This window comes from Piliocolobus tephrosceles, chromosome 13 (assembly GCF_002776525.5).
Source record: "Piliocolobus tephrosceles isolate RC106 chromosome 13, ASM277652v3, whole genome shotgun sequence".
NCBI lineage: Eukaryota > Metazoa > Chordata > Mammalia > Primates > Cercopithecidae > Piliocolobus > Piliocolobus tephrosceles.
Genome location: NC_045446.1, coordinates 107,498,447 through 107,568,241, shown reverse-complemented (window position 1 = coordinate 107,568,241; position 69,795 = coordinate 107,498,447). Strand labels below are relative to the sequence as shown.

The 69,795-nt window shown below is 49.4% G+C and overlaps 3 protein-coding genes and 1 long non-coding RNA gene across 5 annotated transcripts in view; 3 read left to right on the top strand and 1 right to left on the bottom strand.

Moving 5' to 3' along the window:
- The first annotated feature begins 10,888 nt into the window (after positions 1–10,888).
- FXYD6 (FXYD domain containing ion transport regulator 6) lies at positions 10,889–50,448 on the top strand. 2 transcript variants are annotated; one of them, XM_023208330.1, is made up of 9 exons: positions 10,889–11,330; positions 29,521–29,596; positions 44,595–44,657; positions 45,348–45,386; positions 45,511–45,585; positions 46,192–46,228; positions 47,024–47,073; positions 47,575–47,624; positions 49,143–50,448. In XM_023208330.1, exons 1-8 carry the CDS (start codon positions 10,902–10,904, stop codon positions 47,601–47,603), a joined length of 798 nt encoding a protein of 265 aa, XP_023064098.1. In that variant the 5' UTR covers positions 10,889–10,901; the 3' UTR covers positions 47,604–47,624; positions 49,143–50,448. The 2 variants fall into 2 exon arrangements, with proteins under 2 accessions (XP_023064098.1, XP_023064099.1); XM_023208331.2 differs by lacking the exon at positions 29,521–29,596 and having other exon boundaries at positions 10,945–11,330.
- LOC111540194 lies at positions 48,247–50,986 on the bottom strand. Its single transcript, XR_002730912.2, has 3 exons — positions 50,926–50,986; positions 48,697–48,814; positions 48,247–48,406 (listed from the first exon to the last, which is right to left on the bottom strand). It is a non-coding gene; the product is annotated as an uncharacterized LOC111540194 (long non-coding RNA).
- An 11,391-nt stretch (positions 50,987–62,377) lies between these two features.
- Positions 62,378–67,038, top strand: LOC111540193 (sodium/potassium-transporting ATPase subunit gamma). The gene is made up of 6 exons (XM_023208332.3): positions 62,378–62,664; positions 64,600–64,638; positions 64,799–64,873; positions 66,291–66,327; positions 66,490–66,520; positions 66,671–67,038. Exons 1-5 carry the CDS (start codon positions 62,640–62,642, stop codon positions 66,512–66,514), a joined length of 201 nt encoding a protein of 66 aa, XP_023064100.1. The 5' UTR covers positions 62,378–62,639; the 3' UTR covers positions 66,515–66,520; positions 66,671–67,038.
- Positions 67,039–69,658: 2,620 nt separating this feature from the next.
- The window catches only part of DSCAML1 (DS cell adhesion molecule like 1), a 374,167-nt gene continuing 374,030 nt past the window's right edge, over positions 69,659–69,795 (top strand). The window contains exon 1 of the mRNA XM_031936685.1: positions 69,659–69,793. The gene's annotated coding sequence lies outside the window, so the exon portion shown is untranslated. The remainder of the gene's footprint in view (positions 69,794–69,795) is intronic.

Below are 69,795 nucleotides of genomic sequence, written 5' to 3'. Positions count from 1 at the left end.
GAGAATCATGGGCTTGAGGTGAGGCCTTATCACCTTACTTTAGTCATCTGCTGCTGCATCAGAAAATGCCTTCCGACTTTGCATTTAAAAAACAACCAACGAACTTGCTCATTTCTGAGGATTAAGAATTAGGCAAGGCCCAGCTGTGTAGTTTCTGGTCAAGGTAGCTGGAGAGGCTGCCTTCAGCTGAGAGCTGGGATGGGAATGTCCCAGAAGACTTCAGGTCTCTCCCCATGTGGTCTCTCTGTAGACCCAGTAGGGTAATCTGACTTCTTGTTTGTTTGTTTGTTTGTTTGTTTGTTTGTTTTTTCTGGAGATGGAGTCTCATTCTGTTACCCAGGCTGGAGTACAGTGGCGCAATCTTGGCTCACTGCAACCTCCATCTCCCGGGTTCAAACAATTCTCCTACCTCAGCCTTCTGAGTAGCTGGGACAACGGGAGCATGCTGCCACACCCAGTTAATTTTTTTCTTTTTTTTTTTTTTTTTCATATTAAGAGATATTTAATGCTATTCTATTGAAGTAGTATACTTAATTTACATAGAAGTTTAATACATGACCTCAGATTTTAAGAAGCTTTTAATCTATTAATGATGCTCATGTTTTTATTCAAAAATAAATGATAGGAATATTTCCAGTTCTACTCATAATAGAGTTTTAGTTAATGAACGTACCCCAACACCACTAAAAAAAAACAAACAGTACAAAATATGTGAATCAGCTATTTCAGGCATCAGACAATAGGTATCACAACATTGAGATCCTTGAGAGAAAACAAAAAAAACACATGAGGTGAGTGTTAAACCCACACTGGCTTTCTGCCTGGGGGCACCTTCCATACTGCTGCAGCAATAAAAACTTTCAAATAAAGCACAGGAAGTAAAAACACTGAAAAATTGAGCAGAGCATTGGTGAGTTTTTGGAAACTTCAAGCACATTAATATATAGGTCATTAGAGTTTTGCAAAGAAAAGCAAAAACATTTAAAAAATAATGGTCATAAAATTAGCAAATTTGATGAAAATTCAAAGTCCAAATGTCTAGAAAGCTCAAAGAATTCCAAATATAGAAAACATGAAGAAAACTACACAAAGTTACATCATAATGAAATTGTGCAAAGCCACTAATAAAGCAGAAAAATATGAAATGCAGCATAAGAAAAAAATATATTCCCTACAGAAGAACCAAGATATGGGTTGAGGCAGATTTTTTAATAGAAAACAATGCAAACAAGAAGACAGTGAAACAATATATATACTTTTAAAGCTTACTGAATATGGCCTGAGAAGGATTCTACACTTTTACATTTGAGTCCTTGTAGATGAACTGTAACCTAGCTTAATAGGCAGAAAAAATTGAAAACCTATGTTAATAGTGTGCTCTTGTAAAACATCTTGGCCAGTCCCAGCGGCCGTACTTCAACACTGCTCAGTGTTCAAACTATGTTCAAATAATGTATATGCCGAGCCAGTCATTCTGTACGTCACTTCCAATTTCTGTATATCATCTCTATTTCTCTCTCTCTCTCTTGTCTATAAATCTTCTTCCACCATGTGACTGCTCTGGAGTTTCTGTGATTCTGCTGTGATTCTGGGGACTGCCCAATTCACAAATCGTTCATTTCTCAACTAAACTCCTGTAAATTTTATTTAACTAAAGTTTTTCTTTTATTAGTATCAAAAGGAAAAACAGTTTATAACCTAAAATATTATATTCTGGGAAAGTGTCATTCATAAACGACAATGAAAATGAGGACATTTCAGAAATACCAATGCTGCAAGAGACACCCATACTACAAGACATATTGAAAGAAGAAGCTCTTCAGACAGAAGGAAAGTGATACCATATGTAAATCTGAATCTACACAAAGGAATGAAAGTTACTGGAATAGTGTAACTATTTAGGTAAATATATAAAACTTTGTAAATATATAAAACTTTGAAGTATTATTTATTTATTTATTTTTTATTTTTTTTACTTTATTTATTTATTTATTTTTATTATACTTTAAGTTCTAGGGTACATGTGCATAACGTGCAGGTTTGTTACATATGTATACATGTGCCATGTTGGTGTGCTGCACCCATCAACTCGTCAGCACCCATCAATTCATCATTTATATCAGGTATAACTCCCCAATCCCTCCCCCCTCCCCCCTCCCCATGACAGGCCCCATTGTGTGATGTTCTCCTTCCCGAGTCCAAGTGAGCTCATTGTTCAGTTCCCACCTATGAGTGAGAACATGCGGTGTTTGGTTTTCTCTTTTTGTGATAGTTTGCTAAGAATGATGGTTTCCAGCTGCATCCATGTCCCTACGAAGGACGCAAACTCATCCTTTTTTATGGCTGCATAGTATTCCATGGTGTATATGTGCCACATTTTCTTAATCCAGTCTGTCACTGATGGACATTTGGGTTGATTCCAACTCTTTGCTATTGTGAATAGTGCCGCAATAAACATACGTGTGCATGTGTCTTTGTAGTAGAATAATTTATAATCCTTTGGGTATATACCCAGCAGTGGGATGGCTGGGTCATATGGAACATCTAGTTCTAGATCTTTGAGGAATTGCCATACTGTTTTCCATAATGGTTGAACTAGTTTACAATCCCACCAACAGTGTAAAAGTGTTCCTATTTATCCACATCCTCTCCAACACCTGTTGTTTCCTGATTTTTTAATGATTGCCATTCTAACTGGTGTGAGATGATATCTCATTGTGGTTTTGATTTGCATTTCTCTGATGGCGAGTGATGATGAGCATTTTTTCATGTGTCTGTTGGCTATTTAAGTAGAGATGGGGCTTCACCATGTTACCCAGGCTGGTCTCAAACTCCTAAGCTCAGACAATCCACCCACCTTGGCCTCCAAAAGTGCTAGGATTAGAAGCGTGAGCCACTGTGCCCGGTTAGTCTGACTTCTTAAGAGGCAGCATTCAAACAGTGAAGGCAGAAGTTGCAGATTTCTTAAGGCCCAGTTAAAAGTTATACAGTGATAAGCCTACCTCTTTCTGTTGCTCAGAACAAGTCACAGAGCCAGCCCAGTTTGAAAGAGAGAGGAAACAGACCCCTCTCTCAGTGGAAGCAGTGGCAAAGCTTCATTGCAGAAGAGCACAAGGGAGGAGGACCTATTGCTGAGGCCATCTTTGGAAATATAATTGACCACAACTTTAGAAACACTTTCCAGATTAGTCTGATGTGCTCAAGGTCTGCGAACCACTTCCCGGGAAGTCTGGTCCCACTTCCCCTTTCTCCTTCCTGACGGGTGATGAGCAGCACCAGGCTGCCCCCAAGGCTGATGGGGGACTAATTATTGATGCCACTTGGTTTTCTCTGTCTATATCATTCCTATCTTTTGCATTCAACAAATAAGCAACACACACCCTTTATATTGACACTGGGGGAGGGGAGGGAGAGGGTTAAAAACACCAACCAGACAGCTTTCCCATCCTCAGGTTACTTGCCATCTAAAAGTAAACAACTTAGCTAACTCTTGGGGCTGAGTCATTACATCCCTTCTGATTCCTAATTAGAAAGTTCCATGCTAAACTTAAGAAGATAACTGTGCATTCTCTTTTTAACAATGTGCCAGGAAGATGTGGAAGATGTGTTTCAGGGCTCTATAAATGTTTAATAATAAATTATAAGTGGCCAGAATAGTGAGTGCTTTACAGCCAGCACCTCCCACTGGCCATATCTAAGGTCCTTACAAGGTCTGAAAAGTAAAAATCAATAGAGATAACGTTATAAATGGTGGACATCAAACATGCATCTGGTCTGAGGAGCAATTACACTAACAGTATCATCAAAGAGATCATTAAATTACAGGAGGATTGGGAGTGTGGAGAAGTCAATGGATCCAGGAGTCCATTAGAAACAGACAAGAGAGGCAGTGCCTCTACGGCCACAGTGGTCTGCTGACCTGCCTAGCGCTCCACTTGGGCACCCAGTGTCATCAGAAATGAGCCGCTTCCCCAAGACAGGCCAGGCACAGCCCTGGGATGCCAGGCCTCTGGCCACTGTTATACCTTGCTTGGAAGAAATGTAAGTTTGTCTACAGACACCGAATTTTCCCTACAGGGAAAGTCCTTTCTACCTTCCCGGCAGTTAGACTGCAGGCTTCATGTGACTTCCTTATAAACAAGTTCAATGATCTACCAGCCCCAAATCATTTTTATTGTTTTCCTAAACTCCAGTTCAGGCTTTGGGGTGGAGGTGGGAGTGGGAGATGCCAAAGAGAATAAGTGGATTCAAATCAGTCTTATTTGCCCAGCAAACATGATTGGGCTAGTGGGTTATTGTCTAGTTGCGAAGCTGTTCTCCAGACTGAACGGAGGTGCCTACTGGGTCCCTACAATTCCTCCTTGCTTAAAACCTCAGCTACAGCCTCTGTTCTGAGCCTGGAGCCAGTGGGCTGGAAGAAAGTATATGATGATAAACAGGTGCCTCTCCCCACGAACGCTGGCTCAAAGCACTCAGGGAGGGGCGGGGAGTTCAGGCGCCTGCTTATGCTAACAGGCTGTCAGCTTCTCTGTGCACCAGGAAAGCAGAAATACGAAGCTATTCTGGTCTTGTCTCGGGAGCCATTATGTCTTGAATTTCCAAAGTCATTATCTCCAAAGGGCAACAATGCTCCGTTTTTCTCCCATTTGCATTCACCGGGAAAAGACAAATGGGTGCATATTTGCAGAGACGAGGGGCTTGGGGGAGGAGTGGTCATGTGCTCTGATTTGGATCACTAACAGCTTCTGAAAGAGGCGTGTTCATAATTAGAGATCGGCACCTCAAGGTGACATTTCACACTTACAAGAGAAGTTTAAGTTAATCAGGCAGCAATGGTTCTCTAGACTAATTGGATTGGGGTGGATTTTTCACTTAGAAACAAATCTCATCCGTGTCTTGGCATGCCTTGAATCATGCTTTTTCCTTACATATGCTATGGTTTTCCTGCGGGAAGACACAGTGAAATTTTATTTCAGACTTCCCTCACTCTGACTGCCTTTGCTTTCTCCCTTTCCCCAAAATCAAGATCCTGGTATAAAGGTATCTAAGTAAGGAAACGGACTGTGCAGGACCCATTCTGCGAAGAGAGATGCTGGTGTTTATGCTTCTGATGTGCAGGCACATGTCAGGTGTGTGTTACTAGGCTGCAAGTGGCAGGTCAAGGTCTTTTAGAGGAGAAGCACTTGTGCTGAATTTTTGCTTTCTCATGGTGAAAGCCTGTCCTCCCCAGCTGTTCCAACCCACGTACATCAGTTAGGCTTGTATTGGATGTATGGAACAGAAAACCAGCTACCGTCGCTTTATGTAATAGGAGTTGAATTTGCTCACATAACAAGAAATCTGGGGTGAAGGCATTCGGATATTGTTGATGGCTCTTACAGCTTCTCATCCTACCATCCTTACTCAAATACTTATTTTCTTCATGGTTACAAAATGGCTGCTTCACATCCAGGCATCACATCCATGTTTCTGACAAAGAAGAAGAATGAGGAGGAGGAAGACAGGAAAGAACAAAGGGCTGAGGGCAAAAGGAACATACCACTGTATTTTTCTTGGAGCAATTCTGTTCCAATCTCCTTGGCCAGAACTGGTCATATGGGCACCTAGAGTTGCAAAGGAATCTGGGAAAGTGAGTAGTTTAAACTGAGCACATTGCTGCTCAGTTAGAAAAACGTTCTGATAGAAAGGAAAAAGAAGAGAATTGAAGCTGGCTAGGGACCGAGCAGTGTCTGCCACCCTATCCCTACAGCTCCACGCATAGTCAGAGAACACCTGCTTTTCATCCCCCAGGTCAGTGTGAGGGTTGTCTGCTCTTCCTTTGGAGTCCTGGCCTGGGAGGTCCTCAGGACTCACCATTGAGGAGAAGACCTTCATTTGGAAATGATCACAGCCCTGTGAGGCTCACTATCCATCTCTCCTTTGACTATGGCCTTGAGCACCAACTACTTCCTCCCTTCATCTTGGCAAGAGAAAGCAAAGCTAATGAATTTCACAAGTGTGGTCTAGGCACAGGGTATCAGTGCTCAGGGAACCAATTCTGAAGACTCCCTGAAGACTTATGGCTAAGACCTTTGGTTAAGCCGATGGGTTGCTGGCTGGAGATCAAAATGAATGTGGAGAAGTTGGTTGGAGCAAGACCAGGCAGGATCCTTCAAGTCAACAACTACAATTGACTTAAATTCAACAAGTTATAAATGGGTCACCGCACACAATAGTGGGGTCTATAAGTGGAGTGAGAGGCCAGGTCTGACCTCAAGGAGTTCTCATTCTATTAGGGCAGCAGACACATGCAAGTAAACATAGCAAAGTTCAGGCTATGATAAGTGCAATTATAGACGTAGAGACACAATGCTGTTAATTACAGCATGGCTAAGACAGCTTTCATTTTTAATAAGGTAATAGTTGAACTTAGCTTTGCAGTGTAGGTAGAATTCTTGTAAGTAGAGAAAATAGGCAGAGGATGTAGAGGCAGAGGATGTTTCAAGCAGAGAAAACTATGTAAACAAAGATTTGGGGGTAGGAAGCAGGCAGCATATTTGGATAACTGCATGGCTCTTTTGGTCTGGGACACGGCATTTACAAAGATTGGAGTGATGAGGGTGATGGGGTGAAATAGGGCAGGGAGTGGGTCGGGAGATGAAGCAGGAGAGGCAGGTGGGTGTCAGGTTGTAAAGACTGAATGTCGTGTTAAGAATTTTGACTTTGGCCGGGCGTGGTGGCTCACGCCTGTAATCCTAGCACTTTGGGAGGCCGAGGCGGGCGGATCATGAGGTCAGGAGATCGAGACCATCCTGGCGAACACGGTGAAACTCCGTCTCTACTAAAAATACAAAAAAATTAGCCAGGCGTGGTGGCAGGTGCCTGTAGTCCCAGCTGCTCGGGAGGATGAGGCAGGAGAATGGTGTGAGCCCAGGAGGCGGAGGTTGCAGTGAGCCGAGATTGCACCACTGCACTCCAGCCTGGGTGACAGAGTGAGACTCCGTCTCAAAAAAAAAAAAGAATTTTGACTTTAACTTGTAGGAAATAGGGAGCCATTGAAGTTTGGAATCACATTTGTATTGTGGAAGATAACTCTACCTAGAGGTAGGGGGACTGTGGCAGAGTCACCAGTGGGAATCTGACCTAGAACAGGAGTGGTGGGCAGGAAAGGAGGCACTGGGGGAGAGGTCTGAGCTTGGCATGTGTTTTGCAGGGTAACTGGATTGGGGGCAGTGCCTTTCATAAATACAAGGACGACATGAGACGGAACAGCTTCAAGGTGTGAGAGGATGGATAGGGAGCGGATTGGGAGGATGGATTGGGAGTGGGTGGTGCTGACTCCCTGGGATTACTTGCTTGGGTCTCCCGGGGAGAGGACTGGGCTGGAGATTGTGGACTCATCAAGCCTAAGTGAGTGGTAAAACTCACTAAATGACTGTGGATTTAGATTGTTCAGAAACTGCATAAAATGACTGAGGACTCAATACAGCTGCTTGAGGGATAGGCTGGAGGAGTTTGACAAAGAAAGGTTGGGGAGAGAGGAAGGGACCCAGAATCAAGGAGTGGTTTGGAAGTGAGCAGAGCTGTTTCAGCTAAGGAGCTAGGAAACAGTTCTGTCCTAGGGGTTGGGGGCTTGGCATTTGGCTGAGTGGGGAGGACACACATTCACACCTGTGCAAAGCCAAGTGGGTATGCAAGGACACAAAGTAGCAGTCAGTAGGCAAGATCGGCTCCCTTCTACAGCCCCACCCCAGGATGAAGTGATGCCCCAATTGCCTTCTGTGTCTATCTAGAAGGGATACCTGCTAGGAGGGACGAGGTCTGTTCTAAGACTCCTGGTCTCTCCCCTTTAATTTCCCCTTCGGGCCCTCCGTGTCCTGTGTGACCAGGACACAGGTGGTCACTCTGTGACCTGTCTGTGGCTGTGTGATCAGGGCACTGACATGCGGAAGGGTTATTTTGCCGCAATGCAAGGGGACCGGGGCAAGTGCTCTCCAGATGGGATTTTAGCTGCACAGTTGTGAGTTACTCAGCCCAGAGCAAGCTTCAAAGCATAGAGCAGTCCCTGATGCTCCCAGCAGTTATACTGCTCTCTCCAACTCCAGGTCTTCCCATGGTTCCAGTTCCGGTGGATGGAGAGGGTTTCAGGAATGGTTTCCATCCTTTCGTATCCTACTTTCTCCATGGCTGCACAGCCCTGCCCTGGCTCTCTCTTTGCTCCTTGGGCTTGTAAAGAAGCAGGATTCTTTAGTGGGGATTAGTCTTATTTCTCAGTTTCATGTTAGTGCTGCTCCCACACAGCCCCCTGAACTCTGACTTGTAGGGTCCACCAGGAACATCCCAAACCAGCCTCTCACCAATTCTTGCTCAGAACAGTTTTCTTGATGCCCATCAGTGGCTTCCCCGGATAAAAGCTAGAATCACCAGGAATTGTTGGGCCAGTCCCACCCTGGCTCCTTCCATACCATACCCCTCCTGCCTCAGGGCTTTTGCACGTACCTTCTGTTCCAGAGGCAGAATCATCTTCCCACCCTGACATCCAAATTCTTGGCTCTTTACCTCATCTTCTTAACACCTCCTGACCTTTCTCAAGGGCTATATCTTCAGGGCTCTGAACTATGCTTTAATTACACTTTTATTCATGGGAACATTTGCTAAATCTCTATCTCACCCAGGGACCACATCTTTCCTCTCCTCAGTGTATCCCCAGATCTTGGCCCAGGTCTCAGTGAAGAATGGCTCCTCCCGTCCATAAATGGTTGAAAGAATGGAGCAGCTGGTGACCTCTTTTTATGAATGCCCACATTTTTCACAGGGGATAGATGTGTTTCTTTTCCTGCTAGAAGGGAGATGTGACTCACCCTAAAACAAGCTTGTGTGCTGCTTTGTAGCTGTAACACCCCAAATTCTTCCAGCAGTACCCCTGGATGGAACGTGAAGAAGCACTATTTGAGAGTCAAGCCATGGCAGTTGCTCATGCACATTTAACTCCTGTTATCCCTCTGCAGCCTGGGCTGGTCAGCATTAGGTAGGGGGAGCTGGGAAGTCACTGGGCCAAACACTTCGGAACTCTCTGGCTGGAAATGGGACTGAACCAAAAGGTGGCTTGGCTTTGGAGTTCTGAACTATCCTTTCCCAAACAGGCTTGCAAAGCCTGGGCTTGACGTGTCATCACTAGTAGGTGCTCTAAAAAGCAACACAGAGAGGTGGCCAAAAGGCAGGATTCAAAGTCATTTGGAGGGATGAATGTCTAAGGACATGGGCCTAGAAAGGGATGTGTTGTTTTTGTTTTTGTTTTTTCTTTTTTGAGATGGTGTCTTGCTCTGTCGCCCAGGCTGGAGTGCAGTGGCGTGATCTTGATCTAGGCTCACTGCCAGCTCTGCCTCCTGGGTTCACGCTATTCTCCCGCCTCAGCCTCCCGAGTAGCTGGGACTACAGGCGCCCGCTATCATGCCCGGCTAATTTTTTGTATTTTTAGTAGAGACGAGGTTTCACCGTGTTAGCCAGGATGGTCTCGATCTCCTGACCTCGTGATCCACCTGTCTTGGCCTCTCAAAGTGCTGGGATTACAGGCATGAGCCACGGTGCCCGGCCAGGATGTGGTTTTAAATCTGCCACCTAGAACACACGAAAAGGGAAAAGGACAATTGTAATGCTGTCCTCAGTTTATAGAGGAAAAGACAGGAACGGAAGGGTTAGGCATGCAAATGGGCAAGATTTGAGTCTGGCTTTGGAGAAGGAGCTTTAGCATTCACAGGAACCCCAGAGACTTCAGGACTGGGCCAGAGTGGCATCCATTCAGCCCAGTCCCATGATTAAGGGGTCAGAACTGTCCCCCCAGGAGTCTCCCTGAGGAGATGCTCTTTGGGTACTCTTTCTCATTAGCTATTTATGGTTCCTCTACTGGTTCCAAAACCTTCTTGAGTTCATGTATATTTCCTGCCTTGGGGTTTTGAGACCTGACTATTTATTAAAATAGTTCAATCATTCAGGGCAGAGCTGGAAGAGACTTCAGGATCATCTAGTCTGTCTCCCTAATTTCACAAATGAGGAAACAGACCTAGAACTGGGGGCAGCAAAGGCAGGGCTGGGTTTCTTCCTAGCAGTGCCCATCATCCCTGGCTTGGGGTTTGTAAGGAAGTTCTCCGTGGCCCTACCTAGGTTTGGACAATCACAGCCTTCCTCAGTAGCCGCCCCTCCACACCGCCCGGCCATACACACGCCCTGACTGAGGCTGGACAGCCTCCATCTCAGCATGGCTCCTGGCTACTGACACTTGGTTTCTTTGGTTTCCACCAGTGCCTGGCCACTGTCCCTTCGTACAAGCTCTGCCCCTAATAGTAAGAGCCAATTTCTTGAGCACTGGCTATGAGCTAAGCCTCCCGTGGGGTCAGTCTTCTAATCACCACGTTCCCACGTGAGGAAATAGACTCAGGAGCTGAGTGCAGAGATGTGCTCCAAGCCGCGTCACAGGCAGGGTTGCCAAGACAGGATTTACATCTTCACATTCAAAGTTCGTCATTGTGAATTTTGACTCTTGGGGACTGGGCTGAGGATGGGGTGGTACTGCTCCTGGCAGGGCCAGATTTGGATGGGGCTTGAAAAGGGGGTTCATGGCAGCAGATCTGTGGTTCAGGTGAGGGCCATCCCCCCAGCTCCCCACCTGACTCTAGCTGAAAATGACAACTACAACTGGAGCTGGCTCCTGCGCCCACGACACAGCCATTCATGCTTTTGGTGCACACTCCCCTTAATTACCAAGGTTCCCAATTAACGTGGGCTGCTGTGTCTGGGGCTGGGTTATTTTCTCCTATTTTTCCGTTCCTCGGAGTTTACTATTGCAGAGAGACACCAGGTCTATCATTGTGTCTGTCTTGCTCCCTTCCCACCCTAACCAGAGGGAAACCGAAAAGCAACAGCTGATGGCAAATCTGCTCCGGCGCTTGCACGCCCCCTCGGCGGCAATCTCCTGTTGCTTCTCGGAGCTTGACTGCCCTTTGGAAAAATCTCTCCGCCCCTCGAGAGGAGAGGGGAGCAGAGGACGCGCGCAAGCACGGAGCGGGAGGACGGGCAGGGAGAGGAGGAGAAGGGGTTTGCGCGCGGCCGCTACCCAGAAGCCTGAGGACGGCGGCACGGAGTGGGCTGTCCCCGCGCCCCGCCCCGAGCGAGCCCCCCGCCCCCGCCCCCGCCCCCGCAGGACGCGCCTCCCAGCACGCCCGACTCCTAGGAGGAGGGGAGGCGGGAAAGCAGCTCGAGCCTCACCCACCGCCCTGCCCCCAGCCCCGCCACTCCCAGGTTCCTCGGGACTCGGCGGGTCCTCCTGGGAGTCTCGGAGGGGACCGGCTGTGCAGGTAGGCGGCTGGGGAGGTGGGCAAAGTTGCCTCCTTTTTCCGAGGAGGAGCGAGGCTCCTTGGGGACCGATCTCTGGAGCGCCGGGAGCGCAAGGTTTCGTTTGTTCAGTGGGTGTGTGCGGACCTCCTCGGTCAGCAGCGCCGCGGTCCCCGCCTGGGCAGCGGGAAAACGGGCTGGGGATGTAAACAAGGAGATCGGCGTCGGAAGAGAGAGCAGCCTCTAGGAGAGGCAGGCTGTGGCGCTGGGGGTGACGCTGGTGGCTGGGAACTGCTCTCGATGCTGCCTTGAGCTTGGGGTCAGGGTTTTCAGGAGAAGGGGAAAGGGCTGCGCCCACCCTTTTATTCATGAGGAGTTTTCCCTTTGTTACTTGGAAGCTGTGGACACTTGGGGGAGCTTGGGGAATTACGGACGAGAGCGTATGGCTGGGTGTGAGTGTGGACACATGAGAGACACAAAATGGAACTTGCTGGTTTGGTGCTTGGGGAAGGTGGGGCTGGGCAGTGGGCACTGGATGGGGGCGCAGGGAAAGAAGGATTCTAGAGCTCGAGGATTCATGAGAGTGCACCGTTTTTTTTCCCCTCCTTGTCTAGGCATCCAATCCTGTTTCCTCTCCGGGGGGGCCCTGGGGTCCCCCACTGCCCCCTTTCCCCAGCAGGGCTGGCCCTGGCAAAGCCTCCGCTATTGTGTCTCCCGGGGCTTCCGTGGAGAGTTGGGTGTGCAGCCTGGGGCTTCCAGCGCTGGCTTCTGGCTCTTACAAGTGGTGGCTGGTAGAGGAGGCACCCGTGGGTGGGAGCTGGGAGCAGCCTCGCTGGAATCATGGGCCTGCCTCGTCACCTGCTGCAAGCCTGCACGCTCACGGGACCGTGGCTACTGGAGGCTTCTCCCCACCAGTGTGCCCTCTGCCTCCACTTCCTTTGTCTCCGTGGCTTCGTGCTCTCTGGCGGGGCTAGGATTTCCAGCTTTGAATATGGATCAGTGGGCATCTTAGGCCCTCTCTGAAAGGAGCCCCCACTGGGGATCCAGCCACCCTCATATTAGGGATGTGTATGTCTATGTCCGCAACTTAGCCTTTTGCACGTGACTTGCCTGGTGGTTGCTATGGAAACTCCTCCATTTCTCAGCCTCCCTCTTTCTCCTGCCCATTCCTCACCTCCATATCTCCTCCCCTCCCCCCAATATGGTTGCCTAGATACTGGTTATCCCTGGCTAGGAGACCTAGATATCTGGCTCCTACACCCAATTGCAGTGGCCCCTTACTCACACCACCCACTTCACACACACTGCACATCACCAACACCACAAACACATACAGACATATACCACACTACGCAATCAACACACCCTCACACTCACACCACACATACACATACATCATACCTATACACACATACACACCAAACACACCGCATATATACCGCACCGCCACACACCACCTACAATGCTACACTGACACCCGACACTCGCACTGTGCGTGCACACACGCACACACACGCACACACACGCACACACACAGTACGTCTACATAAGTCTCAGGCTGGGCTGCAGCAGAGGAGAGAGAGGGCAGTTTCCTTCCTTATCCAGCCACCTCCCTAGGGGTGCAGAGGGGAAAATGTGGAGTCTCAGGAAGCCCAGAAGGAAAACCCTAACATCCCCCCAGGAACCCTGCAGAAGAAGGTGGAGGAAAAGGCACTGCCAGATTCCCTCAAAAGAGGAGCCCCTTCCCTCAACCTGGAAGGGAAGGTTGGATAAAGATTGGGTGCAGCCCTTTTCCCTCCTCCTCAAAGCCCTAGTCTGGAGCTCCAGGTGTTAACGAGAGCCAGGCTGGGCACCAACCAGAATTTAAATCTCTTCACTGCCGCTGCTCTCTTCCCTGACCCAGAGAAGGCCTGAGGCTCTGGGAGTCATCCTCACCAGCAGAGGATCAGGCCAGCGCTGGGACCATCGGAGGCTCTGAGCCCCCACAAAGGAGAGAAGGAAAAGTGGTTACTGTTCCAGGAAAGCTGAGGAGGCCAGACCGGGGAGGTAGGAAGGGGAGGGAAACCAGAAAGAGGGAAGGAGAGGGGCCACAGGAGTCAATAAAGTGAAAGTTAGGGCTACCCACCGTTGCCTGGGGTTCAGGCCACCCTCTCTTCCTGGCACGTTTTCCTGCTTCCTGCTTGGCTCCTCCAACCAAATCTGTGCATCTAGGAGAGGAGGCGGGTGTGCAAAGGGCTCTAGGCTTGCCAGGGTTCTCCCAAGATGTGTGGCTTCTACAGTTGTTGCAAGGTAGGCTCCTGGGGGAGGAATTTCCTTCCTGGCTTCCACTGGATCTTCAGACTGACCTTACGACCCATTTCATTCAATCATTCAAGGAACTGTGTTAAGTGTCTACTATGTATTAATTGCTGGGGACATGAAGGTGAGGAGGGAGACACAGTCGCTGACGTTGGAATCATAGGTTTCTCAGAGCCGGAAGAGGCCTTGAGGGAGCATCCAGTCAGAACACAGTGGGGGAAGCTGAGGCTCAGCAGTCACATGGCCAGTAGCAGCTGAGGCCTTCTAACTCCTCAGCCAGGATTTTGGTCTTCACACTGCCTATCCTGCATCCCTTGCTTTCTTTTCTCAGTCACCATCAGAGATGGTGGGTCGATGGAGCCCTTTGGAGGGAGAGCCTTTGGTCAGCTGGTGACTGGGACGCCCTTCCAAAGTGAGGGTCCCCTAGTGGGCGGGGACAACTGGGGAGCCTGCTTCACTATGTTTTCTTGGAAGGCGAAGCTGGAAGGTGTGGCAAGGAGAGCGGGGAGAAGGGGCAGTTTCCTAGACCCTGGCAATTCCCCGACAGCCTTGGGGGAGTCAGCCCACCAAGATCTCCCCTAAATAAGAGCACCTCCTCTCTTCCTGCCAACCTTGTTGGACTTAGTCAGCTGCCATCTGGATGGCAGACTATGCCAGGCAGCCCCCCAAGACTCACCTTCGAACAAATCACCTTCTGAGCACCCTGGAGGAAGCAAACCAGTCATGAAAGGCACAGCTTCAAGGAGGCAGGGAGCCTGAAGTGGAAAGGCCGGGTTCTAGCCCCAGCTCTGCCCCTGAGCTTCCACGCTACTGAAAGGCAAATGCATTCATCGCACAAATACCCCTTTGGATGCAAACTGGGCTTCTAGTGAAATCCAGAAATGGCTTAGACTGCTCTGCAGCAACTGAAAGCCTTTCGGATTTTAGACCTTTGTTTCCGCTTCTGTCAATAGTGGGGTTTAGATTCATGATTTCCAAGGCATGTCTTCCTCTAAATTTGTGTGGATTATACAGTTTTGAAAGAGATCCGTTTTTCTCTCCAGGTACCAGATAGTACTCATTTCACAATACAGGGCTGCAGCTGAGCTGAGCAGGAAGGAGCTGGGCTCAGGTTACCCTGGAGAAAGCCCCCTTTTCACCCAGTGTGGCGGAAGGTGACCAAGAAGCTGAAACCAAATTTTTTTCTTTACGGCCAAGGGATCTGGCTCCTCCTGGACGCTGTGGTCTACCTGGCCTTTTCTAGCAGGCTGCACACTGGCTGGGGTCTTTAAAGAGTTGTTCTCTGGAGAGGACAACTGGAGAGGACAGGGCTGTCATTTTGGTGGCCCAAGAAATCTTCTCCAGGGAGAACCCCTGGCCAGCTGGAGAGTTGCAACGAGAGGGGCCGGTCGGGAACACAGTGCTCTGACACTGTCCCTGATGAGAGGCAGGACATCTCTGGCCGAAACAAAAGCATGGGACCAATTTGGCAACATCATCTCTGCTCCAGAATCGGGGGAGGGAGAGGCCCTGACCTGGGAAGGGATGAAGCCAGTTTGGAGGCTGCACAGGAGCGTGTTTGTTACAAAGATGTGGGAGGGACCACACAGCCTGGGAAGGGGCTGGGGCCCCACAGACCAGGCTGGGGCCATGAGAATAGGGCTGCTCCAGCTCAGAATATGTGATGTGGGCAGAGAGGGCCAAGGATGAAGGGATGTAGTTAGAACGACAGTGACCCCCCACGCAGCTGGAGGACAAAGCCAGGCCCGTACTGAGAGACCAGAGGCTAAGGTTTCAAACTCTTCCATTCACCCTTTTAATAAATGTTCCCCTCACAGGTCAGGCAGGCCCTGTGGGCTTCTGAGGTTTCTCCTTCACTGGAGCCTTCCTGCTCAGGTAGATCAACCGGCTTATCCTGTTCCTTCTTCTCTCCCACTGCCCACCTCACGTCCACCTCTTACCAGGAGGCTCTGCGACCTTCCTCTATAAGAAGAACCCCTCCATGCAATCACGGGTGCACTTATGCTCACGCACACTTTCCCTTCCTCACACATACATAATCTCCCACACCCGACAGGGAGGCAGGGGCTCGCACGTTCCCACACGCCCTCTCTCTTCGCCCAAAGAGCTGCAGTCTCTCAGACCATGGTGATGGCCTCTGAACGTCCACCCTCTCAGCCCACTCCATTTTACCTGCTGATGTTACAGCTCAGGTCCAGGTTTGCCACTCCTCTGCTCAAAAACCTCCCCAGGCTCGACTGTGCCTATTAATAAGCACAGGTACATGGTGCGGGCACTCCAGGCTCAGCGTGACCTGGCTGCAGCCACCTCTGCAGGCACCTTCTCCAGATGGTCATCCAAAGCCTGGTACTGTCTCACCCTCTGCCTGAGCTCAGGCCCTTGCTGGAATGTGCCGAGTAGAGGGTGGCAGTCTTTGTAGACACACAAACTTGGATTCTAACCTGGATTCTGATGCTTCCTAGATTTCTTCACTTTCCTAAGCCTCAGTTTCCTTACCTGTCAAATGAGTGTGAGGACAGTATGAGGTGAGTTGTGCACAGGGCTCAGCATGCTGCCTAGCACAGAGTAAACACTCAGGAGATATCAGCTGCTGTAGTAACGGTAGTAATGACACATGGCTAGGATTATTCGAATGGCATTGTTATTGTGATATCATCCTTCGCGGCTCCTCCCGTGTTGATTCTTTCAGGTAATTCTTCCATATTCCCAATAAACAGGCATGAAAATTCCCAATAAACATAATCCTCCTATATCGTGAATGTCCTGTTAGTTCTTCCTTGAGAGCAGGTACCTGCATTTTAGCTGCGGATGGACATGCCCTGCCCCCCGCCCCTTGCACTCCACTGCACCTCCTCTCGATGGCAGATCTGTTCTCCCCACAGTGCCTGGCACAGTGTCAGACACATGGAGAAAGCCCAGTGAGCAGCGTGTATGCTGTGACACGCTTGAGGAAGAGTCCTCACCACCAGGAGGTATGGACACCCCGTTGCCCTTCCTGGCTGTCTCCCACGCCCCGGTGCACACCATGCGTTCCCAAGATGCACATCCCTTTGTTACCATGTGTCATCTCAGCCTCCCAGTTGCTTTGCTAGAGTCTAGAAACTAAGAATTTGACCCCATCTGAGGTCTGAGAGATGCTTAAAAGCTGAAGTCAAAGGAGAGAGGCTGATTCATCACAGCATTTTGATAGTTGGGATTTGACAGAGGCCCAGAGATTAGAAATGAGGCAATGGAGGATGGAGGATACCGAGAAAGTTTTAAATGCCTGAAAAATTGGATTCGACATAAAGGGATAATGATGCTGAAGCGTCCATTCATTCACACATCAACATTTATTGAGTGGCTGCTGTGCTCAGTGCTGGGGATCCAGAGATGGCCAGGGTGTGCCTGTGCTCCCAGGGAGCTGTGGTGTGATGGGGACATACACTGGTGACAGCCCTACGAGGGAAGGGATGTGGGCCTTGGCTCTCTGGGGATGAGGATGCACTGGGGGGAGGGAGGGGAGAATGTGTTTCTTGCAACAGAGACAGAGTCAGGTCAACAGACCCCTCCTCCAAAGACAGAGTCAGGTCAATGGCCCCCTCCTCTAAAAGTAGGGCACGTTTCTGGGTATCCAGGCCCGTGGGTCAGGGTTCATCTTCTTGCCACTTCTACCCCTAAAAGGGAGACAATATGAAATTGTACAAAGTGCCCTGTAGGCTGAAACACGCAGGCCAGAGCTGTTCTTCTAAAGAGGTAGGCAGAGAGAGCAAAGGGGGCTGCCTGGTGCTGTGGCCTGGCTGTGGGCAGGGTGGCGTGGGCCTGGCTTCTGGGTTCCTGGCCCTGGCAGCTGCTCTGGGTTTCTGTGTCTGCTGCTGGGACTGCTGTCTGTCCTGTCTTGAATGGGCCTTTGTCAGCAGGTGTGTGGGGGAGGTGATCCCATCCTGGCCTGACGCCATCACGCCCTGCTGGGGCGTGCAGCCTGCTGGGGCCCCAGCCTGTGGATTCTGTGCAATACCACTCGCCATTCAGACTCTCTGGAGCCAGACCGAGATTTCCTGGGGAGCCAGAGGGGCCTTAGCCCCTGTGCTGGCCGGCAGGAGGCCTGAATCCCACTCTAACTCCCTCTGGACAAGGCACGGCATTGGCCTGTGCCTGAGTTGGCCTCGCAGTACTGTTCTGTGTGCCTGCTTCTGAGGGCTACTGTGAGAAGTCCATGGGTGGGTGGGTGGGTGATGGGTGGGATGCCACAGTGTCACAGTTGCCAGTGACGGTGAGGTGACAGCAAGACCTGGGAAGGGAACTGGGGCCCCAGGGACCAGGCTGGGGCCATGAGAATGGGACTGCCCCAGTTCAGAATATCTGATGTGGGCAGAGAGGGCCAAGGGTGAGGGGATGTGGTTGGAATGACAGTGACCCGCATGCAGTTGGAGGACAAAGCCAGACCCGCACTGAAAGACCAGAGGCTAAGGTCTCTGTCTCCACCATGCCTCTGCTCGTGGTCCAGCTTGGGCTCTTTCCAGGGAGACTTCCAGAAAACAGGCCTGGGTTTGTGATTTGTGAATTCTGTTTCTGTTTCTAAGGAAGAGGTCTCATTTCTTTTCACCGTCAGTTATTTTCTCTCTCTCTCTCCTTCTTCCTCTGTCCAAGTTTCTCTTCCCTAGAACGAACTTCATGTTTTCATGTTAACGATAAAGGTGCCTCCAGGTTAAAGTAAGTCCCCTGCTATATGACAAAGAGAGTTTTGCTTCCACCCTGTGCAACTGGGCTGGGTTGGGTCTGGGCTGGTTGAGTCCAGGGGACCTGACAGCTCGGCCTTGGTGCCCTAGCAGTGGGAGTGTCCCTCTTCCAAGAAAGAGGGATGGAGGAGCAGCATTCCAGCCATTGGGCTACTGAAGGCGCCTGACAGGAGAGGGAAAGGCCACCCTGGGAGGTGTCAGCCACAGTGATACGCTGGGCGGAGGTGCGCTGTCCTGCTCCTAGACTGTCCAGCTGCCTTCCTGGCAGCTTGGGGAATTCAGCAGTGTTTGCAGCCTCCTTGAGCCCTGGACTGCTGGAATTTCACCACCCTCTGCTCTGTCCTTTCCTTTGCCAGGCTCTGAGTCCAGTCTCCTCGTGGCTCCTCTTTGGAACCTTGCTGACTGGGCGGGGACAGGCAATCACTTCATGTTAGGTGATTTAACAATAATTGATGCTTAATTGTTTATTTGATGGGCATTTAAAATGCAAATTGAGGGAACTGGGTGCATTTTCCACTGATGGATCTGTGGCCTCTGGTCGACCCAAAGCACTTGTTTTAAAAGGCAGCTTAAAAAGCCCTTGATGGTTGTTTGTTTGCTCTGTGGCTCTGAACCAGAGAAGCCCAACTCCTGTTACAGATTCATCAAAGCCGGGAAAGCGAGCAGGCACCTTGTGCTGGGATGAGGTTGAGGATTGCTTTTGTTTTTAACTGAATTTTTGAATTTTTATTATTTTTCTAAGAATAGACTATCTTTTTAGAACAGTTAGATTTACAGAAAACTTGGGCAGATCGTATGAGTTCCAATTTTCTCCCCTGGCATGCAGTTGCTGCTATTATTACCATCTTACATTAGGGTGGTACATTTGTTACAATTAATGAACCAATATTGGTACAATAATATTGACTACCATTGACACTTTATTAAAATGTTGTTCGTTTGTACCTTATGTCCTTTTTCTGTTCTAGGATCCCATCCAAGATACCACACTCCATTGAGTCGTGCCTCTTTAGGTGCCTCTGGGTCGTGACCGTTTCTCAGGCTTCCCTTGTTTTTGATGACTTTGACAGTTCTGAGGGTCACCCGTCAGGTGTATCGTAGCATGCAGCCCTGTTGGGATTTGTCCAACGTTCTCCTCATGAGTAGACTGGAGTGATGGGTTTTAAGCAGGAAGATCACAGAGAGAAAGTGCTGTTTTCATCAGATCACACCAAGATGATACAATCAGCATGATTCATTGCTGTTGACGTTGACGGCACTGGGTTTTCCATCCCTTTCATGCCCCCTACACAGCACAGTTTCAAGGCCTGGTGATTGGAGCTGTGTTCTCTTCATTCCATACCAATCCATCAGCCAACACTTTCGGCCGCCCTCACCATCCCGGGTGAGGACAGATCATGGGGTAGCACAGAGACTTTTCCGATGGGAGAATCTTAATGAAGCGAGCATGAGACAGAATGTGCTATGTGCCAAATTAGTGCCAACAACAGGCAACAGGCGCTCTTGGAGTCTGGAGAAAGGGGTCTACGTGGAGTGGCAGCTGGACAAAGATAGCATTTATTAACCTTGGCTGCACATCAGAATGAGTGGGGGAGATTCTCAAAATTACCGATGCCTTGGCTACACCGCCCAGGTTTAGAGCTGAGCGTGGTTGAGTTGATTTCCAGGCATTTTTTTTCTTTTCTTTCTTTCTTTCTTTTTCTTTTTTTTTTTTTTTTTCTTTCTGAAGTTCTTCATGTGATCCTAAGGTACAACTAGGGTTGAGAACTGGAATAAACAAGGAAGGGAAGGGTATTTAAGTAGAAGGAACAGAATATACAAAGGCACACAGTTAGAGACACACGTGGCAGACCATCTTAGCTGAAAATAATGAGAAGATACTGGAGGGATAGAAGAGAGGTACACTTAGAGGTTTTCATATGCCAAAAAGAAGTTTGGATTCTGAAAAACTAAATAGGACATAGAGGCACCACTGAATGCCTTCGAGTTTGGGAGGGAGGTATTCAGAATACACTTTAGAAAGGTTAGTCCTGCAGTAATCAGTGTCCAGGACAGAGGGGAAGGAGGAGGTTAAAGATGGGCCCAGCTACTGCACTATTAGGTAAGTTACCCAGAGGAGTGATGGAAAGGAAGTTCTGATTAGAGAGATATTGCAAGTGCAAGCGTGGCTAGGACTTTGCCACAGATGCAGTGTGGAGATGGGGAAGGAGAGAGGAACCCCTGGAAACTTGGTGAGTCCGTAAGCTCTGTCAGGCAGGGAGGCAGGGACTGTGTCTGTCTTGCTCACTGCAGTGCTCTCAGTGTTGAGTGAAGTGCCTGGAAAACATTAGGCCATCAATAAATATTTGTTAACTTGGTTACTGGAAGGATAAGGATGCCATTGTTTCCAAAATTACACCTTGTTCCAAAAGTACTCTCTTTCTCCCCCAGTTTCTCCACCTAAATGCAGGCAAATTTCTCTGCTGTGGAAAGCAATCTGATTAAATAACTCAGACCAAGATATAAATGACTGTTAGGATTGGGAGTATTTCTCTTGTAGTGATGTCGTGACATTTAAACGTCTCTCCTAGGGAAGAATTGTTGTGGAGGCAGATACATTTTTGAGTAGGGGTGGCCTTTATTTCGATTCTACACCCTCATCTAATTCTGAGCCATACCAGAAAAAAACGTGATCTGCAGCTTTGCAGCCCACTGGTGAAAGGCTGCCGGCTAGTAGTTCTGTTGGCATCCACCGTGAGCTGAGCTCCAGTGGACAGGATAGCCTACAACTGGTCTGGGACTCCATCCAGTACTCAGCATAAATGCACTGGTATTGTGCTAGGCAAAGTGCAGCAGGCAACCCAGCAGCTGTGAGATGGACACAGAGGCTGAGAGGGACACAGGAGTGTGCTGATGCCAAAGCTCAGCTGGGAGTGATGGGGCATCACTGGGAACAGCTGGGATCCAACAATGGGTAGCAGACTTGCCACGACCTCTCCTCTTAACAGGCCCCAGGGTCCCAGCCTTACCCCAACCTCAGTCATAGTCAGCAGAACAGAGTTGGGCAAGAAAATGTGAAAAGGGGGAAAAGGGGGATAATGCATGCCAAAGTTTGAAAAGCTGTATTTTGGGTTATTCTCCCCTGGCCTGGGTAAGAACACCCTCATCAAGTAAGCCCAGCTTGGTCAGGAGTTAGGCTCGACTCTTTTTTCTCCATCACCTATACCCATTTTTCCCCCCAGTTTTTTTTTAGTATGGTAAAATACACATAACATAAAATGTACTATCATTTTTAAGTGTACATTTCAGTGGCGAGGCAAGTATGTCTATATTGTTGTGGAACCATCACCACCATCCATCTCCAGAACTCCCCTCCTCTTATGAAACTGAAACTCCATACCCATTAAACACTCACTCCCCATTTCCCCCTTCCGGGAGCCCCTGGCAACCACCATTCTCCTTTTTGTCTCTGATTTTGATTACTCTAGTGCCTCAAAAAAGTGGAATTATACGGTACTTGTCCTGTGACTGGCTGATTTCACTTAGCATCATGTCCTCAAGGTTCATCCATGTTGTAGCTGGAACCAATAAGGATGTGGAAAGATGCTCAGCCTCACCATAGGCACTCTTTTTTTTTGTTTTTTGTTTTTTTTTTTGAGATGGAGTCTTGTTCTGTCGCCCAGGCTGGAGTGCAATGGCACGATCTCACTGCAACCTCCACCACCCGGGTTCAAGCGGTTCTCTTGCCTCAGCCTCCCGCGTAGCTGGAACTACAGGCACACACCACCACGCCCGGCTAATTTTTAGTATTTTAGTATTTTTAGTATTTAGTATTTTAGTATTTAGAGTTTCACCATGTTGGCCAGACTGGTCTCGAACTCCTGACCTCAGGTGATCCACCTGCTTCGGCCTCCCAAAGTGCTGGGATTACAGGCGTAACCCACCGTGCCTGGCCAGGATGCTCAGTCTCACCACAGTCACTCTTACGTTCCTCCTCAGCCTCTGTCCATCTCACAGCTGCTGGGCACAAGATTCATCCATGTGTCAGAATTTCCTTCCTTGTTAAGGTTGAAGAATATTCCTCTATGTGTATATACCACGTTTTGCTTATCCATGACTCCACCAATGAACACCTACCGGGGTTGCATCTGTGTTTTAGCTATTGTGAATAATGCTGTTGTGAACATGGGTTTACAAATATCTCTTCAAGGCTCTATTTCCAATTCTTTTGGGTATACATCCAGAGGTGGAATTGCTGGATCATATGGGAATTCTATTTTTAATGTTTTAAGGAACCACTCTACCGTTTTCCACAGTAGTTATGCCATCTTACATTCCTAGCAACAGTACACAACGGTTCCAATTTCTCCACATCCTCACCAACACTTGTTATTTTCTTTCTTTTTTTTATAGTAGCTATCCTAACGGATATGAGGTGGTATCTCATTGTAGTTTTAATTTGCATTTTCATAATTATTATTGAGGTTAAGCATCGTTTCATGTGCTTGTTGGCCATTTGTGTATCTTCTTTGGAGAAGTGTTAGTTCAAGTTATTTGCTCATTTTTGAATTGGATTGTTTGCTTTTTTTGTTGTTGCGTTTTAGGATGTCTCTATTAATTCCTTATCAGATGTATGATTTGAAAATATTTCCTTCCACTCTGTGGTATTTTTACTCTGTCGATTGTGTCTTCTGATGCACAACATTTTTACTTTTTTATAAAGTCCAATTTTTCGGCCAGGTGTGGTGGCTCTTGCCTGTAATCCCAGCACTTTGGGAGGCCGAGGCTTGCAGATCACGAGGTCAGGAGTTCAAGACCAGCCTGACCCACATAGAGAAAACCCTGTCTCTACTGAAAATACAAAAATTAGCTGGGTATGGTGGCGGAAGTCTGGAATCCCAGCTACTCGGGAAGCTGAGGCAGGAGAATTGCTTGAACCCCGGAGGTGAAGGTTGCAGTGAGCTGAGATTGAGCCATTGCACTCCAGTATGGGCAACAAGGTGAGACTCCATCTCAAAAAAAAAAAAAAAAAAAAGTCCAATTTGTATATTTTTTTGTTTTGTTGGCTGTGCCTTTGTTGTCATATTTAAGAAACCATTGCCAGATCCAATATCATAAAGCTTTTGTTGTGTTTTTTCCGAAGAGTTTTAAGTTTTAGGTTTTAAGTGTAGGTCATGGATCCAGTTAGGTTAAATTGTGTGTATGGTGTTGAGTAAGGGTCTACCTTTATTCTTTTGCATGTATGCATCTGGTTTTCCTGGCACTTACTTGTTGAAAAGACTGTCTTTTCCCCATTGAATGGTCTTGGCACCCAAGTCAAAAATCTTTTGACCATACATGTGAGGGTTATTTCTGGACTTTATCCTACTCTATCGGTGTATATATGTCTGTTCTTATGTCACACACTGTTTTGATACTGTAGCCTTGTAGTAAAATTTGAAATCAGGAAGCTTGAGTCCTTCAACTTTGTTCTTTTTCAGGATTTTTTTGGCTATCCAGGGTCCCTTGACATTCCATGTGGATTTTAGCACAGATTTTTCTATTTCTACAAAAAAATGTCATCGGGATTTTGATAGGGATTGCATTAAATCTATAGATCATCTTGGATAGTATTAATTTCTTTAAAATATTAGGTCTTTAAATATACAAACATGGACTATTTTTTCCGTTTATTTACATCTTCTTTAATTTATTTGAGAAATGTTTCTATTGCATGAGTTTCTCACATTCTTGGTTAATTTCTAAATATGTTATTCCTTTTGATATTATGATATGGAATTGTTTTTTAGTTTCCTCTTCAGATTTTTTACCGTTAATGTATAGAAATGCAATTGTTTTTTGTGTGTTGACCTTGTGTCCTGCAACATTGCAGAGTTTATTAGTTCTTACAGTTTTTATGTGTGATCTTTAGGGTTTTCTATGTATAAGATGATACCATCTGTGAACAGAGATCATTTTACTTCTTCCTTTCCAATTTGGATGCCTTTTACTTATTTGTTTATTTTGCATAGTTGCTTTGGCTAGGACTTTCAATACTGTGTTAAATAGAAATGGTGAAAGTGGGCATCCTTGCCTTCTTCCTGATGTTAGAGGAAAAGCTTTAAGGCTTTCACCATTGAGTGTGATGTTTGCTGTGGTTTTTTTGTTTGTTTGTTTGTTTTGTTTTTTGTTTTTTTTTAACTTATGACTTATATTATGTTGAGGTACTTTCCTTCCATTCCTAATTTGTTGAATGTTTTCCTCATGGGAGGATGCTGATGTCAAATGCTTTTTCTGCATCAATTGAGATGATTGTGTGGTTTTTTTCTTTCCCTCCGTTTTGCTAATGTGGTATATTATATTGATTGATTTTCATATGTTAAACCATCTTTGCATTCCAGGAATAAATTGGGGCCTCTGATTTTATTTCCCTTAGTCCCTGCCCATTTCCACATGTGCCAGGGAGGCAGCAAGGAAGAGTGGAAGGTGTGTAGCACCAGCAGAATTAGTGACAGTTCCAGGTATGCTTTTGTTAGCTGTCGGGCCTTGGGCAATAGCATAAGCCTGAGCCTCTCTTTTTCTAATCTGTAAAATGGCAGTAATAACCAACATCCCATGGAGTTGTGATGTTTCTTTGAGCTAATGCTTGTCATGTTGTCTGGTGAATAAGGTGTTTTATAAATCATTGGTGATATTAACGCTATCACACCATCGTCCTCATCATCGTCCTCCTCCTCATCATCATCCCCTTTGACCAATGTGGGCAGGGAACAGGAATATATGCAACATGTAAGACACAGCAGCTCCCCTTTCTGTTTGACAGTCACAGATACACTGAAGGGCCCAGGGCTGAGGAACAAGAGTCCCTATCTTGATACATCTTGCTGTGACCTCCTCAACCCAAGCAGAGTAACAAGGCCATCTTAGGAACAGCACTTTGGTTTTGCAGGAGTCCATTTCGCCCTGCCTGTGTGTGTCAGGGCCCAGCCCTTCTAGAGAGATACCCTGAAGGGGCCCTTTGTGGGAGGCAGTGACTTCTCCTTGAATGACCTTGGTGAAGGAAGAAGATTGGGCATGGTGACCAGAGGAGGTGGCTGAAGACCTTGTGGGCTGGGCCTTGTTCTGGGATAGCCGCAGGCTCCTGGTCTCTGTCCAGCAGAGATACTGTGTCTTCTGGGCAGCAGCCCTGTAGCCAGGGAAGGGCGTGAGATGTTTTCTCCTAGGAACAGCAGCTGTCTGTTGACTTTGCCTTCTCAGACCCTGCCCTGGTGCATTTTCCTGTCTCTGCTTTTTGGCACATCTGTGTGAGTGGGGCACACAGGGCATGGTGGAGGCACCCAGGGCAGCCAAGGCCTCAGAGGGAGGAGGATGACGTGAGGCCTTGCTTGATGCTTCCTCCAAAGCCAATTCTCTTCTCTCAGCAGCCTCCACCTCTCCTGGCTTCACCGCCTGTGTCCCTCCTTCCCATTTTCCAGCTCAGCTTCTGCGGGGACTTGGCCCCTGGGCCAGCCTCTCCCATCCCGAAGCCTCTTTCTGTCTCTTTCCTTGGCGTGCCTCTGCCACTTCTTCCGGGGCATCGCCTTTTCAGTTTCTCCTCCTCCGGGCTTTCTCACCTCTCCTGCTGCCTCGTGTCCTCTGTCTGTCTTGCTTCTGTGTCTCTCATGGGGGCACCCTCAGTTTGGGCCTGGGAAGATGTGTCCCTTGCTTCAGCTGTCCCAGCCAGATGTGTCCTCCCTGGGCCACCTGTCTACAGCTCTGGATGACATAGGCCGTTTGTCTTGAGGCAGGAAAAGGCAGTGACCGGGAGCTGGTGTCAGGTGTGGGCCGAGGCCCCTCCACACCCTGTGACTGCATGAGGACCCTGGAGCCTTCCAGTGGTTGGAGGACAATGTTAGGAGGAAGGAAGGGAAGGGGGAGGAAGTCACTGCAGCCCTCCCCCTAGCCCCCATCTCTGTTTCTCTTTCCATTTTCCTGGAAAAGGTAGAAATGAAGGAGGAAGCCAAGGACAGAGCTGGGGAGTGATACAGTAATGATACTAACAGGTGATGCTTCTCCAGCAGTTGCTATTCCCCAGGCACTGCACCCAGCTCCGTCCACAGGCCGTCTCTTTTCATTGCAAATGACAGCAACAGAACTCCTTCTAGTTTAGGTGAAGCAGGGGTATATACAGTTTACAGAGCCAGACTCAGAAAGGGTGGGACCTCTGGTTTGGGAACACTGGAGCCTGAGGCACAGCTAGGAAGCTTTCCGGGCCCCTCCTCCCTGCCTCTCTCCCCTGCCAGCTCTGTACCTGTCAGCTGCTGGCCGACTTCTCCCCCAACAGACTCCTCCTCCTCCCATCCAGCAGGACGCTGAGGTCTTTTCTGCTGTGTCTTTTAGCTACAGGGGAGGAACTGAGATTGGCAGGCTCCTGTAGACCAGCAGGGTTGGAGTAGGGGCGGAGCAGGCTCCCTTCCAAAAGGGGATGCCATTCACAGAAGAGGGGACTGATGTGGGCACAAAGACCACCTCATCCGACCCTCACTGCTCCCGAGATGCATGCTTTTACTCCCGTCTTGCAGGTGCAGAAGCCAAGACTCTGAAAAGCCAAGTAACGCTCCCGAGATCACAGAGCCACGAGTGGCAGAGAGGAGGGAGAGCTGAGTGCTCAGAGCAAGGACCCTGGAGCCAGGTTGCTTGGGATTGAATGTAGGCTCTACTACTTTCTAGCTCTGGAATTTTGGGCAGGTTACTTAACCTTTCTGGCCTCAGTCTGCCCATCTGTGTAAAGGGAATGGTCATAATAATAGTTGCTTCTTAGGACTAGGGTAGAATGAGTTATATACATAAACCATTTAGAACAACACTTGGCATGGCATGAGCACCTTACGAATGTTACATATTGTTATCAGAGTGTTTTACAGTTTACAAAGAACCTTCACACGTATTTTCTCACTTGACCTTGATCATAGCCTTGGAAAGTGGACAAGGAAATGGACTGACAGATACTGCACTGATTCTGTGCTGCCTGCACCCCATGCTCTCACCCTCGGCCTAATCAGCTGCAGGGTTCTGCAACCTGTTTTAAAAAATCCCTCACCCGAATAAACAGCTCTCTGTCCAACAAGGGAGTATCAGTGCTTTCTCAGGGGTGAGCTGGCAGGATTGTACATTCTGCTGTCTCTCTAGCGCATGAATATGTATGAAGCTAGAGATGCTGGGAGCTTGGTTGGTAAATGTTCATCCAGAGGTGGGAGCCCCTGCGTTGTGACTCTGTGCAGAACTGGTTGGACTCTCTCGGGTAGTTGTGTCTTGCAGCCTCAGCCTGCAAGGACTGGGATGGGAATGAGAAAACAGGGTGGCAGCTACCTAGGGAAGCTGAGCCCTTCAAAGAACCACAGTGCAGGTGGTCCCTCACGGCTCTTTGCCCCCAACTGGATGTGATCCCTCGCTGTGAGGTGGGGCCCGAGGGCTGGAGTTTGGGGCTGGCTCTGGGATCGAAGGAAACCCACTCATAGCAGAAAAGCTCCCTGCCCTCCACCAACAGCCAGGCAGACAGAGCAGGGCTGAATCCAGAATCCTGCACTCATCCTCCAGGGCACCTCTCTTTCCCTGCCTCAGTTTCTTTCCCTGTAAAATGCGTTTGACGATAACAAAAGACCTTCGGCAGACATGAAGCCCAGCTCCTCACTCTCTCACACAGCAGAGCAAGCAGGTGATGAGAACAGGCCTTTCCCGCGACCCCAGCTGTGCGGTGAGGGTGAGCTTGGTGCAGGTGGCTATGGCCGTAGCGTGGATCTGAGTAGTGTATGACCAGACTAAGGATGAAAACAGGGAAGCCCTGGACTAAAAATTATCACAGACAGACTGGTCAGATGTACTGGGAGAGAGCTGGAATCTTTCTATTCCTAAGACCTTAGCAAGTCTCACTGGGAGGAAAATAGGAGGAGGGCAGTCTGATTGATTTGTGCTAAGCAAGAGCTTTTGGAGACAAGGGACTGGCTCTGAAGGCTGTTTAAGGCCTCCTTAGGTCTTGGATTTCATGAAAGGGCCACAGGTGCACATATCAGTGTGCATATACCATCGGGTTATGTTTAAGGATGAAGTGAGAATAAATATTTAAATCACTAAGAATAGTGCCTGGCCTGTATCGTTTGTCGTGATTATAATTATTACCTCTTGTATCCAGTACAGACCCCCAGACTGGGCCTCAAGTGTGGGTTTTTATCTCAGAATTTTTAGTTCCTCTTAGTTTCTTCTGTGGCATCCGTAGAAGGGCTCCTATGATGCAGGCGGACCTCTGTGTCCAGCCTTCAGGTTCAAGGCCGCTGCCTTGGGAGTGTGCAGTGTGAGTCAGAGGCGGGCTTTGTAAAGGCACAGGGAGCTCCAACCCTGGACCTCCCTCCTCAGGGGATTCACATTCACCACCCAGTGGCTCCACAGTGGCCTGCCAAACTGGGTGTGGCTGGACCCGGGGTCGGGACACACTGGCTTGGGGCGGGAGTCTTGCACAGTGCTAGGAGGCAGGAGCTGTATCTCGTAGCCCCATGAGCAAACGGACTTTTGAGCAGCCTCCCAGAAGGGGTTGAAATTGATGCAGAATCGGCTGGGTGTGGTGGCTCACATCTGCCATCCCAGCACTTCGGGAGGCTGAGGTGGGCGGATCACCAGAGGTGATCACCCCGGCCAATATGGCGAAACTCCATCTCTACTAAAAATACAAAAATTAGCTGGGTGTGGTGGCTCGCACCTGTAGTCCCAGCTACTCAGGAGGCAGGAGAATCGCTTGAGCCTGGGAGGAGGAGGTTGCAGTGAGCTGAGATCACACCACTGCACTCCAGCCTGGGACAGAGCGAGACCGTCAAAAAGAAAGAAAGAAAGAGAGAGAGAGAGAGAAAGAGAGGGAGGGAGGAAGGAAGGAACTGAAGCAGAATCGACCCTCCATTTTACAAAAACAAAGGATGAACCTGGGCCATGGCTCTGGGTCCCTGTGGCTTGGGAACTTTGACAGGAGAGTGTTTAGGGCACAAAGTTGGGGGTGTGAGGCTGAGTGTGGCCCTTACCCCTGTTTCCAAGCTGGTGGTCACACGGGACCCAAGGTGAGGGGAGAAAGCAGCCCTGACATGGAGCGGGAGTGAGGAGTGCCGGGCTCAGCCAGGAGGGACCCTGGGAAAGTCCCCCTGGAGCTCTGCTGGACATACATCCCCCAAGTGGATGATGACTGTCCTTTTGTCCTTCATTTTCCTTTTAATCCTGCAAGAGAACTTCAGCCAGAGCATCTGAGATGGGAAGCAGAAAAAGGATGGGCAGTTTGGAGAGGAAAAGCACAGCTGTGTGTGAGTGGGGAGGTACTTTGGTTGGATGCCAAGGGCACCCGGATGCCCCAGCCTGGATGGGAGGTAGGGAGACGCTGGAGTGGGGCTGGGGTGGGGTGCCAGGGAAGATCAAGGAGAAGAATATCCAGCCTCTCTAATACGGAGGCCTCTCTGGGATTCTTTATCATTTGTCTGAAAGCATTATGAGGCTTCAATTCCCATAAAAATAAAACACATTCCAAAGCCAAGCCAGGGGTTTGGGCATTCTCTGCTGGTTTGTACTGACCACTCCCCCAAGTCCCATTCATGAACATGGGGAATAGAACACTGACGGTAAGGCTGATAGAGTGCAGGCGCGGCCCTTTCATGGAAACAGAGGGCTAAGGAGGCCTTAAAAAGCCTTCGGAGCCAGTCCTTTATCTGCATGAGGTCTTGCTTAGCACAAATAGATCAGACAACTCTCCCCGTTTTCCTCCCAGACAGTAACACTTGCTAAGGTCTTAGGAATATAAAGATTCCTGGGCCGGTTGTGGTGGCTCATGCCTGTAATTCCAGTACTTTGGGAGGCTGAGGTGGGCAGATCACGAGGTCAAGAGATCGAGACCATCTTGGCCAACATGGTGAAACCCCGCCTCCACTAAAAATACAAAAATTAGCTGGGTGTGGTGTCACGTGCCTGTAATCCCAGCTACTCGGGAGGCTGAGACAGGAGAATCGCTTGAACCTGGGAGGTGGAGGTTGCAGTAAGCCAAGATCGTGCCACTGCACTCTAGCCTGGGCTACAGAGCGAGACTCTGTCTCAAAAACAAAAAAAGCTGGGATCACAGGCACGTAACACCACAAAAAAAAAAAAATTCCACCTCTTTCCCAGTACATCTGGCCAGTTTGTCTGTGATAATTTTCAGTCTGGGACCTCCCTGTTTTCATTCTTAGTCTGACCTTACGCAACGCAGATCCATGCTGCAGCACTAGCCACCAGCACGAAACTCACCACGTCACCCGGGGATAACGGGAAAGACCTGTTCTCATCGCCTGTTTGCTGTCCTGTGTGAGAGAGTGAGCAGTTGGGTCCCATTGCCTCCAGAAGACCTGTTCTAGATGTGATTCCATCCCTTGCCTTCCCTGAAGCCAGCACTGTCCCCTCTCATCTCCAGTCCAAGGTTGTTTTTCAATCCAAGGAGGCTGTCAGTGGCTTCTCTCCTGCCCTCTCGTGTCCCTGGCCACCCCATTCCTGCAGGGCCTCACCTTCTTCCCTGGCTCCAGTCGGGCTGCCCCACTTCCCTTTGGCATTGCTCAGCCTTCCTTTCCTCTGTTCCTCCTGGCCGCTGCTCTGCCAGCCCTGTCCTGCCCACCTCCCAATCCCAGCACATCAAAACAGCAATCAGGAGTGGGAGGTGTATGTTCTGAGCCCTGCCCCGCCCCTGAATAACTGGATGAATCAGATACCTCATCTCTCTTTGGGCCCCAATTTTCACAAATAAAAAGCAGGAGCCCAATCACTGTAACCGACTGTGATGAATTGTGTGATGCTAACTCCAGCTGGTAGACCTCACATCTTGGTTATACTCAATATATACACAGTCGAATCTTTTTTAAATAGACTTCTTGGTTGCAAAGATCTAGATACGTCATAGGCTAAATCATATCCCTTCGCATATAATAATAGTCTAGGATAACCAGTTAGACTAAACTGTGGGGCTTAGGCATTCTGCAACCCTATCAAAGGCCCCATTCTGGGATGATCTGTCTGAAGTGAGACCTCATCTTTCTTTGGGGCATCCTGCTAAGACCCAGGTCCGGTGACCCCTCAGGGCTTGTCATCCGTGGGCTGAGCTTGCAGGAAGGCAAGCAGGTGGGATGCCAGGGGAGGCGAGTGAAGCTTCGGGAGCAGGGGGAGGGAGGGATGAGGGTGAGATAATGAAGTTTCACTGTAATTTGGAGCCTCTGCATTTTCAAGGGAGGTTGTTTCTGAGTTATTTTCACAATGGAACTGGGTATTCTGATCTACCTCACTGCTGTGTGGAATCAAAAATAATAGAGCATGTTGCTATATCATCAACTAGTGGCTTCTCTTTCTGAGCAGTTTTTACCCAGCAATTAAGTGAAATTATGTGACTCAGTATGGGAAGATAATTGCCGGAGAAACTCTTCTGATTGCTTTCTCCCGCACATGCAGCCAGCAACCAAGCAGGAGGATCAGAGAGGAAAATTAACATGGAAGTGCTGCTGCCACCCGAAACCTCAGCTGCTTGCCAATGTGGAGATAAATGAGAGCATGGAAAGGAGAGGAAAAATGAGCGGAAATGGAATTTGTTCTCATAATACACTCTAGAGGAGGCAGCAATGTGTGATTGGTTCCATTCTCCAGAGGGGGAGAGTGATCCAAACGGTCTAGAGGGGAAGAGTTGGGCAGCAGGAGAGAGAGGCAGCCAGGGAGTCCCCCACTCCAGCAATGATGAGTTCTCAGGCCCCCTTTGCCGGTGAGCCAGGTCCTCAGGCCCGCAGGCAAAGGTCCAGGGCCCAGTGCCCATGCAGCAGTGCACGCCCTGTTCCTGTGCCCTCTCCACTCACTTCAGCCTTGGATCTCCCTCCGCCAGTGACTCCTTCTTCCTCTCTTCCATCTACTCCTTAGACTCTCTCGCCTGGAACTGAGATTTATCATCGCCAAGCCTCTTACCCTCCCCACCCCAGCCAGCCTCCAGCAGCCCGGCTTCCTCCCTGGAAGGAGGGGGAAAGGAATGCGTGGTCACTGGGAGGGTGGGAGGTGCGGAGGGGTGGTATATGAGACGGAAGGGAAGCCAAGCTGGGTGCAGCTGTGAGACAAAGGCATTCTGTGGCCCTTCAAAGGTTCTGTGTGTGCACTTGGCCACTCGACTCAGGGGCAGCGCCAGCAGTATCACCGATGAGATTTTTAAAAATGGGTTTAGGGCCCACCCCCCAGCCCCTGAGGGGGCCCATGCTGAGGTGTGGTTGATGTAGCCCAGGCTGGGACAGCAGCTTGGAGTAGAGAATTGGTCACTTTTCAAATTTGTGACAGTATTTCTTTTCACACTGTAACTTGATCAGAAATATTTTCTTTAGAATACAAAGGCAGGTCTTAACTCTTTAGCTTGGCACTCAAGAGCCTCTGCAATCTGATTCCAACCCTCTTATCTGAGTTCTCACCACCTACCCCGTCATACTTTACTCCAGCTGGGTTGTTCACTGTTTTGGAAGGGATCTTACACTAGAAATGGCAGCTACTTGGTAGGTTGCTGTCACAGCTCCCTCACAGGCAATGCAGACATTACTGGTGGATGAAGGCCATCTCCTGTTGAACCTCATTTGGGGAAGCCACTTTGGACAGCTACTACTGAATGAAATGCCTTAAGGCTCAACTTGAACTGATCTTGAACTTGAACTGTGTCTCATTTGTTACTCCTACTTCCTATTTCCCCTCTGACTGCTTTTGCTCGTGCTGTCTTCTCTGCTGGAATGCCTTTCCTCTACTCTCTCCCTCCCCCGTCTGTCAAAATCCTACCCTGCTCTTAAGGTTCAGCTGGAATGTCAGTTCCTCCATGCAAACTTCCCTGGCTCCCTGTTGAGCTCTCTGCTCCCCTTCTCTGTCTTTCTGGACTATTGTGCATGGCGTCTCTACCTCTTGGGAAGTTCTCTTCGTATTTGCTGATGGATCAGAGCCCTTTGCCGCCAAATCCTACCTCTCCTTGGTAGCTGAGGCTGTATCTTGTTCACCTACTTATCCTTTGCAGAGCCCATAATAGTATGGCCCTTTCTAGCAGTTCAGTGTTTACTTGTATAATGAATTTGAACCTGAGAATCAATGGAGGTGATTGTTGGGGTTTGAAAGGAAGGCACAGCAGCAACCTGAACTGCTGCCCATTGTGCCTGGTGGCCCAGAGCCGTTGACATGTGCTTTCCCTATTCCCAGGGGCAGGAGGAGCCCTATTGCCAACACCACAGGCCCTCTTCCGGCTAGAGCTGGTCAAGAAGACACTATGGGAAGCCTGGTCCATTTGTCCCTCCCTCTGTTGCCTCACATCCAATATTCACACCATGGCCCCTAAGATTTGAAGACCTTAATGTGTTGTTTCATCTTCCACATCTTGACTCCAGTCTTGCTCCTCACTGGCTGAGAAAGGAGCAGGTGTAATTTGGAGATGGGGCTTGGGCTAGGAAGTAGCAGTAAACTGGAGAAAGAAAGAGAGAAGGAGAGAGGGAGGGAGATGTTTTACAAACAGCAGATGCTCAAAACTTACTTTATTTCATACTTTGGTTGAAGATATTTTAGGACTGTATGACTGCCTGAATCATAAGGGGACTTTCCATTATAAAATAATTAATCCCAGGCTTATTGTTACACAGCTTGGTTTAAAGAAGGAATGAAAATCATCCAATCATAAGTCACTGTTACTCTCCCCACACCAAACACTACCAAAAAGACAGAACAAAACAAAAGTCCCATGAGATAACTGGGCCAGGCATGGTGGCTTATGCCTGAAATCCCAACACTTCAGGAGGCTGAGCCAGAAAGATCACATGAGGTCAGAAGTTCGAGACCCAGCCTGGCCAACATAGTGAAACCCTGTCTCTACTAAAAATACAAAAATTAGCTGGGCATGGTGGCTCATGTTTGTAGTTCCAGCTACTAGGGAGGCCGAGGCAGGAGGATCACTTGAACTTGGGAGGTGGAGGTTGCAATGAGCCGAGATTGTGCCACTGTACTCCAGCCTGAGTGACACAGTGAGATTCTGTCTCAAACAAAACAAAACAAAACAGAAACTAGCACTGGAGTATGTGAAGCATAGCCAGAACTTAAGCCATAGCTGTACTTAGAGTGAACACTCGTTGACATTACTGCATTCTGTAGGCTAATCAGCATTGAGCCCATCTAGGTTGGGAAGCCAAACCTGAGACTACCTGCATGAAGCTGAGAACTCTTGAGAGGGACTAAAGTGATCTCAGGTTGGTATCTGCTGCCCCCAGCCTGACCCCAGCCATGAAAAAGCAAAACAAATGCTCTCTGAAAGAAAGTGCCCCATTTTAAGACTGTCAGTTTCCCACAGATTAAAATGTAGCAAACATGAGCTCACAATCAAATATATTACCAAACACAAGAAAAAACAAGTCACTGTGATTGAGAGGCACAGAAACAAAATGTAGATTTTGACCCCCAAGGATTTAAGAGTTTGGAATTATCAGATACAGAATATAAAATAACTGTAAGAAATGTTAAAATAATAAATGATGAGAACACAAAATGAGTGAACAACAAAGACTAACACAAATGACCAGGCAATTTCAAAAAGAACCAGATAGAACCTTTAGAAATTAATAATATGACCATTGAAACACAAAAGTAAATGAATGGGTTAAGCAGCAAATAAATACAGTTAAAAAGGAAGTCAGAAAATGGAAAACAAATATGAAATAATTACCTGGAATGTAGCACAGAGAAACAAGGAAGTGGAAAATATGAAAGAGCAGTTAAGTGATATGGAGAATAGAATGAGGATGTCTAACCTGCTTCTAGTCACAGTCTCAGAAAGAGAAAATGGGAAGAATGGAGGAGAGGCCATATTTGAAGAGGTAATGGCTTAGAGTTTTTCATAACAATGAAAAGGATGAACCTATATAGGTAAAGGACTTTCAAGTCTGATGAAATCCACAACAATCAGTTCTATGTTGTGTTTCAGACTTGCGATGAAACTCACAACAGCAAACACACACACACACACACACACACACATACACACAATAAATAAATAAAAGGAGGTAGAGAAGAAAGATAGGACATCTATAAAGGAATGATGATATAAGCAGCAGACTTCTCAACAGCAATCATGGAAGCCAGATGGCAGTGGAATAACATCTTAAAAGTGCAGAGCAAAAATAATTATCAGCCTAGAATTGTATACATAGCCAAACTACCTTTCAAGGATAGGATTATATTAGTTTTCTACTGCTGCATAACAAATGATCACAGACCCAGCAGCTTAAAGCAACACATATTTATTATGTCATGGCTTCTTTAGGTCAGAGGTCTGGCACAGCTTAGCTGAATTTTCTGCTTCAGCATCACACCGAGCTACAGTCTAGGTGCTGGCTAAGGTTGTGGTCTGATAAGAGAATTGACTGGGGAAAGATCTGCCTCCAGACTCCCTCAGGTTGCTGGCAGTATTCATCTCCTTGTGGCAGAAGAACTGAGGTTCCCATCTTCTTGCTGGCTTCTGGCCAGGAGCAGCTGTCAGCTGCTAGAGGCTTCCCACAATTCCTTATCCTGTGCTCCTCTCCGTAGCCTGTCTCATGACATAGCAGCTTGCTTTTTCAAGCCAGCAAAGGAGAAAATTCTCTAGCTCCAGCCTGCAAGATTGAGGCTTATATGATATAATATCATCATCTGAGAGCTGTCCTTTTGCCACTTTTGCCACATTCTGTTGGTTAGAAGTATGTTGCAGCTCCTGCCAGTATTTAAAGGAAATAGATTACTCAAAGCCTTCAACACTAGAAGGCTGGAATGACTGGGGATCGCCTTAGGGTCTCTTGCCACAAAGGTGAAATGAAAACATTTCCAAATAAACAGAAACAGAGTTTCTAACTAACAGATCTTCATTAAAGAAAATTTTGAAAGCTGTTCTTCAGGAATAAAGAAAATGGCTTCAAGGATGACTAACATTCAAAAACAATGGTGAGCAAATCAGTACATATGTTGTAAATTCATTATCTGTTGCTGCATAGCAAATTACTTCCAAACTCAGCAGCCTAAAATAGCAAACGTTTGATATTTCACACAGTTTCTGAGGGTACAGAATCAGGGAGAATCTTCACTGGGTTGTTCTGGCTCAAGGTCTTTCATGAAGCCAGAAGATCTGTTTCCAAGCTCACTTAACGTGGTTCATGGCAGGCTGTATTTCCTAGCAGTGCTTCGGAGGGAGGCCCCCACGTGGGCCTCTCCACAGGAGTGCCTGAATATCCTTAAGACATGGCAGCTAGCTTGACTCAGAACAAGCAATCTGAGAGAGAGAGAGAGAGAGAGAGAGAGAGAGAGAGAGAGGCTGTGTTGTTTTTTATAACCTCATATTGAAAGTGACATACCATAACTTCTGCATATTTTACTGGTCATACAGACCAACCCTGGTGCAACGTGGGAGGGGACTGTACAAGGATCTGGATACCAGGAGATACTGGGAGCTATCTTGCAGGCTGGTTACTACCCACATGGTTGAATCCAAACAAACATAGTTTTCATGAAGTACAAATATTAGTATCTATTTTATAGAATTTTTAAAAGAATTGAAATATTGTCCAATAATAGCATATGTATCAGGAATGGGGTGATTTGTATTTTTATGTTTTCAAGGAGGGTATTCTGCCTAATAAGTACTATAGGTATTAACTCTGAATTTTTTAGTCTTTTTTACATTGACTACACATGGAAAAATTACAAAGATAACCACTAAAAGGTTAAAATAGTTTCTATGATTTCTAAACCAGTAGAGGGAGAAAAGGAATAAGAAAAAAAAATAACTAGGCTAGGGGTAGTGGCTCATGCCTGTAATCCCAGCACTTTGGGAGGCCAAGGCAGGCAGATCGCCTGAGCCCAGGAGTTCAAGACCAGCCTAGGTAACATAGTGAGACCCGCCCCCCCACTGCCAAAATAAAAATAAAAATAACTAATCCAAAAAAAAGAAAGAGCAGGGAAAGAAAAAGAAACAAACACATTCCCGTAGGGAAAAAACAGATGGCAGAAAGCAGGCCAAATATATCAATAGTCACAATAAGTCAATTAAATGGGGTAAACTTGACAATTAATACAGAAAGCTTGACAATACAGAATTTTTCAAAAATCCAGCTCTTTGCTGTTTATGAGATGCACACACAACACATAAGGACACAGAAAGGTAGAGAGTAACATAGAATTCAAGGCAAGGAGGATCACTACATAATTCTAAAAGACCCAACCCACAGGACAGTAACAGTTTTAAACTATCTGTTAGACTATTCTAAGAGACATGTTATCGGCCAGCTTCAGGTCTGTTCTGCCCACGCTCACTAAATCTCAGTAAATCAATCACTGTGATACAGATTTTGCAAAAGAGAAAAGATTTATTCAGAAGGTCACCAAGCAAGGAGGCAGGAGAACAGCTCTCAAATCCACCTCCCCAAAGATAAGGCTTAGGTATATTTACTGGTAAGGGAAGTGGGGTGGTCTGAAGCATAGGGAAAGGTGATTGGCAGTGGGGAAAAATGAAATGGCAGATTCATTCCGAGCAAGCGTAGTCAGGGTTCGTGGCATTCCACAGGACATAAGTGCAGGAAATGGTGGCGTTAGTGTGACCTGAGGGTGGAGTTTTTAGCCCTCTGATGTCAAAAGGCTACCCTTTGGGGCACTTGCACACATCCAGTTGAAGGGTGAGTGGTCTCATCCTGTTTGAACAGGACAGGAGCTAGCCCAAATTCCTGAAAAACAGCTGAAGTAACCATTACCAGGGTGGCCTGTGAATGTTATCTATAAAGTAACCAGTGAAGGTCAAGTTTCAGCATTCAGCGGCAAGGCCTTCAGCTACCACGGCCTTCAGCTTCGTGGAAAAAGGAAAAATAAAATAAAATAAAATAACAAAAAGCAAGCAACAAAAGCAAGCAGTGCAGGCAGACCAGATCAGATTAACCCCTTGGTTTCAAATATGGGGATATATTTATAAATCCTTCCACTTAGCGCTAGATTTTAAAGTGCCAATCTTGATTTTTGGTACGTGAAACAGTCAAAAAAAAAAAAAAAAAAAAAAAAAAAAGAAAAAGAAAAAAGAAAAAAATTTAAACACAGTTGATAATCTTAATTTATAGGCATATAGAACTTTCTTCCCAACCATGAAGGAACTCACAATTTTCCAAGCATACATGGAAAATAATTCTTTTAATAACTAACCATGTACTAGGTCATAAAGCAAGTCGCAATACATTTCAAGGCATCTGTACATCATACAGACCATGTTTTCTGACCTTGGTGCACTTAAGCTAGAAGTCAATAACAAAAGCAAATAAAAATCACTGTGTATTTGGATACTTAAAACACATACTTCTTTTTTTTTTTTTTTAATTATACTTTAAGTTCTAGGGTACATGTGCGCAACGTGCAGGTTTGTTACATATGTATACATGTGCCATGTTGGTGTGCTGCAGCCATTAACTCGTCGTTTACATTGGGTATATCGCCTAATGCTATCCCTCCCCCACCCTCCACACAACAGGACCCGGTGTAAAACACATACTTCTTAATGCATAGGTAAAGTAAGAAATTGTAATGGAGGTTTAAAGTATATTGAGAACTAAACAACAATCCAACCATGATGGAGTACTTTCACCCCATTATAGAGGCTTTGAAGTGTTGTTTTTCATTATTGTTTAGTTCTTAGTATTATACTTTAAAAGCACTTAGAGGGAACATTGGAGTCTTAAATGCTTATATTGGAAAATAAGAAAAGCTAAATATTAATGAACTAGGTATCCAACATAACAAGATAAACATAAAAAAGAACAATAGAAGAAACCCAAAGATCGTATAAGGGCAGAATTAAGAAAATTTTAAAACATATAATAAAAAGAATTAATAAAACCAAGAGTTGGTTTCTCTGAAAAAACTAATAGCATCGTTAAACCTCTGGTGAAACTGACCAAGGAGAAAGGGAGTTGTCACAAGTAACATCAGGAATGAAAAAAATGGGCATAACTTTATGGCAATACATTTGAAAGCAGAAGAGGGAAAATGCCTTTAAAAATTATAACTTACTAAATTTATTAGAGAAGAAATAGGTATCTGGAGAGTGCCATAACCATTAATTAATTGAATGGGCCATTTAAGGTCTTCCCACAAGGAAAATCCCAAGCCCAGATGATTTTACAGGTTAGTTCCACCGAACACTCAAAGAGCAGATTATTCGAATCTTCTGCAAACTCTTCCAGGGAACTAGCAGGAGACTGGATACTTGTTCTGTGAGGACAGTACTGCCATCCCCAAACCAGGCAAGGTTAATACAATAAAATAAAAACTGCAGACCAATCTCACTCGTGCACAAAGATGCAAAAATCCTAAACAAAATGTTGTTAAGCCAAATCCATCTATTTATTAAAAAAAAAATTGGTTTCATCTCAGAAATACAGGGATGATTTAACACTTAATAATCCATACATATAATTTACTTCACTGGTAGATTTAAGGACAAAAACCATAGAAATAGAACACTCATTTATAATTAACATAAAACAGAAACATCTTGGAAACCAGGATTAGAGGGGAACTTTCAAAGCATTAGAAAAACTCCATTTAAAATCAGTAGTAAGACTGTGTGTAAGTATGTACGTGTTGTGTGCGTGTGTGTTTGCTATTGTTTCTATTCTGCATTTCACTGGAATTCCTACCTGGTACACTAAGACAAGAAATAGAAATAAATGGTGTGAGAATTAGAAAGAAGGAACAATATCATTTAAAGATGATATATCTATAGAGAAAACCCAAAGGCATCTCTAGGTAAGTTATTACAAATAATTCGAGAGTTTAACAAGATTATTGGGTTTAAGATCAATATGTAAAAATCAGTTGCTTTTCTCTCTACCAGCAAAAATTAGAAAACACACACAAGGTGACATTTAAGGCAGCAATAAAAATGATAAGGCACTTAGGAATGAATCCAACAGAAAGTGTGCAACACCTATGTGAAAGCATTTATGGAACTTTATTGAAAAGGACCTAAACAAATCAAAAGATTTATTTATAGACAGGAGACTCAAGATCAGAAATATGTCATTTCTCCCCAGGTTGTTCTATAGATAGATCCATTGCAGTTCCCATGAAAATCCTAACGGTTTTGGATGAATTTGAAAAGCTAATTCTGAAATTCAAGACCAAAAAACCAAGAATAATGAAGACATTCCTGAAGAAAGAGGAGGAGAGGGAAGAGGAGAAAAAAAGATGGGAGCTTCTCTTGCAACGTGGCAAGATTACTATGAAGCTGTCATAACTGAAACACAGCAGTTTTAATGCAGTACAGACAAATTGACCAATAGACCCAAAGAGAAAGCCCGGAAACTGATGCACACCAAATAGAAATCAGATATGTGACGAAGGTGGTAGAGCACATCATGAGGAAAAGGGGAGGCAGTCCACCACTGGAACCAGGTTACAGTACCAGTTATCAGTATGGAAAAAGTAAAACTAGACTCCTACCTCACACCATACACAAGCATCAGTTCCGGATGTCAAACAGATTTAAATGTTAAAGACAAAGTTTTAGGGGTTTTAGAAGAATACTCTGACCTCAAGGTGAGAAAGGATGTCTTAAGACACAAAAATCACAGCATTCAATTATGTTAGAATTAAGAAATTCTGTTCAACAGAAGACAATTTTTAAAAGTGAAAAAATAAGCCACCAACTGGAAGGAGATATTTGCCATACTTAATGACAAAGGTTTGGTATTCAGAATAACAAATTAACAACAATAATAATGTCAACTCGCTTGAAAAATGGGCAAACGACATGAAAAACATATCATTGATGAAGAAACAGGAATGACAAACATGGAGAAAAAAAGCCCAGTATTACAATGTAATCACATTAAAATCATCTTTTACCTCTAGATTGGCAAAAATGAAAATATCTGACAACAGAGAATATCCACTGCGTATCTACAACCAGAGCCATGGGGACAGTGATATGCAGCTGGTAGGATATTATCATGGAGATGACTGCTGTGGAGGACAATTTTAAATCATTGTGTAAAGTGGACAGTTTGTATACTATACAACCCAATGAATGACTTCAGTCCTAGTCTTATGTCTAGAACATAACTATTCAAACTGCCGAATGTGACCCATTAAGGAGCCTTGAAATGTTTTTTGTAAAGAAACAGAATAAAATAGAAAATAAAGTATCTCGTTCATACTAAGTATTATTTTGTGATAATTGCTTCTGGTACACATGGATATGTGTTAGTGCTGGGTTGCAATGTAAAATGTGTTTCTTACAGGAGTGGTGATCAAAGAATCGAAAAACTGTTTCCTCAGAATTCTTGCATGTGTGCCCTGAGCAGTATACACAAAAATGTCCACAACTCCATTGTTTGCAATAGCATAAAATTGAGGGGGGAAAACCACACATCCATTGACAGGAGACTAGAGCAATACATGATCATTTACCTACACAATGGAATATTACACCACACTGAAAATGAATGCACTATAGCTAAATGTAACAGTGTCAGTGACCCATAGAAGCATAATGTTGAACAGAAAAAGCAAGTTTCAAAAGACTATAAACATGATATCATAATTATGAAGTTCGAAAAAGCTACACTAAACAACATAATATTTAGATATATGTACCTGTTAAATATATTTTTAAAACGAAGAGCAAGGTGAATAACCATACAGTGGAATATTATTCAGCCATAAAGAGAAATAAAATACGAATACATGCTACAATGTAGATGAACCCTGACAACATTATGCTAACTTGAAAGCCAGACATGGAAGTCCATGTATTTTATTATTTCATTTGTGTGAAATGTCCAGAATGGGCAAACCCATTGAGACAAAAAGTAGATGAATGGTATCAGGGTCGAAGGGAAGGGGAGTCGGGGGTGACTGCCAATGGATACAAGTTTCTTCTTGGGATGATGAAATGTCTTGGAACCCGAGATTGGTAACAAACGCACAACTTTGTGAATGGTCTAAAAATCACTGAATTGTACAGTTTAAAATGGCAAACTTCCTGGTGTGTGAATTGTATATTTTAAATTGTGAAAAGAACACTTACTATGAGATCTACCCTCTTAACATATCTTGAAGTGTGCAATTCAATATTGTTAATTATGCTGTACAGTGTTATACAGCAGATCTGTAGCACTTACTCATTTTGCATAACTGAAATTTTATATCTGTTGATTGGCAACTTTTTAAAAGAAGAGCAAGGGAATGATTAAAAATACATATTTTCAGCCAGGCGTGGTGGCTCACGCCTGTAATTCCAGCGCTTTGGGAGGCCGAGGTGGGTGGATCTCCTGAGGTCAGAAGTTCGAGCCTGACCAACATGGTGAAACCCTGTCTCTACTAAAAACACAAAAAATTAGCTGGGTGTGGTGGTATGTGCCTGTAATCCCAACTCCTTGGGAGGCAGAGGCATGAGAATTGTTTGAACCCAGGAGGTGGAAGTTGCGGTGAGCCGAGATTGCACCATTGCATTCTAGCCTGGGTGACAGAGGAATACTCAGTCTCAAAATAAACTAAATAAATAAATAAATACATAAATAAAATTTAAAAACGATATTTTCGGAATACTGGCCAGCTCTGGGAGAGAGGCAGGGGGATGGGGTGCAGGGAAACCAGAGGTCACTGCAGCAGTCTTTGTAAAGCTCCATTTCCTAAGCTGCTGGTTATTGGTGTTTCTATTACTATGCCTCATTATAGGCGTGTGTTACATATATTTTTATACATATAAAATACAGTGTAGCATTCAAAGGAAATGCAAATGTGAAATGAGATAGCATTAAAAGCAAATTACCACCTTTTGATAAAGGCTTTTTGAATCAAGGTTTGGGCCTTGAGGTGGCTATGGATGCAGTCGTTCTGACCCCTGGTGGCTGAGAGGTGAAGTGCAGTGGTGGCTGCTTGCTCAAGGCCAGGGGGAGGAGGTAGTGACCGTGCTGGGGGCAGTCAGGGTCCTGGACTGGGTGGATGTCCAGGGGTTCAGGCCACTGCCGGTTTCACCCCACATGGAAAACAGACCCAGCCTTGGGCTTTCCTGGTTCAGGAAAAGCCTCTCTCTGCTCTCTGGCTCTTAACCATGCTCCTGATGTGTGTCCTGCCATTGAAATCTGTCCCTGGGTGTCACCTCTTGGCCCTGCCTCCTGCTTCCACCAGGATAGCCCACCTGGGGCCATCCACCCAGAGACCAGGACTGATGAGCTCCTGAGCAGAGATCTCCGCATCCTCTGGGGAAGCAGAGGCTGGGGTGCTGAGGCTCATAGAACCAGCCTTCAAACGCCTTTTGTTGAATCAAACCATCTTTCTGGAGGATTCTGAACCAAAGCCTGTGGGAAGGGCTGCCTTGGGCACTTTGAGGTGTGATGTGAGGGGTACCTGAAGGAGGGCTGTCAGTGCTTAAGGGCCCAGGAAACCGCAAGTCTCCTCCCCACCTAGCTGGCTAGATTAGAGGGACATTGGTTTACTGGCCCCATTTAATCTGATATTAAGAGACATTTCTGACAGGGTATTGGCTGTCAGAATGAACTAGAGATGGCGACAGAAGGCCTTAATGAAATAGAGATGGCCACAGAAGGGTGGCCTGTAGAGAAGGACAGAGATGAGATACCAAAGTCACGTCCCACAGGCAGTGTGGTGGAGCAGTTACTATGCTGGGTTAGGATGTAGGCCCTGCTACTCACTCTGGTGCATGTCAGCCTCATTAAGCTTCAGGTTCTCAGCCTGCGTTAGTTGTAGTGATTGCTAATTGTACTAACTCAATTGTGCCAACTGAATTAATACATGCAGAGCATTCTCTAAGAGTCAAAGAAATGTCAACTGGTGGTGGCTCATGCCTATAATCCCAGCACTTTGGGAGGCTGAGGCAGGTGGACCACTTGAGGTCAGGAGTTCGAGACCAGTCTGACCAACATGATGAAACCCCGTTTCTATTAAAAATACCAAAAATTAGCTGGGCATGGTGGCGCATGCCTCTAATGCCAGCTACTCAGGAGGCTGAGGCAGGAGAATCGCTTGAACCCAGGAGGCGGAGGTTGCAGTGAGCCAAGATCGTGCCACTGCACTCCAGCCTGGGCAAGAGAGCGAGACTCTGTCTCAAAAAAAAAAAAAAAGTCGACTGCTTGTGCTTAGGTTGTTTGAACCCTCATCAAGTCATGAGTGCAGAGTAAAGCTGGGGATTTGACTTGGCCCCTGGTCAGGCTGATGCTTGAAGCTGATGAATGGAGGCTTCTTAGCCGGAGAATCATTTTTTCTTCCCTCTGTCCCCAGACGCCATGGAGTTGGTGCTGGTCTTCCTCTGCAGCCTGCTGGCCCCCACAGTCCTGGCCAGTGGTAAGTACCCCTCTGGGAACTGGCTGTGACAAGATGACAATCCTGTCCAGCCCTCTCTACTGGAAGGTTCTGGGCCCCTTGGAACATTAGGACTGGGGGACTCTCAGGTTCTTCATGTCTGGTCAAGGGCCTCTCCCTTCAGTCAGCAGAGGAAATCATGGAGGCAGCAGCTATTTATTCACAGACCTCAACACAGCCTGCCCCCTTGCCCCCTAAGGGTCCGGCAGGGCATGGTTTTTAAGCCCCACAAGCTCACCGGGCCTCTGTGGACTTGTGGCCTGAACCCTGGGAGTCAGACCTGCATGTCAATCTCTAGACCATAATTAGCCAGTGTTGGCCTCATGCAAGTCACATGTCCCTCCTTGTGTCGGTTTCTCCGTATGTCACAAGAGGAAAATTGACCCTGTCTTCTGGGGATGATGTAAGAATAAAAAGGGGCAGTGAATGTGGATGTTGCATGACTCAGAGCCTCACTGAGGCTCAATGCCTTCATTACCCTCAGCCCTCAGGGTTCCCCTAACCCTCTAACTGGCAGGCCCGCCCTACTGTGCACCTCTAGGCATCTCTGCTTAATGGGCCTTGCTCCTCCGGAATTCCTCTGTGAAGATGGAGGTCTGTGAGGCAAGGTTAGATATTTGGGAGCTGGGTTGTGTAGCTTTCTTTCTCTTGACCAACTGTTTGTTTTTGCAGCAGCTGAGAAGGAGAAGGAAATGGACCCTTTTCATTACGGTGAGCAATGGCGACCCTCGCTGCAGGGGTCAGGGGGAATGCAGCCCTGCCTGGCAGGAGGGATGGGGGGAACAGACACCCTCTCCCTGGCCCCTTCCTCTCTCACCCTTGGTTCCTTTGGCAGATTACCAGACCCTGAGGATTGGGGGACTGGTGTTCGCTGTGGTCCTCTTCTCAGTTGGGATCCTCCTTATCCTAAGTAAGTTGATTCTTTTGCTTACTCTGTAAGAGCAATGACTGAGGCTGCTAAGCAGGCCGGACAGTGTGAGAGCCTGGTTGGTCCCTCTCCTGGAGAGGAAAGGAGGCTGCCTGTACTCCATGTTATCTTCACCACCCAATAGAGTGTACTGGGCACATAGTAAGTGCTCAGTGAAACAGTGAAGCGGGAACAAAGAAAATGTCATATGACAATGAGCACAGATAGGAACTGGTAGGGAGGCTTCCCAGTGCTGTGTCTATAGGACATGAGTGGGGCAGTCATGGAGGAAGGAGACAGGCACTGCCCTAGTTTGTGAGGGATGTGCCCCTGAGTTTGTTGTTCCCACATGAGCCTGATCTGCACAGATCCCTCTTGACTCACATGATCAAGAGGGCTGTCGGGGTGTAGCCATTCCAGCTGTAGAATGTATTTCCTTTGCCCCAGAAGAAGCTACCCCATCTGAGGGCCACTGTGTGCAGCTATTTAAACCGTGCACTGCTCAGGTCTAGGGGGTGCCATTTACATAGTCCCACAACCTGCACAGACCCTTGGCCTTGCTGTGGCCAAGCCAGGAGCATGACCTTGGATGGTTTCTTTGCTTTTCAGGTCGCAGGTGCAAGTGCAGTTTCAATCAGAAGCCCCGGTAAGGATGCTGTGGCAGTGGACATTAGGGGTGATACTAGGTGGGACAGGAAGGGACCCCTTGTGTGTGACCCCCCCAAATGGGCATTCTCTTGGATTCTTGTCTCAGAGGCAGAATGTGTGTGTTGGGGCATAGGGCTGGGAGTTTGAGGACTGCCAGGTAGACTCTGGGGCAAAGGAGAGGTCAAAACATTGATGGTCAGCCCATCCTGTCTCTTCTGATATATGTGGGGGAGGGGAAGTGGACAAGAAAGTGCTGGAACCTTTTCTGGAGGCCCTTGGGACAGTTGAGCTTGGGAGAAGGGAAGCAGAGGGCTTCCTGGCCTCTCTTGGTGCCCAGGTCCTCCCTACAGGACCTGCAACACAATCCCCGCTTATCACCTGTTCATGAGGCTCTTTGAGCTGAACAGACACTTGGACCTTCTTTCTACTCCCACACAGAGGTCATACCCCATTAATTTACTACAATAGCCAAGGGTAGCTTGGACCCCAGAAGTCCAAAGCCTGTGACAGGACACACCCAAGGCCCCATGTGGCCTTAGGCTCCCCTTCCCATGACTTGGTAGAAGTCGAGGGCTGACATTGAAGGGTGCCTGTAAGTTCCCTCCGAGTCTGACCCTTCAGTCCAGACCTCTCCCTCTGCCCCATGCACCCCACAGCAGAGTGAGCTCCAGCCCCGCAGGGCACTGGGAGGAGCCTGACCGCAGGCGGCTGTGCCCCAGCGAGGAGCAGAGCGATGCTCTCTGGGTCTGCCCTGGAGATCTCTGACAGGGCTGTGCTTCTCCTTCTCCTGCAGGGCCCCAGGAGATGAGGAAGCCCAGGTGGAGAACCTCATCACCGCCAATGGTAACTGTCTGTGACCATTTGCCCAGATGGAAAAGAGGGAACAGAGGGACCCCTCTGTGGCTCAGGAAGGGACTGTTGCCAGGTGCATGGCCTCACTAGAGTCAGCCAGACATGCTTCCACAGTGCCAGGAGATGGGGTCCCCAGGGCCTCTGCAGCATTGCCCCCTCACTCCACCAAACAGGCTACTACTAGTGTCACCTGCTATTTACAGAGCATCTGCTTGTGCCAGGCACAGACCCCATATCATTTAATGTGCACACAGCCCCGTGAGATACACATCACTGTCCTCATTTTATAACTGAGGGACTCAGAGAGGTTACTAGGTTCCTGTAAGCAGCAAGTAGCAGGGCCAGGATTGAACCTAGATCGTTCTGACTCGAAATCCCATAGCTGTCACCTCTTTGCTCCCCCAGAGTCAGGCATAGACACGGCTGCTGTTGGGGGCGGCCCACTGGGGTGAGGAGTCTATATACTATCATCCATTCTGATTTTCTTTCCAGCAACAGAGCCCCAGAAAGCAGAGAACTGAAGTGCAGCCGTCAGGTGGAAGGTGAGATGCTCACTGCCTGGATCGGCCCCTGTCGCCATCACCGTCTGCATCAGGGCCTGGACAGGAGTTCAGGCAGGAAGGATGGGGCTAGCTTTTGCAGTGGGCACAGCTTTTACTATGGGCCCTGCCCTGAGGAGCCTTCAGGAGTCTGAAAGGCGCTGTGAGAGAGACCAGGACCAGAAACACCCAAGGTGTCCCACACATGTGCATGGAAACACCAGGAAACGGGGCTTCCACACAGCCCAAAGGCCGAGTGCATAGGGCATCATCCCAGCTGCCACATGGGGAGAATTAAGAGTTAGTGAAATGCTGCTAATCACAAAGTAGCATAAAGATGATGGCTTTCCGTGCTGATTCAGAAAGTACTTTAGGGCCACTTTTTTTTTTAAACACCTTATTATGAAACTTCCCAACCCCACCCAAAAGTAGAGCAAATAGTGTATGATCCTTCCCTCTCCACATTTAGGGGCGCTGATTTTAGCGTCTACTTCCATTGTTCATCTTCCATTGTTCATCATAGGGGTCACAGGAGAGTAGTAACTGACAAATGCTCTACGGTTTTCAGAGTGCAGCCACACACACAGACTCACTCGAGTCTGCCAGAAAAAGAGGATGGGACAAGTAGGGTTTAGCCCATTTTATAGATGAAACCAATGTCAGAGGGAACAGCCCCATGGAGAGTGACAGACCGGACTGTGAACTCAGGCCTTCGTGGCTGTAGTTCAGCGCCACTGCTCCCCTCTGTCCTGTGCGTCTTGCTTTATGACATGCCCTGGAACATCCTAAGGGAAAAGGTTTGTCTTTTGTCAGCTCACTTCTGCCTTTTCTTCCCCCCATACAAATAAGGCATCATAGAAAGGTATATAAGTTTATCTTAGATTGTAAGTTAAAAGAGGTTTCTGGATGATGAAGTGCCCGATGCACCAGCTTCTACTGTGGTCGTAACAGCATCGCGTGCCTGTGTAGCATTTAAATTCTTTCCTAAGTGCTTTTGCATCTTCATAGCAGCCCGTGATGGGCAGAGCTCCTTACTCCCGTCTTCTGGATGGGGCTCTCGAAGGCAAGTGATTACCTTAAGTGTGAATGGATGAAGATCCCGATCTAGGAGGCAGGTGCCCTTCCTGGTAGCTTGGGGTTCTGTCTATTTCATCACAGACTGAGACTCTATGGGAAGGCTCAGAGGAGGCAGCCTGGAAATGAAATGTCTTTTCGTTTTTTTTTTTCAAACTAGTTCTTTCTCAGAAACCTTTTATCCTAAGGCTCAGGACTGTGAGCAACCACTGGGGAGGCCCTGGGTTTAACAATTTCCTTTCCGTGTCTGCCAGGCTCCAGCCCACCTGAGAGAGGCTTCCTCTGAGGTTCACCCCTCCCCTGTGTCTTCGTCTCCTTTCTCTGTGTCTCAGAAAGGCTGTCATACCGGGAAGTTCAGTGGGCAAGTGCTCAAGGAAGGGAGAGAAGCACATAAGGATACCAGAGGCGAGCTAAAGTGTTTTTAATTTAAATTATCCTCCTCCTCAGCCTCCGGAACCTGAAGGTGGCTGCTTGAACCTTTGGATGCAAATGTCGATGCTTAAGAAAACCGGCCACTTCAGCAACAGCCCTTTCCCCAGGAGAAGCCAAGAACTTGTGTGTCCCCCGCCCTCCTATCCCCCCTAACACCGTTCCTCCACCTGATGATGCGACTAACACTTGCCTCCCCACTGCAGCCTGCGGTCCTGCCCACTTCCTGTGATGTGTCTGTGTGTATGTGTGTGAGTGTGTGTGTTTGCTGACTGGTCTTCGTGGCTACTTGTTCGTGGACGGTATTGTGTTTGTTAGTGAACTGTGGACTTGCTTTCCGGGGCAGGGGCTGAGCCACATGGCCATCTGCTCCTCCCTGCCCCCGTAGCCCTCCATCACCTCCTGCTTCTAGGAGGCTGCTTGTTCCCCGAGACCAGCCCCCTCCCCCAATTTAGGGATGCCGTAGGGTAAGAGCACGGGCAGTGGTCTTCAATTGTCTTGGGACCTGGGAAGGTTTGCAGCACTTTGTCATCATTCTTCATGGACTCCTTTCACTCATTTAACAAAAACCTTGCTTCCTTATCCCACCCGACCCCAGTCTGAAGGTATCTTAGCAATTGGAGATACAAAGCAAGGAGCTGGTGAGCTCAGCGTTGACTTCAGGCAGGCTATGTCCTTCCGTGGTCAATTTCTTCCCTAGGGCTTCCACAAGGAATCCCCATCTGCCCCGCCCCTTCACAGAGCCCCTGCAGATTCCAGGCCCAGGGCTTCTACTCTGCCCCTGGGGAATGTGCCCCCTGCATATCTTCTCAGCAATAACCCCATGGGCTCTGGGACCCTACCCCTTCCAACCTTCCCTGCTTCTGAGACTTCAATCTACAGCTCAGCTCAGCTCATCCAGACGCAGACTCCAGTCCCTGCCGTTGGGTCTCTGGCAGGCAATAGCTGAAGGACCCCTGTTCCACTGGGGCCAGCACATTGGGATGGGTGGAGGGAGAGCAGAGGCCTTTGCTTCTCTGCCCACATCCCCTTAGATGGGCAGCAGAGGCAACTTGCGCATCCTTCGCTCTGCCTGTCAGCAGTCAGAGCGGTGAGCAAGGTGAGTTGGAGACTCGGCAGGCTCCGTGCAGCCCTTGGGAACAGTGAGAGGTTGAAGATCATAACAAGAGTGGGAACTCAACCCAGATCTCGCCCCTCCTGTCCTCTGTGTTCCCGTGGAAACCAACCAAACCGTGCGCTGTGACCCATTGCTGTTCTCTGTATCGTGATCTATCCGCTCAACAATGACAGAAAAAAGGAATAAAATATCCTTTATTTCCTAGTGGCTCGGAGGTGCTTTCCTTTCTGTGAAAGAACTTGAGTGTTTGTAGGGCCTGTGGAACTTAAAGGGCCAGAGGGAGTCTGTCCATGGTCAGAGGGAGGAAGCAAGGACTGGAGAGCCGGCCAGGCAGGCACAGAGCCCTTCAGCTGCTGTCACTGTTGCCTCGTCGTCGCTTCTCTTCCCTCCCTTTCCTTTTCTTCCTTCACTTTCCTCCCCTCCTGCTCAACCCTTCCTCCCCGCACCTTCCCACCATTTCTCTTCCTCCCTCCCTGTCTCCCACCTTCCCAGGCCACTGGGCTCAAGCCACATCCCATAGCAGGACCTGTACATTGCACACCATCTTGGAGCAAAAAAAGGAGTCACAATGACTTCTCCAAGTACTCAGTGGCCTGGAGTAAAACATCCTAACATTTCTCTTTGGTCAGTTCTGGGGCCACTATCTAAGGACTTGAAAAGGAAGCCAGGGGTGGTGACTCATACCTGTAATTCCAGCAACTTGAGAGCCTGAAGCAGGAGCATTGCTTGAGGCCAGGAGTTCAAGACCAGCTGTGCAACATGGTGAAATCTTAGCTGGGCATGGTGGTGCGCACCTGTGGTCACAGCTACTCGGCAGGCTGAGGCAGGAGGATTGCTTGAGCCCTGGAGTTCCAGGCTGCAGTGAACCATGACTGCACCACTGCACTCCAGCCTAGCCAACAGAATGAGACCTTGTCTCTAAAAAGAAAAAAGGAAGGAAGGGATCAAGGGAGTGACAAGGTGGGTGATGTGCATTATGAAATACCCCTTCCTCTGTGGAGGCTTCCTGGGTGTGAGGTAGAATTGAATCCCTTCTGGTTTTTTTTTTTTTTTCTTTTTGAGACGGAGTTTTGCTTTTGTCACCCAGGCTGGAGTGCAGTGGCGTGGTCTCGGCTCACTGCAACCTCTGCCTTCTGGGTTCAAGCGATTCTCCTGCCTCAGTCTCCTGAGCAGCTGGGATTACAGGTGCCCTCCACCACACCCAGCTAATTTTTATATTTTTAGTAGAGACGGGGTTTCATCATGTTGGCCAGGCTGGTCTCGAACTCTTGGCCTCAAGTGATCCACCTGCCTCGGCCTCCCAAAGTGTTGGGATTACAGGCGTGAGCCACCACCCCCAGCTGATCCCTTTCTTGTGCCCCAGTCACACTTGTTTGCTGCCTTTATATTCACACTTCATACTTGGCATTCAGACTGTAGAGACCAGGCAGGTAATGCCAATATGTGAATATGCTGGGGAGACGATGGGGCATGGTGCCTGCAGTCACCTACAGCGTCCTTCCAAAGACATTCTGACTCAACTTTCTAAAAAGCACTGTTGGCTGAACAAACAGATGCGGGCAGATTCTGCATGGAGGTTGCTCGTATGCAGCTTCTGCCTCTAGTGTTTTGTGTCTTTATTGATACATGTCCTGGAGGGCAAGGAATGTGCCTGCTCTACAGAAGCCTGGAACATCTTAGGATCTCAAAAAAAGAATCAACCCCTGGAACGTCTTAATATCTTCCATCTTGAAGCCAGCACTCAAGGAGTGGAACCCTCTGGGCCCACCTCCTTCCAGCCCCACCTTCTAAGACCCCAGTGAACCTGGCACCTGAAGCCATAGCAGGAGACAGAAGTCAGTGCTCCTTGGGGTTTTGATGGGCCTAGGAACCACCACCTTCCCTGCCCAGTGGCCACACAGGCTCTGAGTCCACCTGGATTCTGCGAGTTGTTTAGAACCGAAGAACTGTACAGATCTGCTTGCTCGGTGCCTTCTCTACGTGTGCTCTTGCTTCTGCCTTCGGTCCCCCAGGCCTTTGGAAAGACTCAGGCTTATGATGGAGCTCAAGCTCAACCTGTCAACCCAGTGATCATGGTGATTAAAAAATATCTGGTCACAGCTAGACCTGGTAAATGAGCTTATTGTTCGGGAACACTCGTGATACATCAGGGAATTGGCAGGCCTTGCAGCAATTTCAGAGCAAGGCCAGACTGAGATCCTTAGAGGCCCCAGGCATGCAAAGCACTGTGTGTGCTGCCTCTATACATTGTTAAAAACAGAACATTACACTTCAGCATAGGAATAAGGAAGTCCAAGGAGGGGGTTCTCATTTTTTCTCATAATAATTAAGAGTAAGGAATGATGGTCAGCATCTCTAGCACATTACCTACAAATGGTTCTCCTTACTTTGCCAGCCTCTAAGCACTCACTTAGTTTTCCTCCTGGTAATCCAGCTGTGTTCTGAGATCGGTCAGAGGTACAATAGTAGCTGGTCCAGTTGGGGGTGGAGGAGCTAGGACTTGACCCCAGGCAGTCTGTCCACAGCGCTTGACAGCACATGGCCTCGCCTCCTTCAGAAGGCAGATGCTTGGATGAAAGGACAGTGATCAGATGGCTCCCAAGACTGCACCTGGAGCATAGCTGTCCCTTCAAGACGAACTAGCTGGACTGTGCTCCAGGAAGCCTCCTGTGGGAGTTGAATGGTCTGGAAACAAGACACATGAAGAACAATCGAAGAAATGATGGTCAAAATAGTAATAATTAAAAAAAAAAAAAACAAATGAGCAGCTGACATTTATGGAACATTTACTATGTGTTTGAGGACTTCACACAGATCAGCTGGATCAGAGCTCAGAGTGCTATACATCTCCTTGAGGAAGACCAGAGTGTCCACTCAGCCTCCAGGCATGTGGCACTGGTTTGTAGCTGTGATTTGGTTTAACGAGGCAAATGTAGCTTGACTGTATAGGAGGGACAGCTGCCATGCTGTGTCATTTCCCAGAAGGGAATCCCAAGTTCCCTGGTCTCAGTGACCTCAGATGTCCCACACGTTTTGCCTCCCAGTGACTCCCTCCACCCCTCCACCACCATTCCATTTCAAAGACCTCCATGTCTCTTTGCATGGCGGTTTTTGCGTTACTTACCCCCACAGTAGGAATAGGTGTCAGTCTGCCTTCTGGGACCCCAGGTGCTGTGGCCCTCCTACCTCTCTGGTTTTTTTTTTTTTTTTTGATTTTTTGTTTTTTTTTGCAAGATGTAGATTAGAACTTGTCCAATTGTTCTTGGAAGAGAGTCAGAGGCAGAGTGCAAGCTGTAGGGAGCAGTGTGAGGGGAGTGCCAGGCGAAGCGCACTCCAAGGTCACCGGACTGTTGGCCCCTTCCTCTGGGAGGAGGGCCTTACCCTGCCTGGAATCATGGGCTTGGCGGGGTGGCTGGGCAGAGCAGGGGTGGGAGAGCACTCCAGCTCTGTCTGGTTCACCCCACCTTGTTCCTGGCTGCTCTGCCTCACCCTGGGCCCAGCAAGAGAAAGGTCAGGTGTGTTTGCCTGAGCCAGCGGAGGAGTTTTGGAAAAACCTGTCTCCAGGCCACAGAGAAGGAATGGCCACCTCTCTCCATTAGTGTGATTCATTGCTGTCATAGCTGAGCTCCAGGGGGGCAGACTCAGCCAGCCCAAGCCAACCAGCTGCTGATTTGATGGGGCCAGCCCAGCCCTGGGTCTGGTTGCACAACAGTGGAGCACCTGCCAAGGCAATGATGGCAGAGCAGGTGATGCTGTGATCACATGTCCTGAAGGACCTGGGCGGCAGGGACTGGTGGGGAGGGGCCCCCCTGCACTGTCCAGAAGAACAGATTCCTACCTCTGAGCCAGGTTTGGAGGAAGTCTGGTGGAGCCTGAGGCTCAGAACATCCCCGAGGCCCCCTCTGCTCTAACTGTGTGAGCTTGGAAAGACCCCAGCTTCTCTGTCAGTTTCCTTTGCTGAATAATCAAGTCCTTCCTAGCTTTGGGGTAAGCTGGGCCTCCTGCTAGCTGTGTAACCCTGGAAAAGCCACTTAAGCTTCAGTTTCATCACCTATAAAATAAATGCATCAAAATCTTTTCTGTTATCTCACAGGATCAAAGTGATACAATGGACATCGAAGCACGGTGACAATTCTCCATGTAGCTATTATGCTATTAATGTTGGCATTACTATCCGTTTCCTTGTCTCCTCATTCTCTGATGGCCGGGTTCCTCTTGTCTCTGTTAGACTTGGGTTCACTTTCTGACCTGTTTGCAGACCACCTGCGGTGTCTTCTGTAAGACAGGCATTGCACAGCCTGCCTGGCTGAATTGTTGGGAGGCTCTAAGCAGCAATTTGGAACCATCGAGACCCTGGAATAGGTGGAATTGCTGCCAAGTGTGGAGAGTGAGCACCAGGCTCAGTGCAGGTACAAACATTTAACAGCTTGCCCGACCAGGGACTTGGCAATCTGTGCTATAAATGAAGAGAATGGTGACACAGCCACATGCCAGCCATTCAAGCCATGTCAGTGGCATCTGGAAGGTCGTGGAGGGAAGGAAAGAGTAGCCAGGGGTGGGCTTGCTCCGAGAGGTCTTCCTGGAGGCGGCGAGCCTCATGCTGCTTTTCAGAGGTGAGGGGGAGTTTGGTTACCAGGAGCAGAAAACTAAGAAAAGCTGGAGAGAAATGGTCTCTGTGGTAGTTCAAGCCTGGATGTGAGTTCTGAGAACAGTCAAGAATGCATTTCTCTCCAGGGTATTCACTGTGGGAGAGGTGGGTCAAATGGGTTTGCCCTTGTCACCAGCTGGTGACCTTGACTCTTAGAGTACATTGCCCTTTGGCAGTTCTCAGAACCTCTGTGCACCATGGTTCAGGCCATCTTGAAGCCAACACTTAAGGAATGGACCCTCTAGGGCCCACCTCCTTCCAGCCCTACCTTATAAGACCCCAGTAACCTGGCACCTGCAACCACAGCAGGAGACAGGAGCCAGCGTTCCTCAGGATTCAGGACCTCTGAGTGGCACAAATGGGGCCTGGGAACTGCCGCTTTCCCTGCCCAGTGGCCACACGGGTTATGCAGCTGAGGACTGACTTGGGCTGGGGGTCATGGCTTTCTAGGTCTTCTGGCTTCGGCTTCATTGCAGCCCCTTTCCAGCTGCAAGTCAACACCAGGAGGAACTTATCTGGGGACATGGAGTTCAAGGCTGTAAACTCCCACAAAGGCCAGAGCCGGCGGAGCTGGAGAGCCCCATTTTGGGAAGCTGGTGTTGAGGGCCCCTGCCTTTGATCACCAGGGAGACAGAGGTCAGCTGAATTCCAGCCTATTTCCTCTCTGCCCCACCAACCCAGCAATGACTACCCCAAATGACTGCCTTGAGATTTAGGAGTCAGGAGACAAAAGGGAGGCCTGCTTGGGGGAGACAGGGGAGACGGAGGCCTCGCCACTGAGGGCACTGTCTCATCAGCCGTGACAGTGCTGACGCATCCAGGACTGGGCGCTGCCTCCCCTTACCTCCCAACATCTCCCAGAGCTCTGGATCTTGGAGGAAACAGGAGAGCACAGCTGGATGCTCCTTTGTCTCCAGCCTGGAACCATCAGACAAAGGAGGTTTCTTGGTTTTGTGTGGAGACGAAAGGGAGGCTGGAGATGCAGGGTGAGTGGCGGCCAGCAGGGATCATGCCAGGGCAGGGTGCTCCCAGGAGCCTGCTTTAGAGATCGTGCCAACTGGGGGCTGAGCCAAGGGAAGGGATTGCTGTGAGTATTCTTGTCTCCCGGGGGGACCAGTTCAGAGTAAGGAAAACACAGCCATCATTTTTTAGGACCTTCTCTGGCCAAATGCTCGACCTACCTTGTCTCTGTTCCCATAACAATCCTACAAGGTAGGTGCTATTACCCCATTTTGCAGGTGGAGAGGACCCAGAGGGGTGCCCTTGCCCAGGGTCAGGCAGTCCTCAGCAAAGTCTCAGGATGAAAGGGGATTTATGTATGGGCGTGTCTGGCCCTCAGGGTGCCTTGCCTGGAGATGTCTAGGAGGAGAGGCCCTCCTGAGCTGAGCTGCTCTCAGGAACATGGGCCACAGGTGGAAGGGCCTCGACCTGTCTGCAGGAGAGCAGGTGTCTCAGAGAGGGGCTCCCTGTCCCAGTGCCAGCTAGGACCCATGACCTGAGCTAGCTGGGGGAGGACAGGAAGGAAGTCTGAGAAGGACTTAAACGTGAGTGAAGCGAGAGAGGTGGGACCTGCTTGACTGAACAAATGCCTGGGTTTCCCCCAAAGAACAAACAGGACAATTTCTGAAAATTGTTACAGGACTGGAGAAGGAAGGGGAGGTTAAGGGAGAGGAGAGGGGGTGGGGATGGGGTGCAAGAGGAGTGAGAGGGAACCCTCTGAGAGGGACTCTGGGGGAGCTGTCAGCAAGGTGGGGGTTGCTGCCTCTGTGAGGGCAAATCCGGTCTTGTGACTCCTCACAGGACAGGCGACAGCATGGAAGGAGGCTGCCTGAGAAAAGTCCTGGGTCTGCCCGCAGCATGGGAGAAATGATTTCACCTCTGTCCTGTCCCCATTTTTGCCTGATTTTTGCCTGATTCATTCACGTTATAAAACTGGGTCCCATGATGTGCTGTTCCAGGCATGGGGGAATGAAGAAACAAACAAAATTCCTTGCTCCTCTGGTGCTTAGATTTTAGTTGGGAGAGGGACAAACAAGATAAGGGAAACACATACCTGAGGTAAGAACAAGTGCCACAGAGGAAAAGCCAGGCTGAGGCGGTGGTGTGAACATTTTATACAGGGATGCCCAGAATCGGGGCTTTGGAGAAAGCCCTGAAGCCAGTGTGCGCAGAGCAGGAAGCCCTGTGGAGGCTGAGCATATAGGAAGCGGGAACAGCCCGTGCGGAGGTCCTGGAGGGTGAGGGGTGTCAAGAAGGCCGGCATGGCTGGAGCAGAGAGCAGGGCGGGGAGGTGGGGGACCAGCTCAGAGGTGCCTGGAGCCAGATTAAGAAAGGCTTTTTGGCTGGGTGTGGTGGCTTACGCCTGTGGGGGCTCACCTGAGGTCAGGAGTTCGAGACCAGCCAACATGGCGAAACCCGGTCTCTACTAAAAATAAAAAATACAAAAATACAAAAATTACTGGGCTTGGTGGCGGCTCCTGTAATCCCAGCTACTTGGGAGGCTGAGGCAGAAGAATCGCTTGAACCCAGAAGGCAGAGGTTGCAGCCAACTGAGATCAGGCCGTTGCACTCAAGCCTGGGCAACAAGAGCGAAACTCCATCTGAAAAAAAAAAAGAAAGAAAGAAAAAAAGAAAGGCTTCTTTCTGGACACAGACAGATTTTGGCGTATCATCTGAGCCCTCTCTGAGGATTTTGAGCAGGAGAGGGAGCCACTTGTAAAGGGAGGGGTTTGGATGGGATGGCCTTGGTGTCCTTTCTAGTCGGGCCATCAATCGCACAGGGCTCTGAGACAGAGATGCCTTCCTTCACAACACTGGGTGCGGCGGGCAGGGAACGGAGTGTGTACACTGGCAGGGTGGGTGCGGGGGATTTGGCTGAGAGCTGCACTTAGAATATGTTTGGACCAGGTACCTCTAAGTCTTACCCAGCTCCGAGGTTTGTAAACTTCCCTATCCCCAGCTTGGGGAATTTCCACTCGGCTGCTCTGGGCTGAGTGGGCAGGTTTCCACTTGGGAGCATTGGACAGGCCCGCCTGCCAGCCGAGCTCAGGTCTGGCCCTGCCTGCAGGGTGGTCTGGAGGGAAAGGTGCAGAGAGCCTGGAGTCAGGGCTGTGCTCAGGGACCCCAGTGCCGATCTCAGCCCATCCTGATAAGAAATAGCACCTCTCTAGACCTCCTGGTCTCCATTTCAGCCCTGTGAGGGCTCCCTGGGACGTCATGAGTCCTCCCTTCAGGACACGGAGTGTTGCAAAGGAGGGACAGAGAGGCAGGAGTCACAGTGACCAGAGCCCGGTCAGAGGCTGGGGCCAGAGCCAGCCCCTCCCAACTCTGCTTCTCTGTGTCCGCGTTGGGGTGGCCATGCCAGGACGGCCACAGGAACCTAAGGGAGACCCTGTGGTCCCAAGTCAGCCACACAGAGACTGCTCACTGCAGCTTAGCTGTCGGCAAGGCCTTGGTGGCCGAGGAACAGAGACTGCCTGGGCAGCGTAGTGGGCTGCCCTGCGTGGTGGGACACCCTGCCTAGTGGGCTGCTCTGCCTGGTGGGGCTCCCTGCGGCTCCCTGCTGGCTCCTGGATCTGACCCTGCCCTAGGCCTAGCAGTGTTGTCTTCTGGCCATTCCCCTCTGATACCAACCAGCAGCCCCCAGAGCCTCATTTGGCTGCTGGTGTCTCCAGCAGAGCCCTTTGAGGTGTGAGAGGTGGGCCTGACATCACAGCTGGGGTGAGTCACTGCGGGCTGAGTGAGCCACTGCGGGCTGAGTGAGGGGTCTCAGCTGCGGAAAGGGCAGGCCACAGGAGCAGCCCCCATCACAGCTCCGGCTCCCAGCCCTGCAGCTGCTCCCCATTCTCTGCCAATGACCAGAACGACACAGGAAGCTGGGACCGGTGCCTTAGGTCCCAGGACAGGGTCCTGGAAACCATTCCCACTCCCCCGAGAGGCTGCAGCTGGGCCTCCCAGTCTCAGGGGACGCCTAGCTATAGACTGGGTCTTGGGCAGGCTACGTCCAGGCAACAGCCCAGCTGGGCTGGAGGACGGAGGTGCAGCAGAGTAACGTTCAGGGGACCCACCCAGGCTCCTGAAGGTCTCCCTCAGCTGCCACCAGCCCAGGGACCTGGGGAAGACTGGGTTCCTTGATTCCTCCTGGCTCCTGTACCCTTTTCGGGCACCCTGGGCTGGCTGTGGCATGGAGCCTCTCGAGGGAGAGGGCCAGGGCCGGGGCTGAGGTTGGCTGTACTGCATCTGACAGCCTCTCCATCCCCAGGTGCCAGGTGGAGGTCAGAGAATCTCCCCTGGCTTTCACGTGGATCCCTTGCCCCAACCTGCCCCAGCAAGTGGGCACGAGGTAAGGGCTCCCTTGCCAGCCCCTCCTCCCTGCCTGTGTCTCTTCCTGTTTGTGGGCTCACCTGAGGTGTGAAGGGAGGGAGTGCCACTCTCCATCCAGGCCCTGGGCAAGTGGCACCTCCCTGCTCTCCTGCACCCCTGGAGACAGCCAGCAGCTCCTGCTATGGACAGGTGGTACCTGGGTGAGTCCTCTGAACCCCATTCCTCCTCCCTGCTCAGGCTCTGGCACAGGTGCCGGCCCCGTCCCTTTCAAGTGCACCCACAAGCTCCCCAGAAGCGCAGGAAAAGCAGAAGGGAAGAGAGGCAGAATGTCCAAAAGAGAGCATCTCCGTATGGGGTCGCGCGCCTGCTGTGAAACGTGTGCAGAGCATCTCTGAGCTGCGAGGGCAGGGAAGGCAGCTTGTCCAACCACCTCATTTACTTGTCTGTCGATCCGTCCTTCAGAGATGCAGGAACTCAGAAGCCAGACTGCTGGCTTCAAATCTTGGTTCCCCTACTTTCTGGCCCTCTGACCTCAGGCAAGTTATTTAACTTTTCTGGGCCTGTTTCTTCCTCTATGAAATGGGGTGATAATAATGCCTTCCTTACCTTATAAGAGTCATTGTGATGACTAAAGAAATAATTTCTGGCCAGGCACAGTGGCTCATGCCTATAATCCCAGCACTTTGGGAAGCCAAGGCGGGTGGATCATCTGAGGTCAGGAGTTCGAGACCAGCCTGACCAACATGGTGAAACCCCATCTCTACTAAAAATACAAAATTAGCTGGGCATGGTGGCACATGCCTGTAATCCCAGCTACTCAGGAGACTGAGGCAGGAGAGTCACTTGAACCAGGGAGGCGGAGGTTGCAGTGAGTCAAGATTGTGCCATTGCACTCCAGCCTGGGTGACAATAGCGAAACTCCGTCTCAAAAAAAAAAAAAAAAAAAAAAAAAAAATTTAATTCCTGTAAAGTATTTGAAATGGTGCCTTGCACACAGAGTTTAAAAATGCAACTAGCTTCCAACTATTGTTTCCTATTCATCTATCTATTGATCAATCTATCATCCCTATCTATCTATCTATCTATCTATCTATCTATCTATCTATCTATCTATCTATAGGTGCCTCCCCAGGCACCTCCTCCCCCTGCAGCGGGAGCCCTTCCATCCACACTGCAGCTCTACTTGTGACCAGGGTAAATATTACCTGGCACTGTTAATGTTTAATGCCCCCACCTCATCCCCGGCCACCCCGCCAAGGAGCAAAGACAGCAGGAAGAGGCAAGAGGAGACAGTCCATTTGGAAATGACTGGGTTGTCAACAGATAGATAGACAGATAGATAGATAGATGAATTTATTTAACTTCCCACTTATTTTTACACTCTTATTATTCCCGAAAGAATCCACAGAGGCTTACAAACATAGACAAAACACAGTAAGATGACACAATCCTGTATAGTAAAGGGAGCACCCTTGTCTTGTGTGGAGACGGCAGTAGCTTTGGGAGCACACCTTCGAGGGTCCGGGCTTTCTACCTCCGGTTTCCCATTAACTGTGTGTTTCAGGCAAGTCCCTTCACCTTCCTGCCCTCGGTTTTTCTGGTGTACCCAGTGGGGATCATGACACTGCCCTGGCCACCTCCAGGGACTATTGTGGAAAGCAAATGAGCAGCCTCAGTTTCTTTATCTGTAAAATGGCACTAGCAGGAATTAAGTGATGCAGTGCCTGCCAAGAGCCTGGCACGTGGTCCATCTTCACCAAACTTTGGCTCTGCTGGGATGTTTGCACAAATATATATTCCTTGACTCTGGAAGCAGAAGGAAGTTGCACACCTGATCCTCAGGGCCAGGACATTCCCTCCAGCTCACTCATTCGTGCCCATTTTCATTGGAGAGTGGCTGACTTTTCCATGTCCCACAGCAAACGTTTGCCAAAAGCTAATGCCTGTTATTTCTTCAGTCAGCACACATGTAACAGTAACAATGATGCCACTCATTGTGTGCCAGGCCCCGGGATACACTCTTTGCATGCATCATCTCACTTCCCCTCACAACCACCTTAGGAGCTGGGTACTGTGCCCATTTTACAGATGAGGAGACTGAGGCACAGAGAGGTGAAGTAATTGACTGAGACCATACTATTAGCAAGTGAGAGGGCCAGGGTGTGAACTCAAGTGCCAAGCCCTGCCCCTGCTTGGGGAGGATTCATAGATAGAGTGGCTCCCTTCAGGAGGGCTCAAGCACCCCTGGTGGCCGCTGGCCACTAACCTTGGCTGTTTGGTGGGCATTGGGCTTCAGCCTCTTCTGGAGGCCAATTCAATGGACTAGAACTTACCGAGGATTCCACAGTACCCGCGACTACCCAGCACAGGAGTCCCAGGGTGAAGGAGGTCACAGTGGAGTGGGGAGGCTGCCTGCGAGGTGTGGAAAGCAGCTGCCTCCTGCAGCAGGAGGCCTGACTGTCATTCTCCACTTCCCCCACACTGGCTGTGTGACCCTGGCAAGGCCCCCACCTCTCTGTGCCTTAGACACCTGCCTCATCAGTAAAACAGGACACATAAAGCTTAAGGAGATGACCATGAGGAAAGTGCTTGGTAAACCAAGAAAGCAGGGGATTCTCCCTGCGATGAAAGTCTTGCCCCGTCCTTAAGGATCCTGCATGCGCCATGGTAAACTGGCAAGGAAACAATCCGAGAGCCAGGCCAAATGGTGGTAGGAGGAAGTGCTGGGGCGGCAGGGAAGGAGAAATTAGTTGGGGATGACTGGAGCCCTTCCGACTGAGGTGTGACCTGCAGGGTGCACGTTGATGGATGAATAGGAAGACAGATGAAGCACCCCTCTGGAGGATCTACTGCTGGGGGGCTTTGGGGGTGCTCCAGGGATGTGGTGGGGGAGCAGTGGGCCAGGCTCCTAGGGACCACTGCAGGAAAGCCTCCAGTGCCACATAAGGAACAGCAGCTGCAGCGGTGGCATCCATGGTGGCTGGTGCGGTGGGCCCTGCCTGGGCTGGGGGCCCTGTGGACCCCTGACACTGCCCCCGGAAGCTCCCAAGTACAGTGTACACTGAAGAGATTGTGCAACTTCCACTTTCCTGTTTCCACCGCCCCAGCTGTGGCTTCCCCAGCTGGCAGAACAGCACCACCGCTGACCCATCCCAGCCCTTCTCTTTGGAAATTTCCTTTGGGAGGGTTTAGAAACTCAGCCAGGCCCTCCCTGCCCCTGCCTCCCCACGCACCTCCTAACCCTGCAGCAGGAGCCCCTCCATCCACACTGCAGCTTTTCTTGTGACCAGGGTAAATATTACCTGGCACTGTTAATGTTTAATGCCCCCACCTCGTCCCCGGCCACCCTGCGGAGGCAGCCAGACACTCTCCAAACAGCAGGGACAGCAGGAAGAGGGGAGTGGAGACAGCCCATTCAGCTGAGGAAATGACTGGCTTGTCGATGGACGGTGGTGAGTGTGCTGGTGTGTGTGCCCGGGCGTGTGCGAGGCTGGGCGGCTCTGACTGGCCTGCCTTTGCAGGGTCAGCTGGACTCTACTTTTCCCTCTCCTGCCACCTCAGCCTTCCAGAGTACCCAGCCCCTCTTCCTGTCGGCCTCCTCTCTAAGAAAATTTGCAACTTAAAAGAGAACCCTGCTTTAACCCCAGAGAAAGATAACTTGAGTGGCAGAACGGCAGCAGATAGAAGATGGAGAGCTGAGCGTCCCTCCTCGGCCTCCTGGCACACACCCGCCCTGAGTTCAATGCATCTTGCTAGACCATCTGAACCTGGGCAGGAGGCAGACGGGGTCCATCTGGCTGGGGAAGGAGCAGGCCCCTCTGGTCAGCCTTCCTAGGCTGGATTTGGGGTGAGAGCCCCCCAAGTTCAAGTCATACTCCTCAAAGGCTTCCTGTCACAGGAACTGACTCAGGCCTGGAAACCAAGAGGGGCGCGTGCTGACAGAGGTGGGTTTTGAGCCAGATGCAGAAAGGGGAGCGTGCTGGGCAGAGAGGGTCTCAGCAAGTGGTTCAGGGCCAGGTGACCATGGAGGAGGAGGTTTCCGGGGGTGTGTGGGGAAGCCTTGACTTGGGTCTAGCTGTTGCTCTGACACTTTAATCCCCATATGATCTTGAACAAGGCCTGAACCTAATCTGGGAAGACAGCGCAGACGGCCTTCTGTGCGGGACCTGGGTCCCTCATGGTCTCCCTGAGCACCCAGCACCTCAGGCCCGTCAGGATGGGCACTGACTCTTCCTGGCCTGTCCTTTCCTGGCCCAGGGACTGGCTGCTGGGGACAGCTGGGCTGCCAGACCCTGAGTCTCACCACTGCCCAGGGGCACAGTTTGCCACAGCCTGAAAGGTGCTGACTTGCGCATTCCTTCCTCCTGGGGCTCTACTTCCCTGCTGCAAGAAGGGGCTCCAGCAGGGCAGGAAAGAGTAGTGGCCCTCAGCTGTGGCAGAAGCGTCCAGGCCAGGCCACCTTCTGGCTGTCCGGGGTAAGTGTACTCAGTTGCAGGGCACCACTGTGAGACCTGCCTGCTGAGCAGCTCCAAATCGGGGGGAGGCCGCTGGAGGCAGGGGCAGGACCTTGCCTCTGATGGGCTCCTTCCCTCCTGCCATTGAGAGGCTGCAGAGCAAAGGGCTTATGCAACCTCCATTCTCAGCCCCCTGCTGCCTGGGTTCCAACCCCAGCTCGACTCCTGACTTGCTCTATAACTGCGGGGGAATTACTTCTCTGTACTTCCATCCTCTTGTGGATGACACCAGAATGACATTGATGCCTCATAAGGTTGCCATAATGGTTAGATGAGTTAGGGTCTTGTTAGCTTTTGCCCGGTGCCTGACCAGCACTATATATTAATGTTTCTTAACTAGATCTGCTTCCCCTGAGGATGGTAACGTAGGAGAGGAGGTCTGTCTCAGCTATCATTAGGACTTTGGACAAGTCTACACATTGGGCTCAGCTTCCTCCTTCTGTCTGATAAACTTTAAGGTTCTGTTTTATTTATTCATGCATTTCACAAATACCTGCTAAGCACCTGATAGCCAAATGGTCCTGTGGAGAGAGGCCTCTGGGAGTCTAATGGGAGAGGCCTCTCCTGGCCTTTTCTACCATGGTAGGAATCACGGAGCAGGAGATCGCCTCCCTTCCGGAGTGGTCAGAGGCCCCCCAGACAGCACGGATCCCCCTCTGACACTCGGTATCTGGGCCCCAGTGATTGTGTCTGAAGCCGCCTAGAGCAGAAGCCTGCTGGCAGTGGTTTTAGCAACACTCTGCTCCCAGCCTCCCGTCGCCCGCTCGGACCCTCGGGGGTCCTCTGGGAAGGGAAGGACAGGGAATTCCAGCTGTTCCTGTGGCCGGCCCACCATTGGTGACTCCTCTCATCCCACCTCTGGCTCTCTCCTAGGTGGTAGCCCCAAAGGGGATGTGGACCCATTCTACTATGGTAAGCCTGGGCCCCTGTTCACCCTTCCTGAGCCCTCAGGACCCCTCCCACCAAGCAGCGGCCTCTCCCAGTCCCAGGTCCACGCTCTGTGCCCCTTATCTCCCCCCGTGACCACGGGAGAGACCACCCATCCCAATCCTCTTGCCCTCTCTTTCCCGAGACTATGAGACGGTCCGCAATGGGGGCCTGATCTTCGCCGGGCTGGCCTTCATCGTGGGACTCCTCATCCTCCTCAGTAAGTGGGGTGGCCTCCAGGGAAGGGGTGCTAGCCAGGGCACGTCTATTCTCAAGGCCGCTGAGCAGGCTGGCTTTCCGGAGTCCCCAAGGAAGGGGTGAGCCTCCCCACCACGCACACCCCCTGCAGGATGTGGGAACAGGTGCCCGGTGGGGTGCCAGGCTCCGGGAGCAACAGTGTGAGGTTCCCACTTGCTCAAGTGCACCCTCCAGTGGGCCCGGAAGGAGCCTTGGAGGTGAGAGTGAACCTGCGGGGTAACTGGAGGGCCAGGCAGGGGACTAGGCCCCCTGCAGCTAACCATGGTCCCAAACTCATCTGTTAAATAGGGATGATCCCACCTGCCTCACAAGATGAGGGCTAGCATCCAAAGACACAGCAGTCAGGACAGCGCTCTAAGAATGGTCCAGTGCAGACTCGGAGTGTTCTGGGGGAGACAAGGAGACTTATGTATCCTCAAGACCCGAGGGGCACACAGCTGGAGCTTAATAACTGCACATTGACTTGTTTTGGTCCAACCCAAAGAAAAACACACAGAAAACACAACCCATGGAAAGAAGATACAGCAAGCACACCTGTGGGCTCTGGAATTCTATGCACTTGTGCCACTGCACGCCACCCGAAGGCTTGGACCACAGTCTTGTGGGTCTCCCCATTTTCCCGTGTTGCCCATGGCAGCTCCCGGAGGGCAGTGCGGGGTGGTGGCTGAGCACATAGGCACAGGAGGCAAGTGGCCTAAGCAAGGGGCTCTGCTTTGGACTTGCTGCCATCCTTCTCCAGGTGTTCACCGGGCAACTGTGCTGGGGGCACCATGATGGCCCAGTCTCTGCTGCTGCTCTCGATATGCCAACAGCCCACCATGGATCTGCTCCAGTAAACATTTGCTGACTGACTGACTTAGGTTCTTGAATGCCTGTGATTCAGCCTTACATAAAAAGAAAGAAGGCTGGGCATGGTGGCTCATGCCTGTAATGCCGGCATATTAGGAGGCCAAGGCAAGAGGATCTCCTGAGGCCAGGAGTTTAAGACCAGCCTGGTCAATACAGTGAGGTCCGATCTATTAAAAAAAAATGTTTTTTAAAATCAGCTGGGCATGGTAGCATGTGCCTACAGTGAGCTCACTGCAGCCTCAAACTCCTGGGCTCAAGCAATCCTCTTGCCTCAGCCTCCCAAGTAGTTGGGACTATAGTGCACCACTGCACTCCAGCCTGGGTGACAGAGTAAGACCCCATCTCAAAAAATATAAAATAAAATAAAAATAAAATAAAATAAAATGAGACAGTCAAACGTGGCCTCCAAGACTGACCCTGCAGTCTTGACTGGCAGGAGGGAGGTAGGAGAGACTGGAAGAATTTTGAGTCTTCCAGGATCTCCTTGGAAAACGAGTCCATGGAAACAAATCTCCTTTTCTCTTTTCAAGGCAGAAGATTCCGCTGCGGGGCCAATAAGAAGCGCAGGTGAGCACTGCCCAGGGTGACCGATGAGGGGCTCCGGGCTGGGGAAGAGGGGTGGGCTGAGGATTTTGTCTCTGCCACTGTGAAGGGGTCCCCAGCCTCAGGGATCCCTAGACCCACCCGTCCCCCGGCCTTCTCACCTGTTGCTTTTCCTTCCCCCACCAGGCAAATCACTGAAGATGGGCTGTAACAGCAGGTATGCTAGGAGGGCCGGGGGAAGGTGGCGGGAGGGGAGGGCAGGCTTGGGAGCAACCGGGAAGAATTCTGGCTTCTGGACTGGGTAGGGGAGAATTTTAGGGTCATCCACACATCAGCCAGGTGGTCTGTCACCCATCGTGTGTTTAAGATGATTGCCAAGGGCCTGGCGTGCAGTGTGTGCCACAGGAGATCACAGAGGAGCCCTGGAGAAAAGTGAGATGGACAAGGAGGAAATAAAACCCCAACCTCTGCTGCAACCCACCCAGCCCCAACCTGCCTTTGTCTTCTCAGCCTCGGCAGTGCCACCCACTGCACTGGGGCCAGCTGGGAAGCCAAGCCCTGCCTCTGGTACCTCCCCTTCTTTCCTGGGCTGTAGACCTTTGTCCCCGTCACTGCCAGCACTTGAGCAGAAGGAAGCTCCAGACTCAATGTGACCCCCAGGTGGTATCGCCACCTCCTGCCCCTTGCCACCTCATGCTCATAATAAAGCTGGCATCAGAGACCGCTGCTCCTCTCGCCTGCCTGCCTATCTGCCTCCTCTGTCACCACCAGCCTCTCCAAGTTCAAGTACAAATACAGCCGGGTCTCATTTGTTTTTTCAAGTAATTGCTCAGGCACTTGTCTGCCTGTAAAAGCAAGAAGTTCAGTGTTGTCATCTGTAGGCCACTCCTTGTACCCCCTGAACTGGCAGGAGCCCTGGGGACAGAGGCCTCAGCCTGGCTTTTATGAACCTGGGACATCTGAAAGGCCCAGGGGGTCAAAGCCACGGTCCTGTTGGATACCTACAAGGCCTCTGCCCCAGGCGCCAGGCGCTGCTGCTAGGATCCTGGAGGCAACCCTGCCTAGGAGTTGCTGCGGAGAGGCCCCAGGCTACCAAGATGAGCCTGTGTGTGGTCCCATTCCTGTGCTCTGCCATTTTCCACATGTACACCCCTGGGCCAGGGTGGGTGGGTCCAAGGGGCCTGGTGCTGGGCCTCCGCACATGTCCTGAAGGAGCCAGCCCTCTTCCCAGCCCCCTCCTGGTACTGAGCTCAGGCCACCTCTTTCCACTCTTTGCGCCACCTGTTTGGAGCCTTGGTTAATTCCAGGGTCTGGGGCCAGGGAACGGATGGTGAGAGTGAGACCGTCGACACACTTGCTCTAGTCCCCATCCATGCAGGCAGGGACCCACCCAGGGCAGCCTCAGCCTGAGATGCTGCCAGGTCGCTCTGCCCACCAGTGCCCAACTCCTAATGCCCATGCCCCCTTTGCTATGAGTCCAAGGCTGAGGTCATGGAGGGAGGCCTCTGGGAGCTTCTGCACTCAGGAAGGAGCCCACCTTTCCTCTCCCTCCCTTCACTCAGAGGCCTCTAAGGCTGGAGGGATTGTGGGATTCTGGCACCACCTAGCGTCTGGCTTCCTCATCTGGGCCTGCAAGCTTTTGAGGGAGGGGAGGGGAAAACTGGCAGGAGAACCAAGCTACTGGAGCAGGAAATGAACAGGGCACGTTTGGGGGCCAGAGGCAGGATGGATCCCGCTCCACCTGGGAATTAAGCTCTTTGTCTTAATCCACTTCCCCCAGTCCCTGATAACCACCAACTCTCCTAAAAACACAGAAGGCTTGAGCAGGGAAGGGTCCTTAGAGAACAAAACAGACCATCTTCAATTTACAGAAGGGGAAACTGAGGCTCTAAGAGAGGCCGTGGCTTGTCCAGAGTGACATGGCCAGCCTGAGTCAGAGCCAGAGGTAAAATTCAGGTCTCTGACTCCCCTTCCAGACCTCTTCCCACCACACGAACATCCAAAGGACGGGGAGTAGTTGGTGGGGCAGGAAGGTGGACTCCCCACTGACTGCCTGGGGGTTTGGAGAGTGAAGGGGAAACAGAGAAGGCCTGGGGTTGCGGGGGAGAAACTGCAGAGGAGACCAGGAGCCACACAGAGGAAGGCCTGGTGACTTACAACTCAGCACCAAGTCCTTGTGATACCCCACTTCAAAAGTGGACTCATTGGTGTCGGCCAAACCCTTAAATGGAATGCAATTTTTCTACGCAGGAGATAGAGGCATACACTTGAGCTCTCACTCGAGGTTGGGAGAAATGAACACGAATGGGGCAGATCCAGCCAGGGGGACTTTCAGGAGGAGGGGGCTCTTTTCAAAGCCTCTTGGACGCAGCAGCAAGGCAGAGAGGAAGAGGGGTATTCCAGACCTGTGGCCCACATAAGAGCACTGGAGAAGAGTCAAGTTTCTAGAATGTTCTAGAATGTTCCATACAGAGGACAATCCAGCCTGCCACCTTCAAGGGGAAATTTCACCTGCTCTGGATGAGTCACTTCCCTTCGCTGACCCTGCCTCAAGTCCTCCCTCCTTATGAAAGGTGAGGCTTTATCAGGTCTGAACCTGAGAGGCTTTCCAAACCACCACGTACCCAGATTCCCCCAGCCCGGTTGAATATGAGGCTTGGGGGGTGGCCTCTGCAGGCCGAGGCTTAATGAGCCCCATGGCTCCAGGTGGCATTCAGAGGCCTGGGACTTGCTGCCTAGCCAGGACTCTTGTGAACATTTCCCTTCCCTCTCCAGAAAGGTCACACGGGCTGGCAGTTACTGAACTTTCGCTTCACTTTGGGATTTTCCACAATTCAGACCTGCATTGAGTCACAAAGATGTACCAAGCCTGGGAAATGACTGGGTGAATTACTCTTAATCACACAACTCCGACCACGACAGCCTCCGTCTGAGGGCGCAATTCCCTTTCTGACCACCAGAGGGAGCATGTGGCTTGCGCCGAATCCCCTCCAATTGCGTGTTTTCAACTCAACCTTTCCAAGGGCCTTTGCCGGGAAGAGGGGCTCCTGGCTCCTGAATGGTCCGTCTGGTGCCCTGATTTCCTAGGAAAGCCCTCCCCCCTTCCCATTCCGCTTGTCCTGCTCCCCCCCCCCCCCCCCCGGGTACAGCACTTGCCCCACTCTGGGGTAATTCTTGGCTGTGGAGTCTTAAGTGCTCATTCCTTCCCAGAGGTAGAGACCCCACGTGATCTACACATCTTCCCCAAAGCCTGGGGAACGGCGACGCCTCTAACCCTGTAGTCTGAGTAAATCAACAGTAGGACATGGGGAGGGGCAAAGAAGTCAAGCAGGGACGTTTGTGGGGCTGGGAGGGGAAAGAGGCTTTGCCTGAGTAACTCTTCTCACCCCAGCTGCAGTGAGTCTGATTCAACTGATGGGACATCGGTGGTGGTTCTGCCTCCCCAGGTGAGCTCGAAGTGGAGCAAAAGGTGACAGTCACGGCTTAGTAGGT

What these genes read in the sequence shown, in the direction of transcription:
- FXYD6 (XM_023208330.1), top strand. Translation starts at nt 10,902, where the DNA reads ATGGCAAATCTGCTCCGGCGCTTGCACGCCCCCTCGGCGGCAATCTCC. An exon ending in GAGGAAAAGCACAGCTGTGT is followed by an intron (nt 29,597 to 44,594) that starts GTGAGTGGGGAG and finishes CTCTGTCCCCAG; the next exon opens with ACGCCATGGAGTTGGTGCTG. An exon ending in GAACCTCATCACCGCCAATG is followed by an intron (nt 47,074 to 47,574) that starts GTAACTGTCTGT and finishes TTTTCTTTCCAG; the next exon opens with CAACAGAGCCCCAGAAAGCA.
- LOC111540193 (XM_023208332.3), top strand. Translation starts at nt 62,640, where the DNA reads ATGACTGGCTTGTCGATGGACGGTG. An exon ending in TGGCTTGTCGATGGACGGTG is followed by an intron (nt 62,665 to 64,599) that starts GTGAGTGTGCTG and finishes GCTCTCTCCTAG; the next exon opens with GTGGTAGCCCCAAAGGGGAT. An exon ending in GGGACTCCTCATCCTCCTCA is followed by an intron (nt 64,874 to 66,290) that starts GTAAGTGGGGTG and finishes TCTCTTTTCAAG; the next exon opens with GCAGAAGATTCCGCTGCGGG.